Source organism: Leiobunum rupestre, chromosome 9 (genome assembly GCF_980474605.1).
Source record: "Leiobunum rupestre chromosome 9, qqLeiRupe1.1.hap1, whole genome shotgun sequence".
NCBI lineage: Eukaryota > Metazoa > Arthropoda > Arachnida > Opiliones > Sclerosomatidae > Leiobunum > Leiobunum rupestre.
This window is the reverse complement of record NC_143392.1, coordinates 26,226,197-26,298,285: the sequence shown is the minus strand read 5'-3', so window position 1 is coordinate 26,298,285 and position 72,089 is coordinate 26,226,197. Positions and strand designations below refer to the sequence as shown.

Here is a 72,089-nt window from a genome sequence, read left to right as displayed (position 1 = left end):
ACAACGGCAAAACGTTCGTCTAGCTGCAGAGCTATTGTCGGGTACTGTAGCTATGGTTGTTAAACGAATGCCTTCATTACCAGATGAAGAAGAATCCCGAACAGCAACATTAAATTTCATTGAAATCGCAAATAGGTGATTCGATGTTATGAATAGCTACAGTAAAAATGATGGTACCAGAATTGGCTACGTTGTGAATTTGAAGGAGCAGTCCGCAGCTTTAGAAAAAATGACCAACCACATGCAGTCTATGAAGTGTTCCAACAAAAAATATGAGCCATTAAACTGCTTTTTCCCCTTTGTATAAAAACTTGTTGAGGTTAACGGTAATAGTAAGTGTAGGAAGCTGTTGGCTCGCGTGACACGAAGAGCTTGCCACCACCCTTTTACGGATTTAACCCGGTCAATTGAATTAAAGTCCATAAAAGTCGCTAGATGACTTGGGCCTAGGGTGGTGCCTTGGGTATTAGCCTAGCTGATTATTATTATTATAGCCAAAAAATCACTTGAAGTAATTCTTCCGTGGTTCAACGACTTCAGGGACGCTCTTTCGTCTATTTCCCCCGAACGAAAACCAGCCTAATCTGGCCATGGTAATGGTCAATATATTGAGTCGTATTGAATAATCACAAAAATTAAATAAATAAGGGCCTATAAAGGACTGAAAATAAAGTGAAAAAGGATGAACTTTTTACTGTTTATGAAGTAAAATGGATAAAAGAGCGTAAAATAATTACTTAAACACTCCACAAAAGGATTGAATTTGGCGAGCAGAAGGTTTAAATATGTTCTATGATAAAACCCTGAATGGTCTTAAATGTTGGAAAAAGTTTTAAGCACTTTAAAGGTCTAAAATAAAACCTTTATTTTTAAGAGTGTACCGTCTTTGTTTGTCTTCGTACGAAAGATCCAATAATTTCCATTGATTTTGCAGCCCGGAGGAGGATTGACCAATTCGTAAACTTGGTGTTCCTTCATGGAAGAGAGCTCTTCGGACATTGCCGTTTGCCATTTCATGGATTCGGTGCTTGAACGAGCTGCTTAAGCTGTCTTTGGAAGATCGTCACTGACCAGGAAAACTTTGTCTACAGGCATGCAGGTACAGCAAGTGTGCCCCCTTGCCCTCAGTTTTGAACATCGACGGATCCGGATGTCACGTCTTCGGGAACATCGACGGATCCGGATGTCATGTCTTCGGGAACATCGACGGAGACGGATGTCACGTCTTCGGGAACATCGACGGAGCCGGATGTCACGTCTTCGGGAACATCTACGTAGCCGGATGTCGCGTCTTCGGGAACATCGACGGAGCCGGATGTCGCGTCTTCGGGAACATCGACGGATCCGGATGTCATGTCTTCGGGAACATCGACGGATCCGGATGTCATGTCTTCGGGAACATCGACGGAGACGGATGTCACGTATTCGGGAACATCGACGGAGCCGGATGTCGCGTCTTCGGGAACATCGACGGAGCCGGATGTCGCGTCTTCGGGAACATCGACGGAGCCGGATGTCGTGTCTTCGGGAACATCGACGGAGCCGGATGTCACGTCTTCGGGAACATCGTCGGATACGGATGTCAAGTCTTCGGGAACATCGACGGATCCGGATGTCACGCCTTCGGGAACATCGACGGATCCGGATGCCAGGTCTTCGGGAACATCGACGGATACGGATGTCACGTCTTCGGGAACATCGACGGATACGGATGTCGCGTCTTCGGGAACATCGACGGAGCCGGATGTCACGTCTTCGGAATCCGAATCGTCGGAACTCTGCCCTCCCTGACTAGAGACATCCATACATTCTCCAGGTTTAGTTTCGAATATACACTTCTCAGGATCGAACTTTACATCTCGAGATCGGATGACGTCATTTAGCTTTAAAACGTAGACTCGATACCCATCCATGTTATCTTCATAACCAACGATAATGTCTTTCAAAGCTTTCTTAGACAGCTTCCTTCGATTCTCATATAGGCCGCAGGAGGACGCAGTGGCTTCAAATTCCAAGTTGGAGTTTCATTTCATAACGCTTTTTAGAGAAAATACGTTGCATGCAAAACCGCTGATGTGCCAAACGTTGTGTATAATCTCGTGACAAATGGACTTTCCCGACATAAAAACGTACGCGAATGTCACCCTCGCCGTCCTCGGTCATCTGAGATTTGTTCCCAACTTGTAGAGTGGCTATACTGTCAAACCTCCTGAACTGAATGAACTTCGTAGCGTCAGTGGTGATGTGCTGCGTAGCTCCAGAGTTGAAATACCAGACGGTGTCTGCCGTAGTATGAGCAACAAGGCCATTTGCCGCATAAAGACCACCGCCGTTGTCGGCGCCAGTATTGCTTCTGTTTTCTCCAGTTCTTAGGTTGACGGAAGGTTTTTTCTCTCCTGTGCAGTCCCTCGAGAGATGTCCAAACTTCTTATATTGAAACATCTCGGCCGATTTCCTCTTAAGCTATTGCGAGTGCTCTTGACATTTCTTCTACCATCTCGACGAGCTAGAAGACCAGATGCCTCTTCAAAGACGTTTCCTTCACGTGTTGAACGGCCAATCAGTAGGCGCTCCAACTCAGCATGGTGTTAAAAAGATCGCGACCGCATTACACATATCCGAAGATTTATGTGATCCAAGCAAATCTACTGAAGACGATTTTGATAAGCTTCTAGATAAAATTACACTGAAAATTTATGCTTCACCACAGCTAGGAAAATGCAAACTTTTAAAACTGATTCCACTTTCTTTGTCAGTATCTTGAATCCGCGAAGAATTTAACTTGAGCGAACCTTTGGGGAGAAAGTCAAGAGAGCTGAAATTAAACTACGGCATTCTGACAAATATTTCAAAAACGGGACACAATATTCACAAAGGAACAGTAAACGAAATAATATCATTTAATGAGGACGACGAAATCTCGAGAATGTGTGCTTGAAAAAGAGATTTTGTGCCCTTAAGAGTAGATGGAGAAAAAGTGCAAAAACAGAAACGACTTCTGCTAGCTAACATTTGAACTACGGCCAAAATGGTGCATTACTGTATCGTCACAGCCTTTGCGTTTGTGAAATTCATCAGAATTTGAAACTAAGGACAAGGGCTCTACCAAGGCGAGAGACTTACAAGGATGTTATGCTACAATACGTTGGTTCAACCGAAAATCGAAAATGCAGGCTTCATCGATTTTCCAGGGAACGATCATTTCATCAATTATTTAGAGTCTTTTTACTGAGGATGGCATCGACCTTGACGATAGAATTACTTTTAAGCAATGGCTCCCGCAAAATGGTCAAACAACACTCCAAGGACTTTTGCAATCTGTAAGCGATTTTGTTGAAGATATTTCAGTCTCTTTGCTCAAAGCTTTCAAACATCAATTTGTCGACAAATCTCAAGCCCTCTACTTATAGAAAATCTACCAAGAAATAACGCCGTTATCCTTATGCATTTTGCTGAAAATTATTCATTTGTCGTGCAAGAGTCAGCAAGACGCCGTACAAGGGTTCCATTGGGAAACTACGCAAGCAACAAACCACCATTTTGTTACTTACTATCTAGACGATGAGAGCAATTCTTTGAAATTACGAGTTCTTGCATTGTTAGCGACGAAACGGATCATGGCGAAATAAAATTACATTATTCCTTAAATGGTTTGTGTGAAATCCATCAAAACAGTCCAAATTTGGAACACATTCACTATTTTTTTGCGATGGAGCATCTTCGCAATACAAAAATTGTAAAAACTTATTAAATCTATGGATTTAGATTTAACACCAGAATGGAACTTTTCTGCTACTACCCATGTAGCACAAAGAGTCGATTTAGGGTCGGGCTTTTGGGTCTTGGTCCAAATACCGATTCTTAAAGTCTTAAACGTTTTTGGGATAATTTCGCGTAAATATGTTTTTGGTTGCTTTTAAAGTCGGTATGGCAACCTAACATTTTAGGGCCCGGTGCAGAGACGTTTTTAAGAATCGCCAAATAGCGATTCCTCGCTAAATTAACAGAAAGGGGGCGTGGTTTCAGAAAATCGCGAGCTTCGCGCCAAATCGGTGTGCAGAGACATCGCGATCGCAAATTAAACAGGAATACGTTCTGTTTATTTTGCGAGTGGTCTACGGCAATCGCTAACCGCCGAAAACGACGCAAAAAAATGGCGGAATTTGTCGCGTTGGTTGCTTTGCGAAGAGCTCAGGAAATAAATCGAGGAATAGACGTTGATGAACCTAATTTAAATAGAGAAAGAATATATCACGATCGACCAGATCCTTTGGAATTATCGGAACGTGAGTTCCTTGCTCATTATCGTCTTCCGAATTTTTTTTGTCAAACTCTTGTATGAGCTCAGGACCGATCTTGAACATGAAACACTAAGAGGCCGGCCTGTATCTGCAGCATCTCAGGTAAGAACAAATATACTTTACCGCTTTTGGTATATTATATTTATATATATATATATATATATATATATATATATATATATATATATATATATATATATATATATATATATATATATATATATATATATATATATATATATATATATATATATTGTTTTTTGTGTAGATACTCATTTGCTAGCATTTTTTTGGCTACTGGAAGTATACAGTGGGTAAGGCCTAATGATTATCGCCACAGTGTGGATAGGTCCACAGTGTCCAGGATCATTAGCCGTGTTATATATTCCATCAACCAGCGGATGCACCAATACGTACGCTTTCCATCTAGCCAGGAAGAACTACAAGAAACATCTCTTGGTTTCAATAAGAAATCAAATCTTCCTGGCGTTATCGGTGCTTTGGACTGTACCCACATACCCATCCAGAAGCCATCTGGCCCCCGAGCCGATGTATATTTAAATCTAAGAAATAGATATGCGATTAACGTCCAACTGGTAGGTTTTTAAATACTCAATATTTAATTATAACATTTTTAAATGTCTTATTTTTCAGGTATGCGATTTTAATACCCGTGTCTTGGACGTGGTTGCAGACTGGCCGGGGAGCACTCATGATGCAAGCATTTGGGCAAACTGCGGTCTCAGGTCCCACCTCTCCATTGCAAATATGGATGGGTCATGGATTATAGGGGATAGTGGATATCCCCTTTAGCCTTGGCTGATGCGACCAATCCCTCATCCAGATAGTCCAGCTCAAGAGAGGTTCAATCGCTGCTTCAGAAAGAGTAAAAGTTGCATCGAAAGATGTAACAGACTACTCAAGTCTCTGTGGCGAGCATTGAGTGATTATGGAGGAAATTTGTTGTATTCCCCTAAAAGGTTTGCTGATTTGTTCACGCTGGTGCCATCTTGTATAATTTCTATCTCGATGAGGGTGTAGAAATGCCCGAGACTGAGGTAGAAAAAGATGACACTAGCGTAGCTGAACCCCCTTTTGAACCCCTAAACCCTCAGTTGCAAGCTCGGGCAAATCAGGTATTAAATCAATTGGTTGAAAACTTAAATAGGCAATAAATCAGACTTTTATAAGATTTCAACCAATTGATTTAACATGATTTTAAAATTTATCCTTCCTTTAAAATTAATTTATACCCCCTTAAATTACTCCTTAAAATTTATGCTTTTTTAGAATGGGAATACTTAAATCAAATTGCTGATGATGTAATCATGGGACCAGTGTTTTGTGTTCAAGATCAGATAATAAGCTAGAAAATTACTTTTAAATAATTCCAAAGTTTTTGTTCGCTTGTGATAACTGTTTCTCAATTTATATATTGGTTTATTAATGTTCTATTCCTCGATTTATGTCAATTGCTCTTCGCAAAGTTTTGAAATAAACATTTTTCATAAAAAACCAAAGGATGTGGTTAATTTTTTTAAAGTAAATAATGGGTAAAAAAAAGACTGCCATATCCACTTTTTAAAAAGCCATTCATAGACGAAGGCCTATTATCAACAGTGTATACGCATAACAAATTGCAAAACCTAGGGTTGATGAAAATTAACTGAAACATTTAATGAAACCATAAGTTTGTAATAAGTACAGTCAGGAGACATGACTAGGAGTTCACAGCCGGGCACTTTTCCGAACGCGCACTGTGAACGAAAAACGTGTCTTTCCCTTCTCTAACTTTTACCCCCCCCCCCCCCAAAACCGTGGTATCTCCAGTCTCGGAGACGGACCCGAGATGAAATATTTTAGTGACGCTCTCTAGCGAGGATTGTGGGAACTACCGCTAAAGAAAAAAACAGTTCTGACTGGGTTGCAGAGCCGCCTCAGCGTGAGCCCGCGATAAGGGTTTTTTTCTACCAGAGGGCGCAATGTTGAGAGTAAAGTATCTCACGCGACGGCCGAGAAAAAAGGGAACGGCTGATAGAAAATTCGAGGGGTGGGTAGAAAGCGGGGGTTATTTGGAAAAACGGGTTTTTGTGTTCACGACGCCGTGGTCCACTCACCGCTGTCAACTCCTAGTCATGTCTCCTGGTACAGTATGATAAATCTTAACTACGATATGTGAACTATTATGAAAATGATAAAGGTACATTTTTTATACCGCATAAAGGTGTTAAATTGTTAATAAACCTACTAATTATTTCCCATTTTACGGAGAATTGCCTAGTGTTTTGGGGATGGTTAGCCTTTCATCTGGGTGTTTGGTCATCAAATTGTGCATAGATAACAAAATGCCATTAATATTTGAGAATTGATCTGAGAATACCTGAGCCAGACTTGCCCTTTGTTAAAGATCCGCTTGCATTTGCTTTAACATTGATTGCAATATGTTGTTTAATTTTCCTTGGGTTTTCTACAACTGATTGGGCTGCCTGGTCAAAGTTGTCGCTTTGCTCAGCCACCATCGGAGGTACTTCATCAGGAAATTTCTTATTTTTTATGTTAAGTTTATGCTTTCTTTTATATTTTTTTTGTAGGCCTATGATTGCCACTGGCTGAAAAAGTTGGATGACCAACCTCCTCAAGCCATACCTGCGGGCTAAGCTTCCGAGGTAAATGATTATCACTTAATAATTGTAATACATTATAAGCTTGTAAAAGTGATAACACTATATTATTTCTTTAGAAACTATTTGATTAATTACTTTCTGAAAAATATTGTGATTCCTGAAAGCAGGCTTTTTTTAGAGGTTTCTTGTCAAAATGTGAAGCTAAATAATGTTTTGAATTATAACTGCAGGTATAGGTATGACATTAGCTCTGACTTATTTACCCTTTCTCTTCAGAGATAAGTCCATAACGGCTTCAGTGGGTGAAACAACTCGGTGACTCACTCTAAACTGGCCAGTATTTGGGGTACCCACTAACTTTACATCACTTGGACCTGGTTGTGGACTTTTAAATTTCGAAGAATTATTTTTTGCCTATGGGAAATGTTGATATAGTAATTGGCCTATTTTTACACTAAAATATAGCTTTAAAACAATATTTTCGTTGACTTCTCGTCTTCAAACACTAACCTGCTGCGCTATCTGGAATGAGTCAACCCCGCCTGATCCACCAGAAATTCCATATAACGCAGTCTCTCCTATTAAAAGGGCAACCCTTAATTCCAAATCTGTTAATTCAGGAATTTCAGATTTTCCCCCACCCGTTTTTTTCTTTTCTCTTTCCAGGGTTTTGTGTTATTTTTGACAATCAACTTTTTGCTCACCTGCTGACCAATTCTTATCGTTCCCTTAACAACCGTACGGATGTCACAATTTCAGCTACTTCAGCCCAGGCAGCATCAACATCTGCGCTGGTCTGATACATTTTACCAATGCTCATTTCTCTAGTGATCAATTCCTCTCTGGCCTCCAAACCACTGACCAGGGCCTTTATCTCTCTTTGGGAATATTTTGCTTGGCGCTTTTCACCACTTTTAGGTTTACCCATTGCGGTGTTGTAACAATAAATAAAGCTAATTAATACTATGCACTTTAAAAATTTACTATAAAAATAAACCTATAAAGTTGTAAAAAATTAATGAAAAGAACTCAAAATAATAAAATATAACAATATATGAGACAGTTAATAATCTTAAAAGCGAGGTCAAAAATGCGTTCTTTCACAAATTGCGCCAAATAGGTAAGAAACATGATAGCTTTTCGCGTAAAAATTCGAGCTCTCCCAATGGTCCGTGACCTGCGAGAAGGAACGGTTACCGTCTGGTGATTGAGATTATCAGTCTGATATCTTATCTCAATCACCAGACGGTAACAGCAAGATTCTCTCTGCTCTCCCTCCCCTCCCCAATCGCTTTTTCTTACCGTTTCCATTCACCATAATTTCCAATCACCATATTTTTTATCCCTCCCTAAACTCTATAAATTTATTGCTTTATTTTCTACTATCTCATTCACCATATCACAATCAGTAGACTATCTCCTTCCCCGAAGGGTGTATCCATAATTTTATTTCAGAGGGGGTTTTGAGGGAAGATTTCAAGGGGGTGGGTCCTGACGGAGGTTTCACTGACTTTTATTAGGCATTTCGGGGGGGGGGTTGAACCCCTAAACCCCCCTTAAATACGCCCTTGCCTTCCCCCATCCCCCACTTCATCCGTCCCCCGCGTTAACCATAATCTCCAGAATGTTTTCCCCAGCGCTGATATCTTCGTTAACCATTTTGCAATCAGTAGATTCCTACTTTATCCCTCTCCCTCGTAACCCATAATATAATCTCCTTTGGTTTTGCTTCCAATCGCCATAATTTCCGCTATCACTTCCCTTTACCATAATTTTCATTCTCTAGAATTTCCACTATCACTCCCAATCGCTAGAAATCGGTTTCCCCCCATTCGCTATAAATCGCAGCAGATGGCCAGAATTAGTTTTACCTCTCCGAAATACTTCCAGTAGCGGCGCTAAGATTTTTTCACAGGTGGGCTAATTATTAAAAATTTGGTGGGCCTTACAACTTTAGTGACCCCTTATAAATTTTCCAGGAAGCGAGTAGAGGAAGGTCGTTTTCTTGGTGCGGCTCTCGTCACGTTTAAAGAATTAGTTTTACCTCTCCGAAATACTTCATGTACCCAAAATTGGACCGCAAGTTTTTTCTTTTTAGGGGAATCTCTATGAGAGTTTAACATTACAATAAAGCTAATAGGTCCAGTTTGGGGTACTTTTGGTCCGAAATGGGGTACACAGGGCCGAAAATGGTGACTTTGGTCGCTTTTAGGGTACTTTTGGTCCATTTTGTCGTAATTTTTCCACCCATCCCCAAACTCCATACATTTATTGCTATAATTTATTTATCGCTTCCGAGCCCTTTAATTTCTTGAATATAATTCATAAGGACAAGTTATTTAAATTTAATTTTTTTTATTTTAGAACTTTGTTTACATAATTACGTAAAATTGGTTCTACGACTAGTCGGACATTTTACTCGTTTAAATAGTAATTTATCTATAGTAATTAATTCGATCAACGAAAGGGATATAAACAATTTCAATTAAAGGGACGAAACTACCTTCTGCAAGCGCAACTTCTATAAATAATTTAAATTAAAAGTTCTACCTTACGTATTTGTAGCGTCTAACAGCAGTACCATATGACATTTGAGGGACGTGTGGGATTTTCCAGTGACGAAACGTTTCAAGTCGATATGCTTCGATATCCATAGTCTCCTTAGACCAAATATTTTATATAGTTTCAAATGATACATTATCTAATCCAACATGCTAAGCCTAATTTTCTCAATATGGTTTTAACTAGTTAAATTTCTACGCTAAAATTTCTCAAATTAACCGCTTTTTCAATGCCGTAACGGCTAAAATCGGGGCCAAAAGCTGCGTGACCTTCAACGATAATTCCCTTGATATGAAAGAACGCTATATGACGTGTAGATAAGGCTCTTGAGATTTAAATTTATTGAGACATCGAAACTGCAACTAAGAATTGATTCCCATTGGTTAATGACTACACTGACGTCATATGTGGAAAAAACCCTATTGACGCTATAACAGGATGATCCCTAACGAGATTTTTCTTAACTAATAATTATCACGTGTCGAATATATTTAACTAGTCGTAAACAGCAACTGAAGGTTGTTTCCTATTGGTCGACGTCATTTCACAAGTTTAAAAAATATTGACATTATATCGTGGTAGCCCTAACTAATAATAATTATCACGTGATCAAAACTGCAACTAAGGAATGATTCCAATTGTTTGACGTCATATAATTAATCCACTTGAATATTTGGAACAAAAAACATTGTTTGGTGTCATATAATTAATCCACTTGAATATTTGGAACAAAAAACATTGTTTGGAGTCATATAATGAACCCACTTGAATATCTAAAATGGAAAAAACCCACCGTTTGGCGTCATTTCTCTAGAAAACCAAGCAATCTCAGTAGGGCTATGACTAACTAAAGTTACTAAACTAAAATATGGTAGTGGTCTGCAATAATTATTATTCTCATATGTTTCTCCCCAGACCTAATTTTACCTTATGTGTAATCCGCTATGCCTAGTTTATCTTACACACTTCTTCTATATGATAATTATTTTATTGATTTGCCTAAATTAAGCATACTAAAATTCATTTTTAACCCTAATTCAGATTCCTGCCTGATAAGCCAAAATTTAACATACTTAAAATAATATGTCTTAAAGTTCCAATACTGTCTAATACAATAAAAACATTCATGGGAAAAAACTGACTTTGTATAAACGAACGCTAATATGTCGACTCAGTTGTGATTTAAACGATTTATTGCTCGTTGTACACGATGTACGTTTACATTTATGGATTTTTAATCTATAGCTACGTATTCGTTTCTCGCATCTTGGACACTGAATATATTTGTTTGGCCCCGCTTTTAGCCGTTCGTCTACTCTATTTTACGGCATTGAAAAAGCGGTTAAATTGAGAAATTTTAGCGTAGAAATTTAACTAGTTAAAACCATATTGAGAAAATTAAGCTTAGCATTTTGGATTAGAGAATGTATCATTTGAAACTATATAAAATATTTTTTCTAGAGCGACTATGGATATCGAAGCATTTCGACTTGAAACGTTTCGTCACTGGAAAATCCCACACGTCACCAAAAAAAAACTAGCGTCGGCTGGATTCTACTATATTCAACGTGCGACGGAATCTTAGGAGACTGGGAATCAGGAGACGTACCAGAACTTGAACATGGCATATTCTTCCCACGTTGTCCGTCGAGGGATAATTCACCTTCGGAAAAAAATTACCTCTCACGAGAATGGCACATTCCACCAACGCCAAGAGCAACTACTGTCGTTGACGAATGCATATCGCTTGTATCTGAAGAAGAGGACTACGTTTGTGACCGTCCCTCATATGTCATATGGTACTGCTGTTAGACGCTACAAATACGTAAGGTAGAACTTTTAATTTAAATTATTTATAGAAGTTGCGCTTGCAGAAGGTAGTTTCGTCCCTTTAATTGAAATTGTTTATATCCCTTTCGTTGATCGAATTAATTACTATAGATAAATTACTATTTAAACGAGTAAAATGTCCGACTAGTCGTAGAACCAATTTTACGTAATTATGTAAACAAAGTTCTAAAATAAAAAACATTAAATTTAAATAACTTTTCCTAATGAATTATATTCTAGAAATTAAAGGGTTCGGAAGCGATAAATAAATTATAGCAATAAATTTATGCAGTTTGGGGACTGGTGGAAAATATTACGGCTCTTCGTTTTTTCCAACTGCTTTTCTGATGTACCCAAAAATGGACAAAATGGACCAAAAGTACCCTAAAAGCGTCCCCAAGTCACCATTTTCGGCCCTATGTACCCCATTTCGGACCAAAAGCACCCCAAACTGGACCTATTAGCTTTATTGTAATGTTAAACTCCCATAGAGATTCCCCTAAAAAGAAAAAAACTTGCGTTCCAATTTTGGGTACATGAAGTATTTCGGTGAGGTAAAACTAATTCTGGCAAACTGCTGCGATTTATAGCGAATGGGGGAAAACCGATTTCTAGCGATTGGAATGATAGTGGAAATTCTAGAGAATGAAAATTATGGCGAAGGGAAGTGGTAGTGGAAATTATGGTGATTGGAAGCAAAACCAAAGGAGATTATATTATGGGTAACGAGGCGGAGGGATAAAGTCAGAATCTACTGATTGCAGTATGGTGAATGAGAGATAACAATTATGGTTAACGGGGGTGAACAAAGAGGGCAGGGGGAGAAATTATAGAAATTAAAGGGTTTGGAAGCGATAGGGGAAATTATGGCGATTGGAAGCAAAACCAAAGGAGATTATATTATGGGTAACGAGTGGAGGGATAATGTCAGGATCTACTGATTGTGGTATGGTTAACGAAGATATCAGCGCTGGGGAAAACATTCTGGAGATTATGGTTAACGAGGGGGACGGGTGAAGTGGGGGATGGGGGAAGGAGAGAGTCTAGTGATTCTGATATGGTGAATGATATAGTAGAAAATATAGCAATAAATTTATAGAGTTTAGGGAGGGATAAAAAATATGGTGATTGTAAATTATAGTGAATGGAAACGGTAAGAAAAGCGATTGGGGAGGGGAGGGAGAACAGAGATAATATAGTGATTGTAAATTCTGGTGATTGAGAATTGGGGAAGGGGGAAGCAGAGATAAAATTGCAGTTACCGTCTGGTGATTGAGATAAGATATCAGACTGATTATCTCAATCACCATACGGTAACACTTCTCTCTCCTGCGGATAAAATTTCGATAAAATAACAACGTCGCCGATTAGCAGGCATTGATAAAACGTCTGTGCACTGCGATTGCGAGGATCGCAAAATAAACAGCTCACTAAATCCGAATCGCTGAATTGCGATCCTGTTAAATTTATTAGCAATCGCAAAACGTCTCTGCACCAGGCCCTTAGACCACTTGTTGACTCAAGAAGTCTTATCATTGGAACTATTTTGAGTCCGAACGCCGACGTTAAATGGTAATAGATGTCGTGGATTGAAAATGACATGACACATTTATAGCCCAACCAACGGCCGACTTATATCCGACATTTTATTTTCCAATTAATCGCGCCAAAATGTTAAACTTTGCGATTTAATCAAAAAAAAAGAATTATTTTTTAAATAACTTGTTTTCTTTACTCTATTTCTTCGAAAAAGATCATATATTCAATCTGAAAATGTTTGCTTTCTTAAATATATTTCAACTCTAGTAGGTTACATTCGTATAATTAAATATGTTAGGTGATTTATTATTAATGAATATTTCCCTGTTACTTTCTCTAAACCCCAAGAAAATATAGACCTCCATACATTATATTCAAGAGCTTTCCGATTGACGAAAAGAAATTTATTGTTTCACTCCCGTTGATAGGACTACACCAACTATATATGTAGCTAATATATAAAGCTATATTTACGACTTTACGTGGTCATCTTTCAGTCAGATAAAATATCAAAAAGGTCGTCCCGACGCTGTTAGTCAATCGGTCTAGGGCCTTTTGTCAGTCTGTCAAGGTCGATCGACCAGTTTACACCTAGGACATTTGGACTCTAAAAAGTCTTATTGGCAAAAATTCGTGGGACGATGTCAGAGACTCAGTAAAACGTCTATAGTGACCAGAGCGTCATTGCAAAACCGGCAAATAATCAAATATTAAAGCTACTGAAAATTTTTCAGAGGGCTGATGAAAATGTAAAAGTAGTTAAATTTATCTACGTTTCCAAAGTCGATGTGCAAAACACAAAAGCGAAATTTCAGAATGACTTTCTTCCGCGTTGCGACACTTTCTAAATTATAATATACTTAAATATAGATTGGAATTAAATTTTAAAGGGGAACGGCGAAGCTTTTCCAAATATGGCCTTATTTCCGTATCAAAAAATCAACAAGACGTTCAATATACTAACACGTACCTTTTTTTTTTCAAGAAAAAATAGCTTTTGGCCCAAAAAGTTGAAACGCAAAATAACGCGGAGTTTTTGGGTTTTAATTTTCGCCGCCATCTTAGGGGCAGCCGCCAGCGCCCCTAACCCCGTATGAGCGATTTGCGAACTAGTGTAACTTTTTCAATCGCTCAATTTAGGCTAATAATAATTTTATTAATCAGGAAAAGAAAGTGAAATACACTTATTGAGCCCTGAAACATGAAATATACAAACAAAACAAAACAATATGAACGAAAGTGACATACAATATGGGTATACAGCAGATAGAAAATTATACAGATATATATATACATTTTAGTTTTTTACCAGCCACAAAACTTATCAAGGCGGGTCTTGAACGCTGAGGCTGAGGATTTAACCTTCACATTTGTCGGGAGCTGATTCCAATCATTTACAACCCGTTGAGTGAAAAACACACGGCGTTGCGCGCTATTACAGCGCTTTTTGACAATTGTGGGGGCTTTGCGCCCAGACCATTTGACCTAAAAAACTCGTTATATTGGACATTGTAGAGACCATGAATAATTTTGAACGTCTCAATGAGGTCATTTCTCGCGCGCCTGTCCTTAAGGGACATTAAATTTAAGCGTTTAAGGCGCTCTTCGTAAGAAAGAGTACGCATACCATTAATCAATTTCGTGCCTTTTTTTGTAATCTCTCGATATGCTCTATATCTTTGACTAGATGGGGTGACCAAATACTCGAGCGGCATTCGAGATGAGGGCGAATATATACATTGTACAATATTGTAAACGACTTAACACTGAAATGCGAAAAGGAACGGCGTAGTAAATAAAGAGCGCGCATACCACGAGCAGCGGCAGCACGACTATGAGTAGCTCCGAACCGAGCTCCAAACATACGGCCACTGAGCGTAACCCGAAGATCACGGACTACAGTTCGAACCTCAATAAGCCTACCACCCAAACGGTACCCAAAACAGGGGTTTTTATCCCCACAATGCAGTACCATTGACTTAGAGGCGTTGACACCCATTGCTCAAGAGCTTGGATGTCCTTCTGTAGTGACGTCGAGTCACCCAGTGACGAAATTTTGCGGCCTAGTTTGTTGTCGTCTGAAAATAGTTTCAGAAAAGACTCCTTAACAACCTGGGGCATGTCATTGATGAAGATGACAAAGAGAGTTGAACCGAAACCGAACCCTGGGGGACACCGTTGGTCACCTCACACCAAGAAGAACGCGCACCCCACAAAACAACCCGCTGAGAGTGACCATCAAGAATTCAGAAATCCAATTTACAATCGTAGAAGGGACCGCTTAAAGCTCCAGTTTACGAATAAGTAGAGAATGTGGCACCGTGTCGAAAGCTTTCCGCGGTCCAAATAAATGAAATCAAACGAGTCACCCCATCAAGACATCGAGTGACCTCCTCGAGAGTGGACAACATATTAGTGAAACAAGATCGCCGTAACAGGAAACCATGTTGATCTTTAGAGAAGAACGATCGACTCTCGAGGAAAGACACCAAAGTATCTCGAACATTTGTCTCCAAATGCTTACAAGGGATACAGGTAATTATCATAGGCACAGGAGCCAGGGGTTTTACGGATAGCAGTGATGTTCGCCTGTTTCCACAACCCAGGAAGTATACCCAGTGAGATAGAGCGCGTATAAAGCGAAAGTAAAGGCGAGGCTAAAATCGAAGCGCCCTCGCGTAACAGCCGAGGGTGAACATTATCTGGACCCGGAGATTTAGCAACCGATAGCCGTTGTAGGTAGCGTCTAGCAGTAGTGTACGTCAAACCGAAGTCAAGAGGAGTGAAATCGCTAGGAGGCGAAGTAAATTGAGAAAAGAAATCTCCTAAATACACAGCCTCCAAATGAGACTCCACAGTGAAAATAGATTTAAAAAAACATTTAAAGTGTCAACAATTAAGGCTGGGTCCCTCAGTGTTTCCCCCCGCTTAATCCTCAACCACTATGAGTGGGGTTGAGGGAACGAGCAACGTGAGAGTAAAGGGCCTTTGGGTTACTGGGAATTTCATCAACTTAGCGGGTCTCATATTTAAATTTAGAAGATCGAATGTGTTTGGTGAGAAAGTTGCGCTGAATTGCGAAAGAACGTCGGGAATCACTAGATGGAGAGATTCTAAAAGCGCGAAAGGCGTCTCTCTTGGTCCAAATAAGCCTAGCCGTCTCACTGGACCACCACGGTTCCCTGCGTAATGCCGAACGCTAGTGGGAAGGTTTATTTACCGATGGGACACACTCATCCCTAGCTTCCGCCACGATTGATAGAAAAATATCAAACATCGTATCAATGGTAGGCGTGTTATGAACTAGAGACCAGTCCTTGGTTTGCGGCGCTAACCGAAATAAATCACAATCCCCGAGATTGTAAGCAAACGAGCTGGGAAAGGGGGTTGGTCGGGAACAGAGCGCCCTACAACAAGTTTAAATGCGAGTACATCATGATCATCCTTCCCAAAGGGTGGAAGATGACAGAGATCAGTAATAGGGTCCCCGTCAAAAGTAATAACTAGGTCAAGAATAGATGAGATATTATCCCCCCGACGACGGGTGGGAGACATAACATGCTGTCTGAATTTACAGGAGGAGATTGAGTCAAGGAGTCTCTTCTCGACAGAGCGAACTCCTTTACGAGTAGTAAAGGAAGACCAATGAATTTCAGGGGCATTAAAAAAATCTTTCGCATCTACAGCAGCGCGCTGTTTTTTTATCAATTTTAATGGAGCCGGGAGTGTCTCATTGGTTTCTCACCAGGTGTCGTGGCGGACGCGTGCTTTTCGATTTCCCGAAATTTTTTATTTTATTAAAAATTAACCACTTGATATTTTTTGGTGCGGTTTTCGCTATAAATTTTAGTTTTTAATGGGCTATAGGGATATTTAACTGGTTAAAGCTTGACCGTTCCCCTTTAAGAATTTGAGTTTAAAAATCAGGGGAGGTAGTTTATAGTCAATTAGTTGTCTAGGGGATGAATTTGGAATACAATTAAATAACAAGTGCCAGCATTAAACAGATAACAAAGAGACAGAACTGGCAATGGTCAAACAATATTTTATTGGCAACAATACCTTAAAACTAAAACCTAACATCATTGTTTTTAACACTAACTTAAAAACTAGCACAAATAGATTTATCGCACTTTGGCTGGTTCCCAATTTAGACTTAATAATTGTTAATACGGTACCGTACACATTCACAATTTGTTGCTTCGACGATGTGTCCTTGAAAATGTGCAGCTCCTAGGCTCGGTGTGACTCCAGATGGAATCGCGCTGGATGGAACATCATAATGGAGAGCAAGGGCGTATCCAGGATTTTATTTCAGGGGGGGTTTTGAGGGAAAGTTTCAAGGGGGGGGGAGAGTCCACTACTAGAACCGACGGCTGGGCGACGTAGCTCCACCTCTCGCCAGGAAGACAACGAAATCACGGCCACTGTTTAGCTCGCGAAAAAAAAACCATTCTTGACCACGGGGGCGTAGTTTTCTGGACCACGAAAGACTAACTGCCTTAAGTCGGAGAACGAGCGTCTATCTCTCTGTACGTTGTTAAGTTCGAACGCGGGTAGCGAGCGATTGCACCCGGTTGAAAAAGCGATGGAAAATTTCCAGGACACTCTGAGCTACGTATAGCATTGTTCGGGTTGTTTCCACAGAATGGCTTAGGAATCATTTTTGATCGGGAACCAGCGTTTGGGGAAAAACCAGGCAATATCCGTTTCATACAATAACATATACAAACAAAAAATTTACTACTTAAACCAGACCTAAATTTAAAGATTGATTGACAATAAATGAAATTTAAAGTAATATTATGAATAATATAAAATTCGAATTTAAGGAGAATTAATTATATTTATTCAATATGTTACAGCGTCTACAATTGTACAAATAAAGAATTAAATATCTATAGACGAGTTGAGTTCAACAGTAAAAGTTACCAAAACATTGGCCGCAGTATCTTTCATTGGTATTGCAGTGAGACAATATGTTGCCGCAGTTTCTTTCAATGATATTTCAGTGGGACAATTAGTCGCCGCAGTTTATGATCTAGTGTGATTTGTAGCTATAGTCGAATAGAAGAATCACGATGAAAAAGACTTTCTAATAAATTTTATGATAACTGAAGGAAATTCTTTCATATTTAAATGGCCCCAAAAAAGGACAAATGTTTTTTAGGAAATCCAACTTTAATGAGAGAAGGCGGAAAATATTAATTAAATAAGAAAGACAAACTGGCAATAAAGAAAGAATTTTCATTATATTTCAAAATCCACCTATTAAGATTTCAATCAAAATTAATTTTATTAATCTTAAAGGAATTGCCGATTCTTCTTATCAAGTATACTAAATAAAAAGACAGTTTTGTAGTAAAAATACGATGTCATTTCTACTCATATAAAAACAAATACACTAGAAAATATTTTTTGGCTGAAAAAAAGCAATTTCATTTCTTAGGCCAATTAAATACAAATCCTCAACGAAACGTATATCGTTTCAAAGATAGGTTTGTGGGGATTCCACACCACTCAAAAAATAATTTTTAAATTTTAGACTACATTATGTTATGGACCATAGTATCGCACCCCCGCAAAATACTCATAAAAAAACGTAAAAAATAAGCCTATTTAAATCCAACCATCGTATTCCCCGCGTAATGTTTCATAAAAGTGAATGGTTTCAATATAATCAACTGGAAATAACGTGACTTATAGGTCTTTGAGTGAAGAGGCGCAAACGTTTTGCGAAAATAATAAAATTGGGGTGGTTTACTTCAAAATCCACTTAAAAATATTTTTTTTAATATTATTGCCTCCAAATTTAGCAAACGTTGTTTTTTGAACATACAAACAAGCGCTTTATATAGGGCACTCTGATTGTTTATTAGCGCTTTAAATTTCAAAATGATCGGCCATGAAAGGTGGCTTGACTCGAAGAATCCATATAGAATAGCCGCGCTAATAATTTGAAAAATTCCGTCTGCTGAATAATGGCTCGGAAACGCATCTCCAGATGGCGGTATTGTCATTACACAATTTCGTCTGTTATGACAGGAATTGTGCTATAAGAGGATAAATATTAAAATTCCTTTTAATTAGTTAAAAATGAAATTAATATTTTTGGCATTAAAAAAAGAAGTTAGAAGCAGCAAAATATCCAGTAACTCTTTTCCAAGGCATTTGCTAAAGACACAAACTATGTGCTATGCTTATAACAATACACTGAAAAGCCGTGCTCTAAGACATATTAGATGAGTCTCTGGGAAAAATTAAGACATGAAATTGTCTTTAGTAAATTGCGTCCTGAAATTCATGTGTTTTCTTTGGTACCGAACTTGAATTCGATGAGTATGTCTTGGTTCTTCCCGACTTATTAGGAAGCTCCCGAATGGGTTAGCGAAAATAGTCATCGCTTTTTAAATAAAAATTTATTACACATTTAGTGGTTCATTAGTTTTTATTTCATTCTTTCAGACTGTCTCGTTATTGTCGATATTCCAGCTCTTCTCGTTTGACGACTGCCGGAATCGGTACTGCGTCCATGTATTCCCAAATGGGCTCTTTTTTGATGGAGCTGACATCGACTTCCTCGTATTCGAAGCTGTAATCCATTTCTCTCTTAATGCATAGATACTCAGGGGAATCCGTGTCAGTTTCAAAAGGTTCGGGTTTTACGGTCATAGATATAATTTGTGCGCTCGTCATGCGTTGTAGTTGCACCGAACAAGATTTAATTACCGTCTGACGACGAAGGTTGTCAAATAAGTGTGGTTGTGAGGGTGTTTGGTGTACTTGTTCTCCGTTATAAGTTGTCGAAGAGCCAATTCCGTTTCGCGGAATACTGTGAATTGGAAGGTGAGCTTTGGGGGTTTGTTTCGAAAGGAAGATCTTGTTGAAACTTTGGAATTTGTGGGCCTTTGCCCCATGAGCGTGATGTGCTTTTTCATGCTTCACTAAATTGGTCTTATATTTGGATTGGTAACAGCACTGATTACATTTAAAAGGTTTTTCCTCCGAATGCGATCTCTCATGCTTCAATGAATTACCATGAAAGGCGCATGCGTAACTAAACTGATTACATTTAAATAATTTTTCCCCCGAATGCGTTCTCTGGTGCATCAACAAATTACCCTTCCGTGCGGATGAGTAACCACACTGATTACATTTAAAAGGTTTTTCCCCCGAATGGGTTCTCTGGTGCTTTAACATATCACCCTTATGTGCGCATGCGTAATTACTATTATTACATTTCAAAGGTTTTTCCCCCGAACGGGTTCTCTGGTGCATCAACAAATTACCCTTCTGTGCGCATGCGTAACTATAATTAATACATTTAAAAGGTTTTTCCCCCGAATGGGTTCTCTGGTGCATGAACAAATTACCCTTCTGTGCGCATGCGTAACTACAATGATTACATTTAAAAGGTTTTTCCCCCGAATGGGTTCTCTGGTGCATGAACAAATTACCCTTCTGTGCGCATGCGTAACTACAATGATTACATTTAAAAGGTTTTTCCCCCGAATGGGTTCTCTGTTGCATCAGCAAATTACCCTTCTGGGTGCATGCGTAACTACAATGATCACATCGAAAAGGTTTCTCGCCGGTGTGTCTTCTTCTGTGATCAATGAAATGACCCTTATGGTTGGTGGCGTAATGGCACTCTGTGCACCTGATCTTCTTCTCTCCTCGGCTACTCATTTTGGCAATTTCCCCGTTCAAAGTCTCTTTTGCACATACGGATCTGTCTCGCTAACAGAAACCACTTCTAGAAAGGTCTAAACGAAGTAAAATTTCCATATTAGCAAATAAATAAACATTTGTTAAAAAAGGTTTCGTCGGTCACCGACGGCCAAGCCTTGGCAAATTATTTATTGAGAATTGTTTCCATTTGACTACTCGACATTCAGTCGCACTCCGTCTCTAAAGAAACTGGAAGATAAATTAAATACGTTTCAAAAATTCGAGCGCTTTATTCGCGAGCTTGAGAAATACGAGCGAGCACTCTAGGGCATAAAATGGAACACGCGAAAAATAAATTGTTCGCAGCTGATCCCAGCAGCCAAATGGAGCATCAAATAGTTATAGAGCTGATCTCGAGCGCTCTAGAACCGTCTAAATGAAAATGTTATGGAAAACATTTATACATGTAGCCTATTCACGCGAGTCAACATTTTTACTAAACATTGAGGTCCAAAACGACTTTCTCAGCGCATAGTCTTCCGTATCTTGAGGTCATGATAAAATACAACAATAATTTTTTTAAATTAATTAAAATACCGTAATAATTTTTAAAATTAATTAAAATACCACAATAATTTTTAAAATTAATTTAAATACAACAATATTTTTTTAAATTAATTTAAATACAACAATATTTTTTTTAAATAATTTACAGAGCATGGTCTAGAGTGACCGCGAGAGGGTGCGAATATTGGGAAAATCCTCAAGCAGCTGATGTCATTTTGGTGGGGAAAAAACCAAAGAGTTGTCAGTATGATACAAAATTCGCCAGTAAAAGCAGACCAATTGCGAAGCAGATGCATTTTCATACGATTCTTGGATATTCTTGCCAAATTAGGTGGATATTTTTCTCTTGTATTGGAATTTCGGAGTGGGGTAAGAAGAGTAGCCCTATTACCTTATAATTTCCCAAAATATCTGGATAAGCAGACGATTTTATCAGTTTACTCCCTCTACAGCTCTTTTCAGGAGTAGGGTGTCCAAAGTACTCTGATCTTGACGAATAGTCCACCAGAGCAAGCGAATAGTTGAATTTAGCGTTAAAGGTGTACTCCTTTTGCTCCAAGAGTATCCACCTAATGACATCACCAAGGATTTTCCAATGTATATCCGCCGTTTGGAGATTTAGGACCCGTTTCAGAGACATTTTCAAAAGTCTAGTAAGTGATAAATTTACGAGAGTTCCACTAAACGCGTTCCAGAGACAATTTTTCAAGACTTCGAAAATTCGCGCTATCGTATTTTTGGGCTAATTTTTTAATAAGCTCAGCCCCGGTCGGAGCCAATATATATTAGGGTGGTTCAAAAAAATGCAAATATCGAAATGTTTTGATGCACATGGATTTTCTTGTTCATTTTGATGAGAACATGACCCACGAAAATTTTTAAGTAAATTCATTAATATTTAGGACTGCCTCAACGAGGTAAAGTTTTACCACTATGAACTAACCCATTTATAAACAAAAATCAGTTTTGTCACTCATTTACTTTACTTGAACGAAAAATTTAATATTTATTACTTATTTAAGTTTTTACAAGGTTTATTATAGAAATAAGTACCGGTACACCATAAAATATTTGGCAGAAAGCCCCACTAAACCATGTCATAACTGCTGAAAATTACAAGTTAGGACTTGGTTTTGTGGGGATTTCTGCCAATTATTTTATGGTGTACCGGTACTTATTACTATAATAAACACTGTGTAAACTTAAGTAAGTAATAAATAGTAAATATTTCGTTCAGTTAAAGTATTTGAGTGACATAATTATTTTTTGCTTATAAATGGGTTTGTTTATAATGGTAAGACTTTAGCTCGTTGAGGCAGTCCTAAATATTAATGAATTTACGTAAAATTTTTCCTGGGTCATTTTCCGACCAAAATGAACAAGAAAATCAATGTGCACCAAAACATTTCGATATTTGAATTTTTTTGAAACACCCTAATATATATATATATATATATATATATATTAATTATACTTATATTTACATACTTAAATTTTTTGTTGTTATTTACATTTGTTTGATTGTTTCTATATATTATTAACATTTATTATACTTAAAAGCGAAATTGTTTTAATCATAGAAAAAGAGACTGTGAAGAAGTTTTCTTGGTTATTTTCATCACTTTCTTCCTGTAATTATTTAACCTTAAAAGTATTTTAAACATTTCAGTCTTTAGTATATTTGGGTGAAAAGTGAAAAAGAAAACAAAAAAAAAATGTTGTCAGTAATTTTTCGTTGATTTTCCCATTTTTACAATAATTTCGCTTTAATGCATAATAATTAAAAATAATATAAAAACAAAAGTAAATAACAAAAAAATTAAAACCTAAATTGTATATTATTAATAAAATAATCAGGGTGTGAACTAAAAATAGATTCAAGGCCAATAATAGACCCATAACAAAAGAGGGGCCGCAGACGAGGTTTAAGTGAGACCTCTGGACGGAACATCCTGTTTGTGACGTTTTGAACCACGTGACCGCCATTGAAATATACAGGCGGAAGTGAGGAAACGGATGTTCCGTCCAAATGCTGAGTTGCCAGGTAAAAATTTTAATTTTCGGCCCCCCAACTTTCATCATGGGTCTATTCCAAATGTATTTTAGCTAGGAATTTAGACGAAAACAGGAAGGTCGTGATGAAAATTATGTACCAGAGATCAGGTACTGTTGAAGGGCTAATACTACTGCTAGAGTATCATAATTTGTTAGACATACTCATCTGGTAGTGCGTCTTTAGAATTAGCAAATTCGGATGACTTTTAAACTCATGGTTCAAGGTCATTCAAAGTTTATCTCTAGAACAAAGAGATTTAAAAAAATAGTTATAATTTTCATCATGATGTTTTGCATCGGATAAAAGACATTTAGACTTAAAATTTCAATTTACACTTTTTAAAATGTATCTGAAAAGCATCCAAAGTTGGCAATGGGTACAAGTGAATGGAGAGAAAAAATTTACAACTTGTTGGGCACGTTTTAAACCAAGAACTTCCTTTTTCATGAACGACGCTTAGGAAAGTTTTTAAATCTAATAATCCATTGTAATAAACTAATATAATTGAAAAGGTGAATCTTACCTATCTTTACTGATGTAAATCATCATAATTTGTAGTAGTGGAGGCATATATTAAATAACTACTAGTAACCTTTTTGACAGTTAATGCGCGAGTCTAAATCGTAGGTATTTTTCGTTGTGTGCAGGGTTGTCAATATACGAACTTCATTTCCCCCGATCAAAAGGTGAAAAACCCTCGAAATCTAAAGCACGACCGCGCCCATAGAAATCAGAGAAATAACTAGAACGATTTTTATGATATTTTGGTGCGCCGATTAGAAGCGTACCTTTAGCCCATATAAATCCCATAGAGTAAAATGCTATCGCATAACTGTGAAATAGCCGTGGCAGACGATCGGCCTATATTTATCAATCCGAACTCGAAGAGTGACTACGGCCGGTATCGTGTGACATCTAGCATTAGTTCTTAATAATAATGAATTACTTGATACATTACGTACGTCACTATATGGAACAAGCAATTGATTAGCCGATATCTCTTTCATTTTTACAATCGAGGCTTTTCAATATGGCGGGTGATCATGTTCCGACGAGGCGATAAGATATATAAACAATTTTAGTAATTCTAACTGATACTTTAATTTTTTATTGTTTTGGCGCCTTGGGATCTAATTACGACGTATCAAATGAAATATTCGTCGGAGGCGGATGTAGCCTTGTACTGGTAATATATTTGTATAAGCCTCGGATTGGAAACGGCGGGTGGTTTGAAATGTTTGTTTATAACTTTATTTCGAGGGTTATCAAACGGCTATGTAAACGGAGCTCCATTTAAGTGACGCAGAACGATTTTAAAATTCAAATTTCAAAATATATGCCCAATGCAGGTATTGATGAAAGGAAGATTATCCTTTGTGAGAAGACTCAGTAAACCCAACTGGAATGGATTCAATAAATGTCTTGGGAATTTGATTGTAATGAAATTAATATGGTTTTGTCTCTGGCAAGCAGATGGGAATTGTTAAACCATAAATACATAAAAAATCGTAATAAAATAAAAATTGTATCATAAACGGTCTTTAAGAATCAAACGAAAACAAATATGATATATTTATTTGACCTGAACCCCAAAGTTGTTTGCTATGACAGTTTCACAACACTGACTTAATTTGACCATTTTGTGAACTTCCCTTGATCAAAGTATGAACATATTTTGAGTCTATGGTGCTATTTCTCTACTTATGGAAAATAGGGTACAATAGGTACCAAATACCAATTTTAGGGGAGATTAGGACAGAGGTGGGCAAAAGATGTGTGTTCATAAAGAAATAATCTCGCTTAAAGATTAAGATAAAAAATCTTAGACTGATCACGTTTACTGAAAAAGTAAGCAAACAAAAATATATTTTACTTTGCTTGCTAACAGCGAAAACTACAATACTCCTAAAAGTTCGCGTGAACACGAGTAGTCAATTTTTAAGAGAGCGTTTTCAATGCGAGCGAGAGATATGTCGCTCTGTGGCGGTTCGCTCTCGCTACGCAGATCGTGTTCTCTCATACCTCAGCTTCGCTTACGGCGCGGCGAGCGAGATTAATGCGAGCGGAGGACTTCCATTTTTAGTTTCACATGGACTATATATTCGAAGTGACACAATTGCTATGGACGGAATGTCGTTAAGTGTTTGTTTGTTGTTGTTGTTGTTTGTCGTTTAAAGCGACGACACGGTAGATGGAGCTGCGAAAAATAATTTATAATATTGACGACACCGGGATTCGAACCGAGATTTATGACCACGTAGTCTCTAAAACCCACACCTTATTCAAGTGAGCAACGCCGTCCTCTTAAAATGTCTTGCTTGAACTTTTAGCCTTGAACACTTTCATAGTTTTTATATTTGGTCCAGAGATGTCGCTCTTGTCCGAAAGTTGGAATATTTCATAGAATAGTTATTTTGGCGCGAAATTTGAATTAAACTTTGGTCTCTCTTTTTTTCCACCCCCTCCGACCAGTCCCCTTAAAGGGAGAGTGACTGAAAAAAACAAGTTGGTTTCATTCGATAGAACTCTTTGATGTGCACGCAGTGCCATAATTTCCGCCCCCTCCGACCAACCCCTTAAAGGGAGTGTGGCTGAAAAAACATAAAACATTTCAAAACGAGTTGCATAGCAATGGAAAACCGAATAGGGGGAGAGTGGTGGAGAATAGTATATACGAAATGTTTAGTTCAAAGGAACCACCTTTGGACTGCAATTCAAAGATGAAAAAATTAGCGAATAAGTAGATTAGTCCATTAGAAAAGGGATAAAAAAGCTACACCCTAAACAAATTTGAAGAAATTTAAAAACTTACAAATAGCTCGTACCGATAGGTCTTCGATTAAACAAAAAGACGCGAAAGTGATGGTTGGCCGTGTTTCTGCGCGAACGAAAAGACTTAAAGAATACGTCAGTAGTAAGATTTTACCATTTCAAAAAACCTTGGAGCCGTGTGTGGCCGAATATTTTTTTAGCTTACCTAAGCGTGGTTGATATAAGATAAGGCTTATCGGTACTTAGAGGACAGAGAACTTAAGCAATGGCGGACACTGAAACTAAACGTGAACACGTGCGGTGTGATGGATCAATAGTTTACGTCATTCCATATGAGGATTGGGTAAATCATACATTTCGTCAGTCTAGTTTGTTTACACAGCGAATAAAATGTGTGTACGAACCTATACTGGAAACCATTGTGAAACTAAAACTAGGACACCTGGGGAAAACCAGTTATTGTATACCCTTATAGCGCGGGACTGGTATTTCCAACGCTATTTTGAACTTTCATGATATCGGAATCGACGTTCTTTATTTTGACCGACGATTGCAGAAAACGTTCCATCGCGTCTTTCTGATTACGAACTAAGTTATCTTCTCTCTTCCGTTTTTGAGCCCCGATATAAACTTTCTGGTGTTCATTTGAATCACTTCAAATACCAGTGTTCGATAAAAACCCTAATTAATTAATAAAATTAGCCAATAGTTTTGAGTTTGAAAAACGCTGTTGAAAAAAGTATGATCTACTAATAGCCTTGAAAATATTTTTTGAAAAGATTAAATACTAATAGTCTTTAAAAAGCTGTTTAAATTAGTATCTACTAATAGCCCTGAAAAAGTCTGTTTGAAAAGCGTAAATACTAATTACTAATAACCTTTAAAACGCTGTTAAATAAGTATCTACAGATAGCCTGGAAAAAGGTTGTTAAATATGTATCTACTGATACTAGTCTGATAGCCTTGAAAAAGGCTGTTAAATAAGTATCTACTGATAGCCTTGAAAAAGGCCCTTTGAAAAGAGTATATACTAATAACCTTAAAAAAGGCTGTTTGAAAAAGTAGTAGCCTTTAAAAAGGCTTTTTGAAAAATTACACTAACTACTGACTGAGAGACTTGAAATAGAGAACTGTTCCTTTCTCGTGAAAAAATCGAAATGAAGACTTGAGAATTCTACGATAGAGGTCCGACGAGTCAAGGAAGCCACTTTCGTTCCATGTTGCAATCCAAAACCAGTATGTACAACCCGTTCTCCCTCTCCGCCCGTTGCAAGTTTATCCCCCCCCCCCCCCCCCCCCCCCCCCCCCACTATCCCAGCCTCTGTCGAAAGATCTTTTGGCGGATTTTCTTTCAACAACAGTACTCAGGCTCCCCGCCAGCAATAGGCACAAGTTAATTTTATCGAAATGTACTATAATTAGAGTGCGGTTGGCAACGCTGTCCGTGATTATAGATTTTCCCCTTGAAAAAACTTTTTCTTTTGAATTGACTGATAAGAGATGGTGACACCGGTAGGGGGAATTACGTCATGATAGTCCGCAAAGTGCATTGACACCTGTCTTTTTGCCTCGGTGTCAGTGAGAAGCTACAATACACACAACAAAACATTTAGTTTCGTGGAATTTGACGACGTCAGGGAAGAGGACCGGAGGGGGGATTGCCAAAACTGGATTTCTCTCTTTCTCGTCCCAGCAGAGGTAAAGCCCAAGCCTATTGCTTTGATAGGAAGGGGTTATTCTTTCAAATATTGAGGCATTTGGGTTTCTCCTTTTTCCCTCTTTTGCGAAGTCACGTGATTTCAGTGACCATCGAACGGGGTCCGTCAGTGATTAGGGCCTCGCGTTTCGTCAATCGTCATTTCGTTTTCGTCTCCTGAGCAAGATAGTTCTCAATTTCGAGTCTCTTTTGGCCAGAATTTAACTAGATTTAATAGTTGATTTTTCAACAGCCTTTTTCAAGGCTAATAAGCTATTGTAGCTTAATTTTCCAAACAGCCTTTTTCAAGGCTAATAAGCTATTGTAGCTTAATTTTCCAAACAGCCTTTTTCAAGGCTAATAAGCTATTATAGCTTAATTTTCCAAACAGCCTTTTTCAAGGGCAAGGCTAATAAGCTATTTGTAGCTTAATTTTCCAAACAGCCTTTTTCAAGGCTAATTTGCTATTTATAGCTGATTTTCCCACTGCCTTTTTGAAACCTAATTAGCTATTATATTTACATATACTATAGCTCTGCTTTATCCAAACAGTCTTTTTGAGACTACTAAGCTATTACAAGCTTCGTTTAGAATAGGTTTTAAATTACGTTTTAAAATATGAGCACCCGAAAGCTTTTATCTGGGGCCCAAAAACGCTAGAAGCGCAAGAGAGAAGATGGTGTTGTTAGTAGTCAGAAAGGCGCAATGGAACGTTTTTTGAAATCGTCAGGCAAGAGTCATAATGATAGTCCCGGGGAAAGCTTGGGAAATAAAGAGGGTTTAGAATTCGAAGGTGGTAATATTTCTGAGTTTCTTCCAAACGTCAGTTCTGCTTTAGACATTGCACTAAGTAATGAAGCCGAAATTATTAGAAACCCTACTATATCTGCCGATGTGCAAGATTTATCTAATTTAACAGAAGTGCACTTACACGAATTGGATATTAGTTTAGATAAAGATTGCCTTCAAGTTCAGCCTAAACTCAATCCTTTTCCTAAAACTTTAATGGGTGGTAAAAATCGTGGTTTCATTTCTTCTTGGTACGACAAATATCGAATGCTTGAGTATTCAGTTGCAAAAAATGCAGTTTACTGCTTTTGTTGCCGTCATTTTCTAGGCAGTAGAAATACTGGATTTGTGAACGGATTTTCGGATTGGAAAAATATGCGAAAAAATTCGAAGAACATTTCACTTCGAATAAATCTTCCCACCAACTAGCCTATAGAATGTATTTAGACTACACTTAATTAAAATCTCGTGGATCATTAGCGTGTCAGGTTAATGGCCACCATAGACTTGACGTAATTAGAAAAAGAGAGGTATTATCTGCACACGTGGAAGTCATAATTTTATGTTCTCAACAAGATTTAGCACTTCACTGGAATACATCTGCCGATAAAATTGGAAACAGAGGAAATTTTATTGAAATTTTAGAACTTCTGAAAAGAAAATGTCCCGATTTGAAAGCCAAATGCGAGAGTATGCCCAATAATGCAAAATATATTCACAGCAGTGTACAAAATGAAATAATTGACATTTGTGCAAATTTAGTAAGGAAAATGATTGTCGAAGAGGTCATCGAATCCGGTGGGTTTTACTCTGTAATTGCCGATGAAACCCGAGACAATGCAGGGGTGGAGCAGCTAAGCGTTTGTATTCGATATACTAGAATAGAAATATGTGTCGTAGAAAGATTTCTAGGTTTCACTGATTTACATAAGTTCGATTCTGAGAATATCAGCTTGGCAATTATAAATCTTTTGACAGAGGGTGGTTTAAAACTGGAGAATTGCGTTGGATAGACATATGACGGGGCAAGTGTAATGAGCGGACACGTAAAAGGAGTGAGGGTGAAAGTAGAAGAGGCAGTAGGCGGACATTGTCCGTACGTGCATTGCTACGCGCACCGCTTAAATTTAGTTTTAGTTGACTGTTGCTCCAAAATATTGGCAGTTAGGGAACTACTTGGTTTGGTTCCGGCCATATACAATTTTCAAAGCAATTCGGTTATTAAAAGCGAATATTTTGAAAACTCCCAAAAAGATCTGGGCTATGAGATACTTAAAATGCCACAAAGCTGCGACACTCGGTGGTGGAGTAAAAAAAAAAGGTGTTAGTTATTTTAGAAATAGACTCGATTCCGTAGTTTTAACGTTAGAGAATCTAATTGAAAACGGAAAACCAGAGGAAGCTGCTGAGTGTCGTGGGTATATATCCCAATTACATAACTTTAACAACTTAATATTAATTGTCGCACTAGACGAAGTATTAGGCGTAACGAATTCCCTGTCGGAATACTTGCAAAGTTCGAAAGTTATTTTAACGGAAGCCGTTGCCATTTGCCAAGCTACCGTTAAGACCTTAGAAGAATGTAGGAACTCGGAACGTTTTGATTTAATTTGGGTAGAAGCTACTAAAATCGCAGAATCTGCTTTTATTGCAATACCTGATCGTAACAGCGAACCGATAGCTTTACGGAAACGTAAAATAATCCCTAACAAGAGATTAAAACATAGTGTGGTAACGAGTACAACGGGTAGCAGGGAAACGGAAGCAAAAACCCTGATTGACCAGATGAGGGCCACCTATTTCGAATTAGTTGATAAATTTATTTCAGAAATGAAAATTTGACTCTGGCTTATTCAATGGTATAATGGCGTCTGACCCTAACTCGGAAAACTTTCTTAACGAAAACGATATCGTAACCCATTGTAACACTTATAATCGGTTTCAATTCGACCTGAATTCGTTAAAAAGCCAAATTAAAATAGCCAGAAATTTAATTATCCCCAAGAAATTTACCAGCGTAATCGACTGCTTCCACTATTTAATTAAAATGGCAGAATGGTTCCCCGACAAAATTGTTTCTTGCATTCCTGTGGCAAATACAATCTCAGAAAGAAGTTTCAGTTCACTCAAAAGAATTGAAACACGTCTACGGACAACTATGGGAGAATTTAGGCTTTCAAATCTGGCTACACTGTCGATAAATCGTGATTTGTCGAATTGTTTAAATGAAAACCCAAAGTTAGTAGTCGACGAATTTGGAAAAAAAAAAACTAATCGAAGAGTGTCATTCCTTGATTAAAATGCCTTTAAAAAATTCAATGGGAAAATAGAAATCATGTCAAAATTTAAAACATTTAAATAAAAAAAAACTTGAAACTCGGGAATTTTTTAAATAAACATTATAGATAATAATAATAATAATCAGCTAGGCTAATACCCAAGGCACCACCTTAGGCCTAAGTCATCAAGCGACTTTTGAAGCCATTAATTCAGGTGGCCGGGTTACAATGCGTAGGAGGGTGGTGGCAAGCCCTGCATGCCACGAGATCGAGCCAACAGCTCCCTACACTAACTATTACCGTTAACCTCTACAAGTTTTTAGGGAAGGGGAAACCGAAGAACTCGGGGGAAAACCCCTTAAACCAGTGGGGAGAGAACTTGCAAACTCAACGCAGAAGGAGTTGTTCCGAGTTTTCACCCAGTACCACAAGCTGGGATCGAACCCGGCTCCTCTTGCTGCGAGGCGAAAGTGCTAACCACTCCGCCACCCCACGTTCACTCCGCCACCCCACGTTCACTCCGCCACCCCACGATGGGGCCTCTAATTCAGGCTGGGCCTACGTGCATAAAATCCCTGGCGGGGCTACTGACAGTACTCAATAGGGGGCAACGGCAAACGGTTTGCGAAATAATTCTACACCTTAAGTGCAGCCTTCCCCCCAACATCTCTCTGCTACAATCTTAAATTTTAACCGGTGTCTTCTGAAAGGCCATATGATTCCGAAAAGCCTGCGATAAGTTTGTAATTTTGAGCTCACAAATTCTGGAATACAAACTTTTTAGAGAAGCGAAGAAAAATATCAGAATTTCAGAAAACAAATATTATAAAATTATATTTTCTTAAACAAATTTCCGCCAAATGCCACTCCGACCTTGTCGAATAGTTTCTGTTTCGTAGATCCACGGTGAAAAAGTATTTGTAAAATCGTCTATTGCTGACAATCTAAGTTTCCAGTCAGCACTGCGAACTGCTCGTATTAATGCTAGCAAGGAATGTACCATATTCATATACTGTCTCACCATTTTGAATGCCCGATTTTTAAATGCAAGCTTCTCGCAAAATATTTAAATTTTTTCGGCAATTTTCATTGATTCTAACTTTTTCAAAGGTGACATTTTCCAGAATATTAGTTTTCGAAAGCTGCTTGTACAATCTTCTCCTTCCGCTGGATATTGTTTGAAAAATACTTCGGTGTTGTTAAATGAGCGTCAATTGATCTACTTAAAGGTTTTTCTTCCAGAATATGATGAACGGTGTGCGGACCATACAGTCCTGCTTCCACCCACAGCTCTGGAATACCAGAATGTTCGATGTATTTTCCAATAGCCCGTAATTCCGCCATTTCGATGTGAAGTTCACCAGGCAAAAATTCCCAGTCTTTCGCATTTACCGCCATTTCTAGTTGTTTTATTGGACGATGAAGTCCCAAATCGAGCGAAACTATACGCTTTGTTTCGGGGCCACCTAGAAGACACTTTGTTTTCTCTAGAATGTCTAATACAGTCATTGAAGAGTTCTTTCAGTAGGAGAATATCCAAGTAGTGGTAGATCAGCGATGCGTGTAATTTCTTAGGTATTATACACAAGCGAATTGTGAGCTGACCACGTCAGCCCATAGTCTATGAAATAATCTGGTTTTCCCATTTCTATACTTCTTGTTCGTGATAGAACCCACATGAAATCGTGATTATTTGATGCTAAATAAAACTGTGTTATATTTGCATATTTATTTTTATTATAAGATGAAATATTTATAGTGACCTGACCGGTTTCAATAGGCTTGGCCTATCATCATCAATTAGCATATTGGACTTAACCACTTCACCGTAAGCCTTATGAAATCGTGATTGAAAGCATTTTGCATTTGACTAGAAACCCTAACACCTTGTGCAGGGCCGGACTGGCTAGTAGTTGGCCTCACCGGCCTAGCAATCGTGTTGGCCGCATTTCCCATTAATGCCAAATTCTTCCTCTTTGGCCCCCAATTTGAGTTGGCCTCAATTAGACACCTGGGCCAGTACGGGCCTTAACTTGTGTGTAGGTTGGAAGTGGAAACATATTTTTCAAGCACAAGTCCAGAGGGGCGGTGAAAGGTTTTTTTTTGGGAGAGGGGGGGGGGGTTAAAAGAAAAAATAAGTAACCAATTTTAGTCGAATTATACAGCTGGTTTATTAATTAGGTTGATTTCAAACGAGCTAGGTAAACAGCTGATTTATTTAAAAAAAGAATTTAACTACTACTAATCTCTTTATTAATGAAATCTTTAACTACATCATTCATATCAATTTTATCTACTTCATCTTGATACGCGTATAGTTTAAGCTGTATTGTGTCATCGTATTTTTTAGGAACATGGCATACGACAATGACAAAACTAACTTGGACAATACTAATAATAACTAACTATTTATAAATTCATTTAGATATTTTCAAGTTATTTTCATTAATGTTTTTTGGGGGTAAAAATATATACTTTGCACCTCGCTACTTTCTTAAATTTGAGCAAACTATTTCAAAATCGTTGGCTTGATTGGGTGAAGCCGATTTTGAACTGTAGATAATCTAATAAGATAGGTATGTATATTGTACAATTCGAAAAAAGTTGAAACATTGGAATTGTTTCGATGGTGCCTTTATTCCTCTCGTGGTTCCCATGGCGGGAATCTACCTCCAACAAGAGGTGCAATGTTACAACACATTCCGCGATCTCACTAACTTTGATTTGTTTACAGAGGCTCCATCGAATCCAGGACCTGAAGATTTTGGTTGTAGAAAGAGGAACTTCACTGAGGAGATTCCAGCATTAGAAGCGATATTAGAACTGGTAAAATGATCCTGTAAAACTGGGTGCAAAGGGAACTGCTCTTGTCGTCGACGCTTGCTTCTGCTCAGGACACTGCAGTAACCCTCCTATGCTAGAAATTCTCTCTGTTCGTAGTCAGATATTTTTTCGTTTCAAGTTACTTTAATCTTAAGTTTTTCAGATGATGAAATATAAACGGTAAACACGGGATTAACGAAGTTAGGAAATCTTATTTCATATCAAAAACAAATCAATACCAACATTAAAAAATAAATTGTAGCTTTTATTATAAAGATAATACTTTTCTCGGAGCCTGTGGGAGTACCTTTAAAAACCTCTTAATAAATTAATAATTGCTTAAGAAAAATAAATGAGACAGTTTGATAAGGACGATATAGATACTGGTGGATCAAGTCTGGCAAACTTTTAACGAAGTCAGATTCACCTAAAAGCGAGACCACGATTTATTACTAGTCCACAGATTTATTCCATATTGAGGGCAAATGATTTATTCCTTGTGTTACCTATCACTGCCATTCACTCCCTCACCTATAACCACTCTCCGGTTTCTATAAATTCAAATACTGGTTTACACCAAAAACACCATCAAGTTTTAACAAAATTTCAATTATTAAATACAACATATTTTTTCAAAGACCCAAAGTTTTTTGCTTACTCCGAGCTTCTTAAAAATAATCAAAAAATAAATACAATTCGATAAATTTTCAAACTCAAAGTACAAAAAATCTTTGCTTGAAAAGTTATTAGCCCAGCTGATTATTATAATTACTATCATTATTAAAGTAAGCGCAAAACAGCAAGTGCTTGGGTTTCTTGCGTTTAAAAAACACCAATTCGTTATAAAAGACTGCCATTTTATTTTATTTAAACAATTAATTTGATCATCTCCAACATAAAGTTAAGTTTAAATGAAAATATTTCAAATAAATACATTAAAAGTAATTAAAGTTTTTCCGCCTTGAGCCACACTCCTTTTTTTGGCTGGATCAGTCCAATTTTCGAGACCACTGATAAGTTTTCCTAAAATTTAAAGTAAAGAAGACATATATAGTTAACACATTGCAATAAATTGAAAATCTCATCTTGAGATTTTATTATCTGCTCTCTAAAAACTAAATCGCACTCTCAAACTATTAACCCTCCTATGAAGTGCGAATGGTCACTTTTATTTCAAGGGCGTGTATTACGGAATTGGAATAAATAATTGCAGTGAGAGTAGATGGTGTCTAAGACCCTTTGCGATATAAGGTGATGTCAAACTTCCGTAACGACGATAGATACAATTGATGACCCTAAGATACAATTCTAGGACGCATAGTGAAAGACGATTGTACTTAGAAAAGAATGTCTTATCGTTTTCCATTAGACGTAACCTTTTTCTCTGAAATGATATATTTATATATTTATGAGAACCAAAAAACCTTTTATTTGTGGGTCTATATGTTTCTGACTCATTTTTGGGTTACCTTATGTGTTTTCTCTTTCAACATAATCTTCACTTTTTCATGTTTACCACAAAGAATTTGCAGTTGCTACCTTAGAAAATTATGAATTCTAGAAGAGTTAAGGTAAACATGTTAAGTTCATTATATAATTCTTTACAATGCAGTCCATAGGTGGTTCCTTTTAACTTTAAATTGCGTATATACTAATCTCCACCACTCTCCCCCTATTCGGCTTTCCGTTCCTATGCAACTCGTTTTGAAATTTTTAATATTTAGGCTTAGTTTCTCTATTCGGTGTTATAGTCGCGAGCCAGATTTCCCGCACGGTACTGACGAGTCCCAAATAGGACGAAACCGGTCTACAGTTGGAATTTCTGGCTATTTAATTTAATTTAATTTAGTTTTTCACTCGAAGATCTATTTGGTCCGAGTTTCACGTCTTTTTGTTCGCTCGAAGACCTATCGGTAAGAGCTACTAGTAAGATTTTAAATTTCTTCAAATTTGTTAAGGGTTTAGCTTTATTATCCCTTTTCATAATGGACTAATCTACTTATTCGCTAATTATATAATCCTTTAAGGTAAACATATGACAATAGGGTGGTCCTTATTTTATTTATTTCTTAAATATTGAAGTCAGACCCGCTAAATTAATTGCAATGTATATAAACAAATTTCTTGAGAAATTTGGGTTAAATTGAGCAAAATTTTGAGGTAGCTCAATGAGCTTGAAAACGCCATATATTTTAGCATTAGAAGAAATAATGATTTAGCCACAACCCCTAACTTTCTCGCAAAATATTTATAAGAATGAAAAATCATTATTTCTTCTAATGCTAAAATATAGGGCGTTTTCAAGCTCATTAGGATACCTCTAAATTTTGCTCAATTTAATCCAAATTTCTCAAGAAGTTTGTTTATATACATTGCAATTAATTTAGAGGGTCAGACTTCAATATTTAAGAAATAAATAAAATAAGGACCACCCTAATGTGACAGGTGCCACAATCGTTTAAATTTCATCCGTCTCTTGCGCTACATTTCTTAAATAAGGCCGGAAACATTGCCAAATATGACCGTTCATACGTGGTTCCACAGGTACGGAAGTCGATGAGCTACTAGAATACCGGACCGAAATATTAAAATGACTTTGTGACCCTAAAATACGCTTTTAAGACAAACCTGAAATTACATTCTTTTACGATTGTTATTTTTGATTTTGCGCCTGTTTACGCTCCGGATTACTTAGCGCAGGCTACCGTTCTTCGTGTAAAAGGTGTACCTACGCGTGTACTCCTAAACATACTGAACAAAACAATAATAGGTGGATACTTTTGGCTTGTTCTAAGATTTCGGTGAAAGATAAAAAAAAATAATAATTATACTCCGATGGCTGCCTGTGTCAATTTTAGCAGAACAATTACGGGCAGCAGAACATTTTAAAAATTTTCCGTCTTAACTCCCACTTTTAATGAGGAGTAAAAAGATTTATCCCATTATTCTAAAATTGGTGATTAGTTCAGAGTCTAGTGTAATTCTGTCGACCAGAACAATCGAATAATTTTAATTTAATGTTAAATTGGTACATAACAAGCGAACATTATTCATCGCGTAAGATTCAATAATAATAGCTAAAACTACAAGTATTCTTCGTTCTTATATCGTCATTTGAGAATCAGAAAAAAAATTATACAGACCAACCATGATTCTTGGAAAATTAAGCTTTTTCTTATTATTTAAAAAAATAAAATTGTGAAAACAGTGCAGTTGATGTTTTTATACATTCAAAACATTATAAGTCAGGTGGCATGGAACCCAGAGCCAATCCATACGAGTAAACAGGTCGGATTAACTCAGAAAAAAATTAAACAACATTTTAGAGTTCCTGATTTTTTCACAATCTCCCTCACCCTCAATTCAAGTTGGTGAAAGGGGGGGGGGGGCGATAAACTTAGGCGCAATTGAATAAAATTTCGCCAGTCCGTGTCTGACCTTTGATATTGTTTCCAACTTTATCCCCAAGTAAAAAAAACGAAATCGATAAAGGTTTTCTATACTAACAAGTTCCGAGTGTTCGCTTGGCACGAGACGGTATCGACTGAGAAGGCTGGCCATAGTGAGCTTCGCTGCCAATTGGGCAAACTTCATTCCAATGCAAATTCTGGGGCCGGCGCCAAATGGCTGATGAGACATTGGGACTATGTTCTTTTTGTTTTCAGGTGAGAACCTTAAAAACAAAACAATTGATTGCAATTAAATTTCAACCTTGATAAATATAAATTTCCTGTTTAATACCGGTTTTAAGTTGAGTTTACCTTTCAGGGTCGAATATTTCTGGTCTGTTCCACAGCTCCTCGTCAGAGTGCAAAAGGGCAATCGGTATGTGAACTGTCAGGTCTTTTGTAATTCTCAAATTTCCGTACCGTTCTTCTTTTGAGACAGCTCTTTCAAATCTTTATTTAAAAAAAGAACGTAAAACAATTTTACTGGGATTTTGTTAATAAGGTCGTAGGTTCTCATTTTGAAAACATTAAAGCGAAAACAGGATTAGATTTGGTAACCACAAGTTCCTTTAAATTAAAGTAGATTTCCGCTTGTGTGGGAAAATAGGACAGAAAAATTCCAAAGCACGGAAAAAAGTATACTTTTTTCTAAACTTCGGACTGAATATTACAGATGACTTTGAGGCCCTTTGATCCTCAAAACCTGATTCGGTTATCACAGTGATCTTGATCGATAAATGTTTGAATATTCATTCCAACAATATGACGAATTGTTAGACATTTTTAAGGTTAACAAAGATTTTCCTTACGAGATTGAAGTCAGTAAAATTCGTCTCACGCTGCGTGACTTGTCATCGGCTGATTTTTATCAAATTATATACTGTTTTTAAAAGAACTACCACTTTGAAGGAAATGCAAGAAGGTGGTTTCTCAAAATTCTTTAATTTCCAAAACTACTACCAAACATCAAATAATATACCGCTTTATATTCAAGAATGTTTCACAAACCTACTTAAACAGAAGCGTAAAAACTTAATTTAAGTCCGTAAACCAATCACGCTTCGCAATAAATAATTGCAACAGTATTATTAGATGAGTTTTTGTAATATTGGTCAGATGTTTATATATACTTCTAATGTTTTAGAAGTAGTTCCTGTTACTGTAGAAAAGGAAATAGAATACCATATTTCTTTTATTCACTCAAAAAGGAAAGCATTATTAAGCAGAAACCTAGGTTTGACGTAAGAAAGCAAGTAAGGAAGTAAAATTAAAAATGGAAAATTGCCTCGAAATTTGATTAATCAAAATAGCCAGCGTAAGAGTTCGATAATTCTGGGGCGTAAGATGCCCATCCCGTATACGAGACATCGCAGCTGTCAGAGAGGCTTGACTTACACTTATTATTTTAAGAAAAGCTAGCTTGAAATACGAAATGCCCGGTTTTATTGACTTTTCAAGTTCAAGCTTATAGTCGCACCTGTTTCTATACAAAAATGTTCATATTAGAACAGATATTTGAATAACGCTTGTTATCCGAACATTGTTGGAGAAAATTTTAACGAAGTGTTACTACTTCGTCTCAATTAAAATAGTTTTTCTTCGTCAAATGACAGTAATAGATACTTACACTGGAACAAGGTCATAAAACCTCAAGGTTTCCGACATCACTTGGTCAAGGTATGTCAACTTTGCAATACTGGAATAGTTAAGTTCACCCTAAAAAATAAAATAGAATTTTCCATGAAACATTTGCGGTTTCAATCATGCTAAATCGTTTGGGAGCTTTTGGAAATAAGCATACCATAAATGACTATCTGTGTTTCTGTGAGAGAGTGTATGTGTGTGTGTGTGTGTGTGTGTGTGTGTGTGTGTGTGTGGGTGTGTGTGTGTGTGTGTGTGTGTGTGTTATGACTTACTTCTTCAGCTTCAACCTGTCGAACCTCCTTTCTGATTTTCTCTTGAACCTCCGGATTTGATATTATAGCATGGGACATGTATCCAAGAGCCGTACTGGTCGTTTCGTAACTAAACCCAAAATAAAATATTTGCTTAAAGGAATTGCCTTTTTCGTAGTTAAATTTTTTTTATGCAGTGCTTAAATTGATCATCTTAAAGAAAATACCCTGAACCAAACCATGAATTTTCAACCTGTATCGGTTTTGTAAAATGTTTTGCCGAATAATGTACATCCTTACCATTACTCTTAAAATATTTAAAAATTGAGCCAGCGATTCTTAGTGAGGATCCCGATAACCTTAACTAAATTGGTTTATAGATCAAAAGTTTAAGGGGCGATAAAAATATCAGCCTTATTAATAAAAATTAGGGGAGCTATCGCGGCAAAGCGTTTAGATTATAAATTCGCTAAATCACTTATATGCGAACTGTTATTTCAGGAAAAATGAAAAGCTGAATCGATACTTACCCAGTGAAAAAAAACAGAATTGTATTAGAAACCACTTCCTGGTCACTCATATAATACTTTGATTTCTTATTTGCGTTTGTTACACTGTTTTCCTCTAAACATACAATAAAAAATACATATACATTTATGAATATATAGATATATATATATATACCACACTCGGTCTTTATAAAGGTGTTATAGAAGCACATAAATTATTTTATGGTATGTACTCACCTTCTTTGTTTCCTGCTGGTGGTTCCGATTCGTATCCAGCAGTCAAATTATCTCCAGAGGCGTTTTTAATATCAGACCGAGATATTTCTGCATCCAACATAAGTTGCAATAGATCATTTCTTTTATTCTAAAATGTCATTCCATGCCAAATGATAATGTACAATTATGAACAAATTTTAAATTAATAATTTATAATATCAAAAATATACATTAGGATCAGCTCTTCGCCCTTTGACAATACCAAGGCAGCTCAAAACCGCTTGCTTGGTCTTGCTTGGAGAAAATATGTTTTTCAGATTTAATATTAGTTTTCGCACAATTTGAATTAAAGGACAATCCGGAAAGCATACTTAAATAAAAATAAATATTTTAAATTTGGACGCGTTTTACGTACAGCAACTAATTTGGTCTTAAGTGATAACGAGATAACTACTGTCTAGGCAGTTTACCAAGACACTTCTTTAAATTTATTAATTAGTGTAATCTAGGAGCAACAAACACAAGGAGAACGCAGCTAGCCTTTAAACACGCTAACGAAGGGTTGTGTATGAATTTCATTGGACGAGCGTCACGAGCCTTTACGATGAACGTTTTACGGGCGGGGGGAAGACAATTTCCGAATTTTCCCCTTCCGACGGCAGCAAGCGCTAAAGCGTCTAGCCAATGAAAAATATACACAAGAAAATTCACGACTTTTGACGGGTTGCGTTCTCCTTGTGTGGGGTGTTGTGTTTGTTGCTCCTAGGTGTAATAAACCATCACGGCACACTACAGCTAAGCTTGAAAACTAAAGGTCACTTTGTGTCTTTATTACCGGCCAGAAAGCAGAGCCCAGAGAAGGGATCTTCTTTGAGAATGTCTTGAAGGCCATTCAGGAAAGTATCCTTTAGGTTTATCTGCACGTTGGTTTCTGTTCGAAAAGCAGTTCTCGAGATGACATCTAATGTCAGCCTTTTAAACATATCGTACAAATCGAATTCAATTCCGTTAAAACTTTCTTCGTTTACTTTGTCGAGAAAAATCTCCAGAGCGGATTTAAAATGAGGAAACATCTTGAAAAAAATGTCTTAAAGATTTATTAAACAAGATGTAAGAAGCCTAACATTTAAACTATGTTACTTTAAATTGTTCAAATTGGTTAAAAGTTTTAAGGTGCGTATAAAATAAATTTATTTGCCAAAATCCGTTTATTAAATATTAAGTTTAAAAACAAGCTCTCATTTTAAGCTCCAGGTTACAAAAGCAGTTTGTACGAGATGTAGTTACCACAAATTAACATACTCTTTAAATATTTCGTTCATTTATTTTATTACTTTGTAAACATTTCAAACCTGTTTCATTTTTCCAATGGTGAATGCCGGTGTAAGAATGGCTCTTTGCTCTTTCCATCTGTCGTCTTCTACATCGAGAATGTGTTTGGTATATCGCCAGTTGAACCACCTGGTATCACTTTCTTAATTACAGAAAGCATTTGTATTAACGCATTTTTGGATTTACGAGATTTGCTCGCGTAACTTACTGAGCGATTAATAAATGAGTGGAAATCTTTAATTTCTATTTGCTTTAATATGTCAGTGTCTATAATAGCCACAATCGGACTTCCTCCCAAGTAATACCTATTTTAAAAAGAAGGTTATTAAGTGTGTTACTAGTTTATTTTAATTTAAGTTTTAAAAGTACAGGAAAATAAACAATTAAAACTATCAAGTGGTTATCAAGCTGATGTAAAAAAGCTATATATACATTCTTGTAACACGTTTTCTGTTCCGATACTTTCTGATCCTAAAACCAAATGAAATAAAAAATAAAGTCATAAATCAAATATTCAAATTACCCAAAGCATTTTCCATACTGTTTGCTCCAATCGGAAGTTGCATTACGTATACCCTGAAAATACATTTTTTATAATTGATTTTAGTTTTTTGATTTTATGTAAGCTTAAACAATTGCACGATAAATTTTAAAGTTTAAAATATCTAACTGCACATCTTGAAAGGTAAAGGTCAATCATAAATGAGTTTTTTAAAATAGTTAGCCTCTTTGGTCTGAAGGTCAATTGCAATATTGATCAATGCCACTTGTTATCGCCATCGTATGAGTTCTAAAATGTTTGCAATTGTTAATATTAGTACCACCTTTTTAAATATTAATATGGTTTTTTTTCTATTGCATATTTAGACAGGTTTCATTCTAATTCAGTTTGTTTAAATTTAAAAGTGATAATTAAGAATTTAATATGTACGAATGTTTTGAAGTAATTAGGAGTGAGAAGTAGCTCACAAAATTCAGTTTCACGAATCCAAGTTAAGTATATAACAAGCAGCGTGGAGATTCTTTTAGTTGAAATGCGTGAAAGTAGGTTGTTGAAGTGGTTAGCATTTTCACTTCGCAGCAAAATAAGCCGGGATCGATCCCAGCTCAAGGCTTTCGGTGACAATTAGGAACGATTTTCTCGGCGTTGATTTTGCAAGTTATCTCCAAACTGGTTAAGGGCGATTTATTAGATTTCACTCTTCCATAATAACGTGTTGAGTTTAACAGTAATAATAAGTGTTGAGAGCGTTTGGTTCGCGTGGCACGAAAGGCTTACAGTATTACCCGGAAACCTCAATTAATGGCATTAAAAATCTCTAGATGACTTGGGTGGTGCGATATATTATGTTGTGACAGTTGGTTCTATTTTAATAAACAAGGCAAAGGTGGAAAATAGATTCGGTTATCACATTTAAAGAAATACTCAGAAGATTGTTGCCATTAATTCAATTCCAATAATTTTGTTATGAAGTATCAGGAATTACTTCGCAAGGGTCAAATTCTTGAATACCTTTCTTTTGATTTCCAGAAGATTACCAATGAAGAGATTAGGATTTGGACCTGGTATTCCGAGATCTTTCAAAACTGACATTTTCCTCCATCTTTTACTGTTAGAAAGAACGAATTAGAATTGTAAAAATAACCTTTCAAACTCATTTTACTTCTAAAAGGACATTAATGAACTTTTGCCACTTGTTATTAAAGTTTCTCGCCTCACGGATAAAAAACAATTGATAGTTTAATGAAAACAATTTGGTTCAAGGAAGAATATTGTTTGCCAGATTTAAGGACCCATGTTTATTCGTCATTTTTCACTCATAGAGACCCATAGAATGCATATAGAAAGTTTCGGTACTCTTATCCGTAACACCCTGCATATAAAAAGGATAAAATAGTTTTTCAGAAAGGGGTTTTTCAATAATTTTCAATTATTTTACACATTTCTTATTTTAGAGGTGGTCGGAGCGATTGAATTCAAAAATAGGATAGGGCAAACCAGTTTATAATCTAAATGTTAGGTTGTCTAAATGAGCAAAGTAGATGAATGTCTCATTCGACTCAGCGTTAAAACATACTACAGACACGATACCCAATTCGACCCGAAATAAAGGACGCGAACTTTTCCGACATAAAAACCGGTAAACCTTTTTCCTCTTATTTCGAAACAGAACTGGCCGTTAATTTATTTTTACACGCCCAACAAAAAAACAATGCTTTTTAACAGCAACCAAAAATTCACTTTCACACGCGCGCGCGCTATACAAACATTTGAATACGAATATAGGTACTTTGAAAAATTACAATGTGTACAACCAAACATTCCACCCGCCTTGAAATAACGAATTTCAAATAAGATAGTATAAGTCCGAAAGTTTGAATACAATTAAAATCAGTCTAGTCGTAACTGGCATAATTTAACAACGGGTCTTTTCAGTGATTTGTCAGAGGTTCTGACAGTTACGACGCGAACTTGATTGTCTTGTCCTGGATGAAGTTCAGTGATTCTTGCCATTCTCCACTTGGTTGGAGGTAAATCTTCATCCTTGAGCAAGACCAGGTCACCGACTCGTAGATTCGGTTTTGGTGTAGTCCACTTTAGACGTTGTTGAAGGCGTGAGAGGAATTCGTTTCGCCAACGGTTCCAAAAGTGCTGCAGTACTTGTTGGCCCAATTGCCAACGTGACAGGCGGTTGACGTTTTCAGAAGTCAAATTGGGTTCGGGTATTGCGGTGAGCGCATCTCCGATTAGGAAATTTCCAGGTGTTAACGCATTGAAGACCCCCTGTAGCACAATGACTCCGAAAACGAGTCGGTTAGGGGTCGAACAGTCGTTTTGGAGTCGCAGTCGGCATTTCGACTCTTAGCCGACGATATGATTTTTTTTGAAAAATGTAGTCGAGATTGCGACTATTAAAAGTACTACGAAACAGAATACTGATTAGAGTCGGAAAATTTACGATTATTTAATTTTTAGAAAGATTCCGAAATTAAGTCGGCAAAACCGACTGTTTCAAATTGTTCAAGAAATGCAGTCGGCCTTTAGTCGGTTACGTAGTTTACGACGTCCGTTTTTTTTACATAGTACAACTTCCAATATACTAGTGATTCGACTATCCATTTTTTAGCCGGCAAAAATACCAATTTAAAATTTCGCGGGAGGCCCGGAAATCATGCAGAGTCATCTAAATAAAATATTTTGAACGATAGTCTTAAATGCATTTAACTTCATATGAAACTTAAAAAATGTGTAAAGTATTTAAGATAATAATTTATTTTTATTTAAACCGTTTAAATTTAAAAAAAAAATGCGACAACCATGCCACCTACAGTGACGCTAAGTTATGATTTTAATCGTAACCAAAAACAGAAGTGCATGACTGTTCGGATCGGCGGATGGGATTCATTTTGGTTAGTGTTTGATAATTTATTGTGGTTTGTCGTATATAAAGTAGAATTCTTAAAGTTTTCGTGATTTTATTTGTCATAAACCACTACCTAGCCGGAAGGAAACTTGAAAGGAAGAAAAAGAAGGGTAATTTTTATTAAAATTATAAAATTTAAGTAGTTCTACGTTAGCTAAGGCTTAGTTATGGCGGGAAAGCGGAAGGCTTACAAGGCTATAGATGACCTTTCCTCTAGACAAAAAAGAAGAAAAACAAATGAGTTTATCAATAATGCTTTGCAGGATAATATTGCGGTTGGAACGAATGCTAATGAGTGTCAAGCTGGCCCTACCCAGTTCCATGACAGTGATAGACAAAATGGACCAAGACGGATGAAGAGCGGAGAGACTTTAAAAAAAACTGTTTAATATATATGTTTGATACTCACTAGTCATACTGTTAAAAAAACCTCAAGAGTTTTTCAATGTTTATCTGATAAATTAATCAGAAATAATCTTTCAACATATTTTTATAATAAGTTGTAAACACAATCATACATTGTGTAATTGCGATAATGTTTTGGTTAATTGTTAAAATGGGTATAAAAATGGGAAACAAGTTATAATTTATATTCGATTTGTCACCCAAAAATATTGACTTATATCAATAATTTACCAAAGGTATATATTTCTACAATTTAAAATAAATCAAAGTGAGCTATTTCTACTCAGCTTACCCTATTTTAGGGCTTAAACCAGGTAGTCTGGAAAAAAACTGTCAACTTTGGAAAATTGCAGAAATGTTTCGTAACTATTTCCAGACTTCACTACCTGAAGTTTCAGATAAATAAATACTTCAAATATTGTATAATTAAATTTTTGTCAAAACATTTTATTACAAAAATTAACAACTTTTTAGTATAAAAATTCTGTATCGTTCTTGATTTGGTATTGGAGAAGAGGGGGGAAAGTTATAATGACCGACTCTGAATAGGCCAACAAAAAGGTGTCGGTTAATAGGACTATTTCTAGGAAATTAGCTAGACATAAGGATGTCGGTAGGCCACACGTTCGGCGGTCGGCAAAAAGCACACTATAAACAGTCGGCCGACTGCAATTCAGGTAGGACATTTCGACTGTTTTTCCAGGAGACTCCCGACCTTGAATCGGAGTTGACAGCTCGACACTTAACCGACTATGCGACGCTGCCTAGTCGACGTCGGCCCGACTGTTTTGTGCTACAGGGGACGTTTGTGTCCGAGCTTAACGCCGTTAAAGGACGTGAATTTAAGCAAGCTTCGATTTGGCAAAGAAGAGTTTGATTTTCTTCAAAGCTTAGGATCATGGTGCCAAGAACTCGCTTAAGATGATACTTGACGGACTTCACCACTGCTTCCCAGAGGCGCTGCAGGTGAATTGAAGTGCCAATTCCCATGTAGCACATGAAGTCGTTTTAGGGTCGGGGTAAAGTCGAAAAGTCGCTTTATAGTCGACGACCAAATGCCGACCTAAAAACGTCCGAACGTTTTTCGACACTAAAACCGTTTGGGACTATTTATGGTCGGTATGCCGACCCTTATCCGACTTAAAATAGACCTTACATTTAATTATTACCCCTTTAGCACAAAGAGTCGATTTAAACGCACTCTCGCCAGCTGAATTTTCTCACATAGGTAGCTTTTAGTTCTTTTATTAAAAAGAGATGGCGATGGAGTCTATTGCGACTCGTGCTAAGAGTTATTCCAATCTCACTTCAATCTTTATTGTAAAAGTCGAACCTTAGAGTTAGAAATCAGTCACTCCAGGGGGCTGAAAATCCTACCTTTGACTGTACAGCATAGTTAGAGAAACCTCCGCTACTCTCATTGCCGCTACTATCTAATGGAAAAAATTTAAAGAAAATAAGTAGTCCCGAACTCGACGCTAACACAAATTTTGAGCTTGCGGGAATGCGTTTAAGGTCGGGCTTTGGTCGAAAAGTCGCCTTTCGGTCCTGGTCCAAATACGAACTTTAAAAGTCCTAAACGTTTTTGAGATAATTCCTCGTGAGTACGTTTTCGGTCGCTTTTGAAGTCGGTATAGCGACCCAGCATTTTGAACCACTAGCCGACTCTAAAAGTTTTATCATTGGAACTAATTAGAGTCCAAACGCCGACCTTGAATTGTAATAGCTGTCGTGACTTACAAAAGACATGACACATTTATAGCCGAAGCAACGGCCGACTTACATCCAACATTTATTTGCCAATTAATCGCTCAAAACTGTGAAACTTTGCCGATTTAATAAAACAAATTGAAATATTTTTAAAATAACTTCCTTTCTGTATTATATTTTTTCGAAAAAGATTATATATTCAATCTGAGAATATTTCCTTATTAAAAATCTCTCAGCTCAAGTAGGTTGCATTCGTATAGCTAAATATGTTAGGCTAAGATATTATTAATCGTTATTTTACCAAGCCCCAAGAGACTATAGAACTCTGTACGCTAGTTACAAAAGCTTTCCGATTGACGGAAATAAATTCATTGTTTCACTCCCGTTCATGGGTCTTCATCAACTACATACATGTATATAGCTATAATTACGGTTTTATGTGGTCATTTTCAGTCATATAAAATATCAAAAAGTAAGTAATTATACAGTACATTCTAAGTTGGGATGACGTCGGTAATTTTGCTTCGGCCGACCCGACTTTGGGTAGGACATTTCGACCGTTTCAACAGAGGTGTCGGGACGTACGGCTGACCCTGCCATTTATCTTGATCGTCGACGTCGGCCCGACCATATTTTGCTACAAGGGCCCCTGTAGCAAATTAGAGTCGGGCCGACGTCGGAAAAAGGTACTAAACACTAAAGTCGGCCGACCTTTGGATATAGGGTTGAAATGTATTAGGGGTAAAAGGTCGGCCGCCTACAAAACGTCGACTCTTTACCGCCTTTTAATAGACCTAAGAACCGACTCCGAAACGACGTCGGGCTGACTTTATATTAAGCTTATTCCCGACACAAAACTTATCTAATTATTAGATGCCGCGTTTTTCGAATACAAATAAGTTTGAAGAAAAAATGAAATTGAATAAAAATTATCTCAGAAAATCATCAAAAAGTCAGAAAATAATTAAAATATCCAATTTCCTAAATACATATGGTCTGTTTCATAAAGTTAATGTCGAATCTAATTAATTCCTTCGTCCGCGAGCCATCGTGATACTCGATCGTTGTTGTTTGTAGAGACGATGAATTCGATGAATGATTTCATTTCTCGATCGGCTCCTGTAAAAATGGTTCCACAGTCGCCAGTGGCGTAGCGTGTATTTCTTTCACCCGGGGCAAACCCTAAATTGGCCGCCTTCCCCCCTTTATTTTCGCAACTAAGCAAAAAATCGGTGAAAAATCTGTGATACTTTATTGCTCTGTTGATTGCAAAAGGATTCAAGTCATTTAAAAATTAAAATTTTATTTTGCGTGTTTTTAGCAACTCGAACTCTTTAATGAAATGGTCAATATTAATTGGTACCTCTTGTTCGATTGCCAAGAAACCCAGATTTGTTAATCTCAACATGCACATTGTAGACCTTTAATAATTTTTTATAGTTTTTCTAATACACGATCTCGGCGGGCCGCGTTCGTTTCAATTTTCCAGGCCACTGGCCACCCCCTACATCTAAGCCGCCCGGGGCCATGGCCCCCTTTGCCCCTCCCACGCTACGCCACTGACAGTCGCTGTAATTGTAAGCGCATTTTCCACGTCGAGAAACAAAGCGTTTCAATGCTGCCAGAAATGCTTTGGTGGTCATGTCACTGACAAGTTCAAGATAAATTGATCTTGTGGTAAAGCAAGCGAAGACGGCAATGTATCCCTTAAACCTGAGGTGGCTTCGTCTCTTCATTAGTTTAAGGGTAAATGGTCCTGCGTAGTCGATTCCACACTTCAAAAATGGCCGAGCAGGATTTACTCTCGCTGGTGGTAAATCGCCCATAAGTTGCTTTACAGTGACTGCCTGCTGTCGTACACATGAAACACATCTTCTGATATGGAAACGTATGGCATCACGAAGACCGACGATCCAATAACGTTTCTGTAACACAGAAGTTAATAGTTGAGCACCTCCGTGAAAATGTTTCTCGTGCTCGTGTTGTATTAGAAGTTCTGTTAATTTGCTTTGTCTCGGTAACAGTGCCGGATGCATTTGTTCGTATGGTAAGTTGGAGTAGCAAAGTCTGCCACCAACTCTTAGAATCCCATCTTGATCGATGTACGGACGCATCTAAAGGATTTTACTTTTCAGTGGTAATTCCTTGTTTCGTTAAAACTGTTGCTTTGGACGACCCGAATCCAATGGGATAGCGCCTTTTCGTTCTCTTCCTTCGATAAAGGTCCAGTTATCCTCAATTCTGTCGCATTTCGCGAATTGAAGACAAAACGTAGAATATAGGCGGTGACATGAATGAGTTTTTTAAGCGTTGGAAATTTGGAAAGGAGAGTAAAATCCATTTGATGATGTGTTACTAAAGAAACAATTAATCTTTCCTCGGATAAACATTCATTTGGCTCTAAGAGTTCATGTAGTTCTTGCGTTGTTGCGGCGAAGATAAGGAACTGAGGTCCATGCCACCAAAGACCATGATTTCCCAGTTCGCTAGCGGATATTCCTCGAGAAGCGCAATCTGCAGGGTTGTTGTCTCCTGCAATGTGATGCCATTGCGCTCTCGGTAGTTTTTCGTGGATCTCTGACACTCGATTGGCTACGAACGTTTTGCAACGTTGCGGTGGAGCTTCCAACCAAGCTAGGACGATTGTTGAGTCCGACCAGCAATGATCATCGGCTATATCCAATCTCAATGACTCCCTGATAAGTTGAATCAGAGAAGCAAAGAGTAATGTTTTCAATTTCTGGTAAATGGGTTAGAAACGACCTCCATTTAGCTTCAAGAGGTTGGGGAAGTTGCTTTGCCCAATTCAGTTTTATCTGCCACATTTCCTGTAACATACGTTTCGCTTGAACGGTCACTGGTGCCAACAGTCCCAGAGGATCGAATATCCTTCCTGTATCCGAAAGGATCGCACGTTTAGTTATTGAACTTCTTGACGCTGGAGAAGTAACCATAAACGAGAAATTATCAGCCGAAGGAGTCCAATATAGGCCGAGAGTCTTGACTGATTCGTCGTTCTCGATGCATAGTGGGTTTTGTAAATCCTTCATGTTGGCTGGTAGTGTATCCAATAATGCAGCTTCATTTGACGCCCATTTCCTTATTTCAAACCCTGCTTGAGATGTAGCTGGAATGATTTCTGACTGAAGTTTTAAAACGTTCTCAATCGTTTCGTCTCCTGACATTAGATCGTCCATGTAGAAGTCCTTTTGTAAAGCCGAAGATGCCAACGGAAGTGGCTCTTTTACGTCTTGGCCGAGTTGCTTCAAGACTTTAATTGCTAGGTATGGCGCTGATGTGGTTCCAAGTGTAACCGTTAGCAGCCGGTATTCAAGCAAGGGTTCGGTTGAATTGATTCGTCAAACAATTCTTTGAAGATCTTAGTCGTCTGGATGTACTCTAATTTGACGAAACATCAAATACAACGCGATGTTGACGAAAGCGAATAAGGAGGTTGTTCAAATGCTCTTGAAGTTTGGGCCCCACTAGCAGATGATCGTTTAGGGAAACTTCAGTTGTAGATTTGGCAGAGGCGTCGAACACCACACGAACTTTTATGGTGGTACTGTCTTCTTTGAATACCGCATAATGAGGCACGTAGTAAGTTGGATTGGTTTCGATTTTTATTTCATTCGAGGGAATGAGTTCCCCCAAGAACTTGCGGTACTCCTCGTAGAGATTCGGGTTCGCACGTAGACGCCGTTCTAAGTGAGAGAATCGACGGATTGCCATTTGTTTAGAATCTCCAAGGTTTGGTGCATCGTTTATCTTTGGTACAGTGAATCTTCCTGTAGAGTCACGCGTATGTGATTCTTCAAAGTTCTGTTCACATTGAATTTCTGTTGGAGATAGTAATCTGCTTCCAATGTACAATGGTGGACCTTTATTTTCGAATTTCTTCCGGCCATCAGCAATGGACCGGAAACTGCCCATTCAAAAAGAGTATTAAAGGCACCTGGAAGACCTTCTTTCCCCTTGCAAATGGCATCTTGCAAGAGCTCTAGGTAAACGTCAGCACCTAGTAAAATATCCACTTGTTCAGGGCTATGAAAAGTTGGATCAACAAGTGTTAAGCCTTTCAAGTGTAGATAATTTCCAGGATCGAACGGACTGTTAGGGTAAATAATCCGTGACCTTTTTCAGGACGATTGCCTCTACGATGACCTCCGATGTTTTGATGATATTTGACTGAATATTCACCATGATACTGCCTTGAGAGGTGTTCATTCCGGTTGCTCCAATTCCGTCAACTGAGACGTTGAAACGTGTACGCTTCAATCTTAGCTTCCACGTGAATTGTTCCGTGATGAAATTGGCTTGAGAACCTGAGTCCAGAGGTGCTCGGGCTGGATAAAGTTGCTCGTCAAGTCCCTTGACTTGGACCATTGCGGTTGCCAAGATAACTTGGGATGATCCTATTATTTCACGAGACGGGCATGAAACTACACCGGAGGTTGCCTTCGTCTTCGTTAATTCCTTCTCTTGATGTAGATGTGTGTTATGTCGTGCGTTGCATTTCCTACCATGACCAGATTTGCAATCATTGCATTCAGAAAATTCGTACATTTGTAGACAGAGTGTGTTTCGTTGCAAAAGTGACATGATGAGCCTTTGTACTCGATCTCTGAAGTAATGGAGGCTTCGACTTGATTGCAGTAATTGTAGGCGGAGCTGCTGCCTCATGAAATGTAACGAGATCCTCGAAAGTTGGTCTTTCGGTCCAACTCAGAGAAAGTTCCCATTGTCGGCAAGATTCAGAATCCAGTTTTTCCTTTACAAGATAAAGTAGAATGGAATCCCAATGTTGTACTGGTTTTTTGAGAACCTTAAGTGCCCTTATGCATTCGGCGGTGGTATCGATGAGCGTTCGTAAAGCGGATGATTCTTGGATGACGTTAGTTTGACTGAAGAGATGTTTGACGTGTGCGTCGATGATTTCCCGGGTATTGATGAACCGATTGTTTAAGATATCCCAAGCCTCCAGACAGGAGCGGATCCAGGCCATGAAGTAAGGAGGGGCGATCATGGGCATTCAAAAGGCGTCTGCTATTTCTTCACAAATTTAGTTGGCAGGTATTAAAGTAGATGGCGCTATCGTTTCTAAGCTCGAAGCCTATATGGAGCGTGAAAATGTAACGTGGAGCTCTCATTTTCGTTTGCTTAAACGAAGTACTTTCTACAATTAGAAAGTCTAGTATACTCTAGTATCTATAAATATATTTCAATAACTTCCAAAATTGTTATGTTTTTTCAAGTATTCTAAGGGGGGGGGGCGATCGCCCCCATCGCCCCCCCCCCTATGGATCCGCCCCTGCCTCCAGATAGTTAGCGTCAGTTACCGGAATAGATTGAACGAGGAGCGCTGCTTCGTTTCGTAATGATGACTTCAAATACTGAAACTTCTGAGCTCCGGTGAGCGATTCGTTGCTGTGTACGGTTGCCGTGAAGAGATCGTGAAACGGAAGTCAATTGACGTAACCACCGCTGAATGATGGAAGTTCCAGCTTCGATAAACGTACATCACTAGCTGGTCTTTCATTCGATTCGGTGACGAGTAGGATTGTCAGAACTTCGAGTCGAGCGATTAGGGGGTTGTATTTCATCCCTTTATTTAAAAATCTAACTGAGCTATATCTTCTAGCAAGTAATATATCTAAACTGAGTGTTTCTAAATATAACCATTTCATTGACAATATGTTGCATTGTGTTGTTCCTCAATATGGGAAGCTTAATTAAATTTCAATTAAATAATGATACACTCTAGTTTCTAGAAATATTTTATCACGTCTCTTTGAAGCCAAATTAAGGGGAGCACTACCACCCATGCTCGTTGGAGTACACATAGTAGTAATGTGAAAACACCCCGCACTTGACGTACTTAAAAACACCACTTGTTCTGGCTGATGGACCACCCCCAGTCGCTTTTCTGCTCCTTATGATATCTTGGGCCTTTTTCTATGCTTTTTACTCAGACCACTGTGTTAAAATTTGTGGGCCAGTTCTTTAAGTCCCCATACTAACATCTGACACGTCGTTTGCAATCTCTTTCCACGCTTTTTCTACGTGTTCCTTACTTTTGTAGGCTTTCACTCATAACTCTGTGGACTAAACTGATTCTAGCTTCAAGCCCAGCAACAATTGCTTCCTTTTCCCTTTCGCTTCACTTCCTTGCCCTTTGCTCTCCTTCTTTGCTTTCTCCATTTTTAAAACAATTTCGCGTTTATAAATAATAAATGTAAATAATAAATAAAAACCAATGTAAATATATCAATAAAATTTCGAAAAAGGTCAAAAATACGAGAAAGCGAATTTACGAATTCTTGAAAAGTTGTCTCTGGGACGCAATTAAAATACGAGACTTCCGGTCTCAAAACTTTTTTAATTACGAAACTTTTGGAAATGTCTCTGGAACGGGCCCTAACTCTGTAGTCTATACCTATATCGATTATCAACAAACGTGTGGATAATATTCAAATATATTTTACCTGGACTTTTTGTTAGACATTGGTGTTTTTTTATTTTGAAATTTCTTCACATCCATCCACCAATTAAAATTAGAGGGGTTAAGTTTGTTTTGAATTATGTTAAATCTTACATTCGAATATCTTCTAAATATATTGAAAGTAAATTGCAGGAAAAGGTTGTACGAAGATCATTTTAGAGCAGAATAAAACATTACAATCAGAAAAAAGGGAAAAGGGTTAATCTGTTTCTTCAGCTATACATAAAAGAGAAAAAAAAAAACATTTTAAATGTTAGATTGTCTAAATGACCGAGCAGAGAAGTGTTGCTCTCGAATAGGAGGACAAATCTTTGGCTAACAGAGCCGAGCTTAAAAACCGGATTTTATAGGCAATAAAATCTTCGCTTTTAATCTGTCGCTAACAAAAGACGCACACTAAACCACTTTCTTAGAAATTATCTATTGTTGAGCCTTTAAGCTACTTTCCGAGCACCCAAAAGAGGTTAACGATAATTGCGGGCGATAACTGTTGCGGTTTGGGAGAGCTAATTGTCTTTGAGAAAATGTATATATATCTCCACCGGACTGAAACAGTGGATATATACAGGTAGTTGATGCGGTCTTGAAGTGAAGGAAACGGTCTTGAAGTTAGGTGATGGTAATTGGTGATTGGTAACGTGGTAGTAGGTTAAATAATGCGTTGGAATTAGAAAATATAAAAACTGCATTTATTTACACGAAAAAATCAACGTTTAAATTTTGGAAGGAGACCTTCTCTGGTTAGCGGGCTCAAGAGATCTGCCCAGTGTAGGACCCTGGGAACCGTCGAAAGCTTTGTTCCGTCCCCCTTTCTTACACCCCAGGTAGATCCCCCTTATAGCCATCCTTTGGCACGCGGCATCCCAAAGAAGTCAAATTGCTTGAGAAGTGATTTTTTACGACTCTCGGGGATAGCGGTGATGGGACGGCGGACAATCAGAGAGACTTACCCTCTCTCGCAAATTGGCGAGTTTCTGGGAAACTCGACCGTTCCCCCTGCCCTACACTTTATTGGCAATGGATCATCGGTAAAGGCTCCCAAAGGTTGACAGTTTATTTAAGGAGGAACGTTGGGAGAAAATACCTTTAAAAGCTTGGAATACAATAATATAATACAATGAAATAGAAAGTACACTGGTTATTTTTGGCGCGAAAACAGGTGGTTATATTTTTTAGAATTAAGCTATACATTATTTAAGGTACAAAATGAAAATTACAAGAAGTTTAAATTTATATTTAAGTTTAAATAGATTTTAAAGGAAAGCGCTTCATTTGTAATACGCTTTCGCAACAATAATAACATTTCCCGTTGACTACTTTATTATAGACGCCTATGCAAGCAAACTTTATTCAAAAATATAAAACCATTTTTACCAATGTCGAACCATTTCGACCACGTTTGCCCCTAATGCTTGTTTTCCACTGGCGCGCGCAACGACGCGTTTCTCAGCTTTGAAACGTTCAAACGTTTTTACGCGCGTAAAGAAAATAACATTATGACGCGTGCTAGTGGAAAACAAGATTAAGACCATTGATGCTTTACTCTGGTTACATTGTTTTTCCTAGGGCTGCATCTCTGCTAAAAATTCCGAAATATTATCCGGTTCTTAAGCCTCAATTAAGATAACGTCTGGGAAATGACTACAGCTTTAGCAAAACTACCGCTTAATTTGGTAATATGTAATAAAGCTTCGAATGAGGTACATTCCCTCTTTTTAACGAAAATTACCCGATTGTAAGAAATTAAATAACTGCGTAGCTCAATAGTATGGCAAAAGGCAATTTAATTTGACAGCTTTATAATTATGAGGAAAAATGCTTAAGGAAAAATAAAATGAGAAACTTACTAAAACCACAGTGACACAAGTGCTATGACTAAAATGAGCGTAATCGACGACAACATTTGAACCTAGCAAACATTTGAATGAAAAGAAATTATCAATACGGTAGAAGTGGTCGATTAAGTTGAGAGAAAGGCGAACGACTGCCCGCTACTTTTATATTACTTTAAAAATATATATAAATAAGCCATACTTTTGGGTCTAAATTTGGGCACAAACATTGTAGGAAAGGCGGAAGAAGGGTGATTGGGCGTGCTCATTAGCTCTTGTATATGGTGGTGTCAGAAATATGTATTTCAAAGGCATTGTTAGTTGGTAAACATATAACACTTCAACTGAATTTAAAATTTCATGGCTTTAATTTAAGGGAGTTTTATATTTTTCTCGGATCGTAGATCTGTTTTTGGTGAAAATATAGCCCATGAACTTAAGAAACGGCTTGAGGGAATTGATTAATATTATCATATTATAATGATATAATGATTATAAAAAATAAATTATGGAATACTTTAAACTGTAACTCTTCGCATCTTTCTCAGAAGAAAAGAAATAACCTCATAATTAAAAACGTCATTTTGACGGGTGTTACCAAATTAATTACTTGATTAAAACACTAAATGATCTAAAGATTTATAGTTTTTTTATATCCATTTACATAATTAACATGCGACAATTGATTTGGCTTAAAACTTATGATCAAAATGTCCGAAATTTCAAAACAAAGACGCCCGAAGTTCAGATCCCATTTTATGATTTATAAATTAAGAAATTATTGGACTAAAATGTTTTCATGGTAATATCAATATAAAAAAAACTAAGAACATAAAGACATATATTTTTATAAACTTTATTCAAATATATATATATATATTCTACTTATTCACTAATTATATAATCTATTCAAATATAATGTTCAGCCTACAAAATTGTTACGTTTTCTTTAAAGAAGTTGCCAATGAAAACTTCGTAACAAATTTAATTAAACATTAAATAAATAAATAAAAAATATTTACCTTTAACAGGAAACGAAATCGGTTGTTTTATATCCTTATAATGAACAGCTTCAAAATAGGTGTTGCTTTTTCATCCTGACGTGTTGTAATGCGAAATATCAAATTAATAAGAAATATACCATCCCCTTTCCCCCAAAATAATTGCTGGTCGAATATTTTGGTGATTGGGTGATTCGGTTGTTTGTGTTTTACCCCAGGTAAGGGAAGGGCCCGTCCTTTTACCGGGAGATCTTTGTTTTTGTGGGATAGCGAGGAGATCACAGCGCCCCTTTGACCCCTTATTGATATGCCGACGTGTCTAAGACCAGTTGTTTGATAGTCATTTATATTTCTTATACATTATATATATTATAAATTATTTATTGTGTTAAAATATGCTTTCCTTGTATTATACATATTTTTACGTTTATATTTATTCTCAAAATTGAAGAGTTGGAAAATAATACGCGAGATAAATAACGCGAGTTTTTTTAATAACGCGCGCTCGGACGCGAGCTAAAAAAAAAGAAATAGTAACGGTTCGGATTTTGATTTGAAAAGAACTCCATTTTATGATCGGAGCAAAATAATTGATATTTCAACTAATTTTGGACGTTAAAGTCGTGTTTTGTTTAACCTTCGAGCCGTAAACGTGTTGACTTCAAGATAAGGACAGGAACAATCTATATTGGCCAATTCGTTATGCCCAACCATCCAGCGGCTACATTCAACATATTGTACGAGATACCATCGCCACCAACATAAATTCTGTGTTCCGCTGTTCCGAAACGTCAACAACGTCGCTCAGATTCTTCCACGGCTCCAACCGGACTCTGCCACTTCGATAAAGTTTCCGCAGTTCAACTGAACATTTCGGGATGAACTTTGTTAAGTAATGGTTGCAACCTAGATTTTACATTTCGTTAATGCCGCGAGCACTGGCCAGTTGCTTAGTTTGATAATATTTCATTTAGTTTAATTAGTGTTTAGGTAGTTTTAAGTTAGCTTAAATGTTTGGTTAGGATATTGAGTTTAAATTAAATCAATTAGTGTTTGGCAATCTAACAACTGGCTTGATACGTTTAATAACAAATTTCTCCTAGACACCAATTTAATACTGAGGACCCTCGCTAACCCCACCATATCACGTTACGCGAGTAGTCCCGGGCGTATTCAGTCATTATTATTAATTGTAGACGGGTACCTTAGGGGTTCGCTTAAGTCGATTGTCCCTAGGTTGAGATCTCCAACATTCGACACCCGCGCTACAATTTGGGGGCCCAGCCGGGATCTTTTATGTTTAATGGAAGAGTAATTTTGTTTCCTCTTATAATTTGGTAGTCAATTGTTAGTTGGTAGCTTTTATCAAAATCTATCATTTCTCTCTGGTTGACAACGCAATGATATTTGTTGCTATTCCCTATACGTAATAGGTGTGTGTGTGTGGTTTTTTTTTATTATTTTAAATTCGTCGGCTATTCCAGAAAGTTAGCTAGATTTGATTTAGAGTCCCTAACCAATTATCTGCATTTCCATATTTTATTGGTAAGATTTATATAGCTTTATGAGTGGTGATTACAGTCCCACTTACCTTGAATATTGCAAACGACAAAGAGAAGCTCGTTACCAAAAGCGAAGTGCAAATAGAGACGCGTCGAATACTCCCGTATCCGCGAACCCCGCTAGCTTAATACCTTGTACGATGAATACAAGTAGTGGTTCCGCCAATCAGGTCATCGCACCTATCCCAACGCTATCTCCGGCCGCTTTGATGTTCGGTCGTGAGCTCCGAACTGCACTCAGTATACAAAGCGAACACGATCCCGACCACTTTTTGAGCGCAGACGTAGAAAAAGTTCATTCTCTTAGGGTTGTTAAAGATGTAGCCAAAGCACTAGAAAACGCCCGTAAAAATATTGTGAAAGCGCAAGCTACTCAGAAGGCTTCTTACGATAAGCGTCATCGGGATGTCGAATTAAACGTTCGTGATTTAGTATTAAAAAAAACGCATTTTCCATCGAGCAACGCGGATAATTATGCCGTGAAACTTGCGCCGAAATTTGATGGACCGTACAGGGTGGCCGCGAAGTTGTCCAAATGGACATATAGGTTAGCGGACGGTAAGGGAAAACTTTTGAAAGGGACCCATAATATCCGCCAGTTAAAACCATATGTACAGCGAACGGATTGTATTTTAAGGGATTCAGATATAGATGGAAATGTCGATGCCCCTGTAGTTACTAGCTCCCCGGCAAGTTATGGTGTTCACAACCTTCGTCAACGAGACCCACAAACTGGAAGAGTCCGACGATAGTGTGCCTGGTATTTTTTTTTTGGTTTGTTGTAGTTTCTAAAGGCCTGTTACAATGGTGCACCAGAAGATTTGTAGTTATTTCATTTGAGCTCATATTTTTTTAACTTAATTTTTTTTTGTTTATCTATCACTGTTAAAAAAGTGGTCTCACGGGGACGTTCGACTTAAGTAGGGGGGGATTGTAATGCGAAATATCAAATTAATAAGAAATATACCATCCCCTTTCCCCCAAAATAATTGCTGGTCGAATATTTTGGTGATTGGGTGATTCGGTTGTTTGTGTTTTACCCCAGGTAAGGGAAGGGCCCGTCCTTTTACCGGGAGATCTTTGTTTTTGTGGGATAGCGAGGAGATCACAGCGCCCCTTTGACCCCTTATTGATATGCCGACGTGTCTAAGACCAGTTGTTTGATAGTCATTTATATTTCTTATACATTATATATATTATAAATTATTTATTGTGTTAAAATATGCTTTCCTTGTATTATACATATTTTTACGTTTATATTTATTCTCAAAATTGAAGAGTTGGAAAATAATACGCGAGATAAATAACGCGAGTTTTTTTAATAACGCGCGCTCGGACGCGAGCTAAAAAAAAAGAAATAGTAACGGTTCGGAATTTGATTTGAAAAGGACTCCATTTTATGATCGGAGCAAAATAATTGATATTTCAACTAATTTTGGACGTTAAAGTCGTGTTTTGTTTAACCTTCGAGCTGTAAACGTGTTGACTTCAAGGTAAGGACAGGAACAATCTATATTGGCCAATTCGTTATGCCCAACCATCCAGCGGCTACATTCAACATATTGTACGAGATACCATCGCCACCAACATAAATTCTGTGTTCCGCTGTTCCGAAACGTCAACAACGTCGCTCAGATTCTTCCACGGCTCCAACCGGACTCTGCCACTTCGATAAAGTTTCCGCAGTTCAACTGAACATTTCGGGATGAACTTTGTTAAGTAATGGTTGCAACCTAGATTTTACATTTCGTTAATGCCGCGAGCACTGGCCAGTTGCTTAGTTTGATAATATTTCATTTAGTTTAATTAGTGTTTAGGTAGTTTTAAGTTAGCTTAAATGTTTGGTTAGGATATTGAGTTTAAATTAAATCAATTAGTGTTTGGCAATCTAACAACTGGCTTGATACGTTTAATAACAAATTTCTCCTAGACACCAATTTAATACTGAGGACCCTCGCTAACCCCACCATATCACGTTACGCGAGTAGTCCCGGGCGTATTCAGTCATTATTATTAATTGTAGACGGGTACCTTAGGGGTTCGCTTAAGTCGATTGTCCCTAGGTTGAGATCTCCAACATTCGACACCCGCGCTACAATGTTCCGAAAGGATAATGAACCACGGATGCAGCTAGATGGATTTTCCTCACTCTCAAAAACAGTTCATGTAATACGCAAGCGTGGCTATTTGGTAGACCTTTACCAGGTCAATTTCATTTTAATCGTACGGGTTGTTTTTATTTTACGTTGTACAAACAAGTAAGGCACTATTTTCCGCCAATGATAATTTAAATAATTTGATGGCTTATAACGGACTAGCTCCTTTCAAGTCTTCAAAACTTGGGGAAAAATGTCCATATTTGACCAACCACCTACCAGTGAAAAAATAAATTTTCTAAAACGCACAACAATACTTTTTCTGACACTTACAAATTCAATTGAATAGTATTTGTTGTATATACCCTGAAAATTTACTAATATTCCGTCCCGTCATTTTTGAGAAAAACCCGTGGACGATCAATTTAAAAGACCCTGTTTAAGGAAACATACAGACTATTATTGTCCCAACATGACGGTGCGCCACCCTATCAACCTCGCAACGTTGTAGAGCATCTGAACAACGGGTTCCCATAGCGTTAGATTGGTCGAAACGGTCCGGTTCAATGGCCCGCGATGTCTCCAGACGTAAAGCCGATGGACGTTTTCTTGTGGTATTTCATCAAAAAACAAGTTTTCAAGTATTTTTTGGGAGACTCGAAGAGTAACGAGCACATATCATTGCAGTCTTCGGACTTCTCACACCTGATATGATTACTTGCTCGTGCCGAAAATTGTATCGTGACAAACGGAGAAATCATAAAACCTCAACTTGTAAATTTTGTGCATTTGGATTAATAAAAATATCCTTTTGTTTAAAAAATTAACTATTTAAGCCATTCCTGGAATTTATGTACAAAACTCTTAAAACAATTGCCTCCTATGACGAGATGGTTTTTTCCATCGCATTTCTAACTCTTGTAGTGTTTAAGAAAAATGCCCAGTCAGAGCAATTCCGGACACACTGCATATCAAAATCTTTAACCGGGGCCAAAGTCTTAACTTTTTCTGGGAATCGGAGATAATAAACAAAAGAAGGCTCAACGAAAGTTCTCACTGTACTGTCTTTCCCAAGGACTACTTAATTCCTTTGAGTGCCAATTATCTTTAATCGCATTCGTCGCTTAGCTCAGTTGGATTTCATTATTTTAAGAATTCCTCCACTCGAATTTCTGAAAATGAAAATGAAGTTTACCATCGAAACAGTATGTTTAAGTACTATAAATGAACAAACAAATGTGCTTTAATCGATTTTCTATTATTGCAACAAATTCATCTCGATTAACTTTTCTTGCAGGAAGTATTAAAAAGAGTCATTGAGGAGATTTGTGAGTTTTAGGAAACAAGAGGTGGAAATGAAATCATTTGGCGGCATAATAGAAAGTATTTGGGAACTGTAAAATTTCTGCGCTAAATTTCAACCATTCCTAGAACCATTTTTAACATAATTACTCATAAGTATGCCACTGTACCTTTATTCCATTCAAAAATCTTCAATAATGGTTTGTTTCACCAGGAATCAGTAAAAAGGTGGAGTACGTTAGATTTTAACCTTTTTATTCATCCTAGTAATTTTAGGAGTCACACTATTGGCTACTAACATATGTATTTAAGCCAATGGTAAACCTCTAAATTGAGAAGGAATTTTTTGCGTCGGAATTTTAGTCAGCCCAATGTAGCTATATTGAAATTTATAAACTCGCTCGGTTTGTCTTGATGAAGTTAAATAATGAGTAGTTTAGAAAAAGAAAAGGTTGGGGAAAATGACCCATACGGTTCGGTTCAGTGATCGCATTCCGAAAATGGAACAAGTCGTCGAAGTGGGATATTCCACCAGCGTTTTTAAAACCCATACCAAGCCTAGAAGATTTAGGCCTAGGCTCAAAAGAATCTGCAAAGACTATAATCTTGTAGATGCGCCAGAAAAGCTCAACCTGAATTTCAACTATTTTTTAATAAACCTGCTTCTCTTATTTGACATAGCAAATTTATATTAGAACCTGAGTCTCCGAAAACTTTATTAATTGCATTAACAGCACTTGACAGTGTATTGTAGTTCATTTTAACTCCTAAGCCTTGGTTGTTCAAACCGGTTTGTTTACTAAAATAATGGCCGTCGGTTTAACAGAAGTAGAGCTAATTGAGCGACGGCATAATAAGCATTTGAGATTCGATGACGTCCAATATTACATCAAATATTACGTAGGGTACGGATGACGCAATATCTAGAGCTAGTGGCATACTTATGAGTAATTATGTTACATGTGCTAGAACCAATAACCAAGGGGGAGACGACCCGAGGTGAACTTGAAAAATCCTAAAGGGATTTTATTCAATGGGCAACGGTTTTGCCATGGCAACGAAAAATGTTTTTGACAACATAAAATGGAAATTTTCCCATTGAAAATAACATGGGATTTTGACCGATTCCTGAGGTCCCCCTGTGAAGAATTTTTAAAAATTTACGAAAAAAATCCAAATTGATCACATTTTGATCAATTCGAACCAAATGGGTGAAAATGAACCGATATGGCTAAATTTGGAAAAAATATGAAAAAAAATACAAACATTGAAAAAAATATTTCAAAATTGATTAAAATTTTTTTTTTTCAAAATTGAAAAAATATATAAAATTGAAAAAATATTGATCAAAAACAGTAGTTTCGATCAAAATTCATAGGAATTGACGAAAATTTATAAGTTGTGTAAAAATGGATCAATGAACAGATAAATTGCGATTTTTTTTAAAACAAAGTATTTATTTTGGTCAATTTGATCAAATGACCAAAATTGGAAAATAATAGATCTAAATTAGCCCAGTAGTTTCGATCAAAAACCGCGTTAATTTCCAATCTATATCCGTAGTTGTTTTGGTTCTAAAAGCTCTAAAATATTATTTACTTGATAAATCATAAATAAAAAATAAATGAAATTAATTCAAAATTATTTATATCAAATAAAATTGAGTAAAAACCTTTTAAAAATTAAATATTTTGATTAAATTGGGTAAACCATTGAAAATAAGTTATTTGTAATAAAATTGGGTGAAATTCATTAAGAATTATTTATATCAAATCAAATTGGGTTAAATTCATTAAAAATTATTTATATCAAATCAAATTGGGTTAAATTCAAAACATTTGGTGAAATAAATAATAGTCGACAAATGACAGCGATTTTGACGATTTTGGGCTTTTAAAGGTAATTTTGCATGCCTACAATTAAATACGGATGAAAGCGAACAAATGTAGGTAAAACCAATAAATATTAGTTACTTCAAGTGAAATTGGGAAAAATTATTAATTTTTTCAAATAAAATTGGGTAAACGCGTAAATATTTCAATTATACTTGAGTAAACCATCGAATAAGTTACTTTTAATTAAATTCACAATTGTTAGTAAAAAATCATGTTGGTTGGTAGAAAACGGAAATGACGAACTAATTTCATTCCTATATTTACTGTATATAAATATGTTTGTGTAAATATAACGTACTTAAAAATGTAAAATATGAGAAAACAAATGATTAGAAAAACTGAGAAACGTTTAATAACAACGAATAAAACAATTTTGTATTACACTGTTTCTTAAAATAATCAATAATAATAATAATTATTATAATTTAAAATATTTGTTAATTTTGATCTATTATTTTCCAAATTTGGCAAAATAATTTAAAAAAAAGCAATTTATCTATATAAATAAATTTCCATCAATTGCTATCAATTTTGATCGTTTAGGATCGAAACTATTGATTTTGACATGATTTTGATAATTTTTTCAGTATTATTAACATTTTTCAATTTTGAAAAAAATATTTCAAACAATTTTGAGATAGTTGGTCAAATTTAGTTTATTTTTATATAATTTTTACAAAACTTGAAAATTTGGGTAATTTAGATCTATTATTTTCCAATTTTGGTCAAGTTTGATCAAATACTTGGTTTTTAAAAAAAAATCACAATTTATCGATACATTAATCCAATTTTAGACAACTTATAAATTTTCGTCAATTCCTATGAATTTTGATCGAAACTACTGTTTTTGATCAATATTTTTTCAATTTTATATATATTTTTTCAATTTTGAAAAAAATTATTTTAATCAATTTTGAAAAAAATTATTTTAATCAATTTTGAAAAAAATTATTTTAATCAATTTTGAAATATTTTTTTCAATGTTTGTATTTTTTTCATAATTTTTCCAAATTTAGCCATATCGGTTCATTTTCACCCATTTGGTTCAAATTGATCAAAATGTGATCAATTTTTTAAAACTTTTCACAGGGGGAACCCCTGGAATCGGTCAAAATCCTATGTTATTTTCAATGGGAAAATTTCCTTTTTCTGTTGTTAAAAACATTTTTCATTGCCCATTGAATAAAATCCCTTTAGGATTTTTCAAGTTACAAGAAGGTCTATCAATCCCCCGAGTTTGAACAAAATCGGTGTGTAACACCTCGGATCGTCTCCTTGTAAGATCCACTAATTTTTACAGTTCGTTATGTTAAGGTTAGTTCAGCAATTGAGAAAATATTGGATTTAATACTTATTCATGGGCGTAGTTCAAAATATTTAGAAGACACATTTTAAATATTCTTGAAAAAGAAAGATTTTTCCTGAATTGTAATATTTCGATATCGCGTCAAATATTGCAGGACGATATTCTTGTTGTCATACAATGAATTTGACGCCTACATTCTTCGTGCGGGATATCCCTTTTACCTGTCGTTAATCTTAGATGCTGACACATTTTAACAGGTGGCTCTAGAATTTTAATTCGCCGTGTGTGAGTGTGATATTTGGCTTACAATATATAATTTGAGTTTCCCAACCAGTTTTTATAATTATAGGTGATCAACTATTCATCGAAATTATTTTTTTGAGGCATAACAACTTCGCGACTTTTTACCTCTCCGAGGGGACAAAGTCCCCTAGGAGGGGTTATACAACCACCGTGTCTGTCTGTGGGTCTGTGGGTCTGTCAGGCCTGCGAACGCGTTCGCATTTTCGGTGCAAAGTGTAATCACTGCGTACGCAGTTTCTCGAGATCTCTGCGTTCGCAGTTTCTCGAAGGGTTGGCAAAACCACCGTGTGACGGTGAGCGTTAGCGGATTCATTTGCGTTTTGGTTTGGATGGTGTTTTTTCGTCGTGACGGTTTGGTGTTTTACGTTTTTGTGGTGTTTATACGTAGGTTGTGAGTGTTGAATTTGTTGTATTTGTGTTCTGATGGTTGTGCATGTTGAGTCTGTTGTGTTTATATGGGCGTTTTCTCTCCAACTTCTTCTTAATGACTTTGGGACGGACCGAGTGCTGAGTGTAATGCTACCTCTCAACGTCCAATGGCAGGGTTTCCACCAGTTGTACACGGTATTCGTCTTAGTATCAATTTGCGATCGCATCGGGCGGGATTTGAACCCGAGACCTCCTTCTTAACAGGCGGACGTTCTACCACAGAACCACCGACACTTGTTACGCCTAATTGAAAATCAGACCTTCAGCTTTATCGGAAGCGTATTTAATAGAGTACGAAATTTTGGTTTAATTGAAATAGAATTGAAATTGAAATTATTGCATCGAAGAAATTCTAATTTAGCGTTTCTCTATTGATTAAAAACAAATGCGCCACCCAGGTTTCGAACCCAGACCATTCGGCTTGGCAGTCGAGCGCTCTACCACAGAACCACCGATAGCTCCTTAGGTTCACTGAAATTAAGACACGCATCGTAAGCATAATAGGTAATAAAGTCTTTTTTTATTAATGAATTTATGAAGGCCTAATCTGGTTTTTTTAAAGGTTAAATCTTGTTTTAGCGCAGTCAGCCGAGATAAGAGGGTTAAAGGGTAGACCCTGTGGGTGGTCCACTTTGTTAGTTTTTTTGTTATTTATTTACGGGTATTTTTAACGACCTATATATAGTTGTGTTAATTCAAAGGAGATAATTTAACGTTAATTGCTTTAAGAGCTGGCGGTTAGTCAAGTGGCTCTCTGTGCTTTGTTGATGGTAAGGTTTTTGCTTCTTGTAAATATATTTGGTGTGGATATTTGGATATCTACGATTTCTAACGCAGTCAATGATTTCCTGGGTGTGCGAGTCATTATATGATATTGGAAATTGGACGGCATTGGTCTTTTTCATGCGGTATGTGTCACAACGTCAACTGGAAGTCTACGAGCGTTGAAATAAAATGAGCGTTAAAGATGCGGCAAGTACTTCGTAAGCGAGAAAAATACAAATACCATCTGTAGATATTTCTTTCATTAAAATTTGCTTAGTATTATATTCAACTGATAAACATGTACTGTAAAAAGGGTTAAATTAAATTGTGCATTGTTTTAGTAAGTCTAACTCGCTGTTGTAACTACTTAATTTATAATATTCTGAAAAAATTAAACTCGATTGTTTCGTCTCAATTATTTAAATTAAAATTAAAATTTTATACCGGGCAGGGTTTGAACGTAAATAACTCTGAATTGCGGAGATATCTTTGGGGGTCGTGTCGAGAAATTAATTCCACTAGGGACCATTCTTCCGAGGAGAGGTATATTTTGGCTTGCCAACTTGTTTATTATTAAAAAGACTAAATACACATGCAAAAAACAAATTTCACTTTATTTTTACTTTGAAAGCTTTTTAATTTTCATTAAGCCTTGAAATGAAAGGTATCTGGATTTAATTTTATTTAAAGCTAGCTAGTCCGTTATAAGCCATCAAATTATTTAAATTATCATTGGCGAAAAATAGTGCCATACTTGTTTGTATAACGTAAAATAAAAACCACCCGTACGATTAAAATGAAACTGACCTGGTAAAGGTCTACCAAATAGCCACGCTTGCGTATCACATGGACTTGTTATGCTGCGACAACTGTTTTTGAGAGTGAGGAAAATCCATCTAGCTGCATCCGTGGTTCATTATCCAGGATGAAAAAGCAACACCTAATTTGTAGCTGCTTTTTGTAAGGATATAAAACAACCGATTTCATTTGCTTAAATATTTTTAATAATTTACTTAATGTTTAATTAATTTTGTTACGAAGTTTTCATTGGTATTTTCTTTAAAGAAAACGTAACTATTTTGTAGGCTAAACATATTTAAATATATTTTATAAAAATTAGTCTTTATGTTCTAAGTTTTCTTACATTTATATTCCCAAGAAAAAATATAATTCCAATAATTTCTTAATTTATAAATCTGGACTTCGGGCGTCTTTGTTTTGAATTTTCGCAAATTTTTCTCATAAGTGTTAAGCCAAATCAATTGTCACATTTTAATGGTGTAAATGGATTTCAAAAAAATATAATTCTTTGGATCATGTAGTGTTTAAAATCTAGTAATTCATTTGCGAACACCCGAAAATATGAGGCTATCTCCCTTCTTCTGAGAAAGCTGCGCAGAGTTACAGTTTAAAGTATTCCATATTTTATTTTTTATTGAGCTGTGTCTCCTTATTTCTATTAAGGAAATCTTTAGATCATTATAATATGATAATATTAATCAATTTCCTCAAGGCGTTTCTTAAGTTCATGGGCAAAACAAAACTACGATCCGAGAAAAATATGAAACTCCCTCAATTTAAAGCCATGAAATTTTAAATTAAGTTGAAGTGTTATATGTTCAACTACTAACGATGCCTTTGAAATACATATGTCTGACACCAACATATACAAGAGCTAATGAGCACGCCCAATCACCCTTCTTCAATCCTTTCCTACAATGTTTGTGCCCAAATTTAGACCCAAAAGTATGGCTTATTTATATTTATTTTTAAAGTAATATAAAAATAGTGGGCAGTCGTTCGCTTTTCTCTTAACTTTAAAAACGGTGGAAATGGTCAACTTAATCGACCACTTCTTTGATAATTTCATTTCGTTTAATTGTTTGCTAGGTTCAAATGTTGTCGTCGATCATGCTCATTTTAGTCATAGCACTTGTGGTTTTAGTAAGTTTTTAATTTTTTTTCCATAAGTATTTTTCCTTATAATTACAAAGCTTACAAATTAAATTGTTTTTTCCATACTATTGAGCTCCGTCAATGGTGGGGTGGCAGAGTGGTTAGCACTTTCGCCTCACAGTAAGTGGAGCAGGGTTCGATCCCCGAGTTCTTCGGTTTCCCCTTCCATAAAAACTTGTTGAGGTTAACGGTTATAGTTAGTGGCATCTAGGAGCAACAAACACAGCACCCCACACAAGGAGAACGCAAGCCCGTCAAAAGTCGTGGAGTTTATTGTGTACAATTTTCATTGGTTAGCCGCTTTAGCACCTGCTGCCGTTGGAAGGGGAAAATTCGGAAATTGTCTTACCCGCCCGTAAAACGTTCAGCGTAAAAGTGCATCCAATGAAATTTGTTCACAACACTGCGTTAGCGTGTTTAAAGGGTAGCTGCATTCTCCTTGTTTGTTGCTCCTAGGGGGCATGAAGGGCTTGCCACCCCACTCCTACGCATTGTAACCCTGCCAGCTGAATTAATAGCTTTAAAAGTTGCTTGATGACTTTAGCCAAGTTGATTATTATTATTTCATTTCTTACAATATGGGAAGGGTACGCTCAATGTTACACATTTCCTTCGTTAAATTTTGGAAGATAAAAGGGAATGTACCTCTTTTGAAGCTTTATTACATATTATCAAATTATTCAGTAGTTTTGCTAAAACTTTAGTCATTTCCCAGTCGTTATCTTAATTGAGGCTTAAGAACCAGATACTAATTAAGAATTGTTAGCAAAGATACAGCCCTGGGAAAGACAAAGTAACCAGAGTAAAGCATAAATAGCCGTAGGGGCAAACGTGGTCGAAATGGTTCGACATTCGTCAAAATGGTTTTTTATTTTTGAATAAAGTTTGATTGCTTGGGCCTCTTTAATAACGTTCGAAACGGGTAACATTATCATCGCCCGCAAATATCGCTTACCGCATTTTTGGGTGCTCGGAAAGTATCTTAAAGTCTTAGAAATAGATCGTTTCTAAGGAAGTGTTTAGCGCGCTTTTTTTGTTGGTGACAGATTAAGAGGGAAGATTTATTGACTAAAAAATCCGATTTCTAAGCTCGGCTCCGTCTCGGACCCGTCTGTCAAAAATTAAAGACTACTCAATCTTTTGGTTAGTAAAGTGCTAATCTCAAAGATTTGTCCTTCCTTACCAAGAGCAACACTTCTCTGCTTGGTTCATTTAGACAATCTAACTATTCGAATAAGAATTTTATCTTTTTTAAATATCTGATTATTGAAACAGCTTTACCTTCTCCCATTATCATGATTCCAATGTTTTATCCTGCTCTAAAAGGATCGTCGTACACCCTTTTTTCTGTTTCCAATTTTTAATCCTGCTCTAAAAGGATCGTCGTACACCCTTTTTTCTGTTTCCACTTTTTGATCCTGCTCTAAAAGGATCGTCGCGTCACCCTTTTTTCTGTTTCCAATTTTTAATACTGCTCTAAAAGGATCGTCGTACACCATTTTTTCTGTTTCCAAATTTCTCACAGCTATTCTTAACGCAGCGAGTCGCGCTATATTCATCGATTTCAAATTAAGTTAAGTAATTAAATCATGTATTTTCGCCCCTGGAAAGGTGCCGTGAATCCTGGAACCTACATACACCTATACAACCAATATTTTTCTTCCTCAGGCAATTTCGCGGTTGCGTCATCGTCACTTGGAGACTGTGGGGGGGGGGGGGGAATAGGGTTTTGTTTATGACTCAGTCTTCATGGGATTTTAGTTCTAGCTCGGCCGGGCGAAGCGAAAGGCAGTCTCGGTTTCCCTCTGTTCCGCGGGTCGCTTTTTCCTCGCTGGCCGCCTTCGCCCGAGCCTTCACCTTCCTTACTGACTAACCAAAAGCTCGAACGACGACGAAGTGGTTTTTATAATATAGATAATTTACGTTTTCGAATTTCGTTTTTTAGACCTTGTGGTCATCTTTTGTGCCTAATTCCAATTTTAAATTAGTGCATATTTTGTTGCTACTTTGCATTTGTATTTCTGTACTTTTTATTTTATTTTATTATATTTGTGTGTATCCATGTTCAATTTTTTTGGTGCTTTTACGTTACTTTTGTTTTCCCCTTAGCTTGTTTTTGTGGTCAACCGAGGACGTTTGACATTTCGTTGTGGGGAATTTGTAACAAAATGGTTACTTTACCTATTTATGAATGCCCCTTATTATATTTCTACGACTGGGTTTGGTTTTCCCAAGTTCGCTATTGCTCTCTGGTATCGTTCAAGAACCCCAACGCCCCGTAGCGAACCTTTTGTTCTAAGAGGGATCCCACTGTCCCTATCCGGATTGTCTTTAATGGGGTCACTGGTGTCGTTCGCGGCTGCCGGGCCTGATTTCTGGGTTTGCGCGTCAGGTCGCATCGGCCCCTTTAGTTGGTCCACTCTTGGGGTTACGGGTGTTGTCCGCGATTGCTGGGCCCGGATTTTGGGTTCGCGCGATGCTTCGCTCCATACCTGTCATTTGATAACCTTATCGGGGATGGTAGTTGCAGTGGAAGAAAAAGGTCACTCTAGCCCTCACCTGATATATTACTTGATCAAAGTGAAGCCGAGAATATCTTTAACCCATGTGGCTTTGGGAATCAGAGAATGCATAGGAGCTTATGAAACCATTCTCTTAGTCGGAGTAGTGGCGTACGGTTGTGAGGTTACGAAATCTTTTCAAAGAGTCTCCAACAATGTATTGGAGACATGACACTGGAAGGACAAGACACAATTCTTGTAAAGTTCCGAAAAATATTGACGAATTTGTTCAAGTGTTTTTCTCTAGTTCCTGGAAGTATTTAGGTCCTGATGGGAACTAACCAAATAAATTTATGCATTTATCTAAAGGCGTGACTAAATTCAAACGCTGTTGTTGTCCTTCAACTTCATGTGACACAATCATTTTTGGAATAGTCAACGTGAATGAACAAAAAAACTGTTGCTTTAAAAAAAGGTTACGAAATGTCTAGAGCTGGCTTACTACCCGAAGTACACTAACCATTTGAAAAAATCGCTTGACCTCTCATTTAGTTTTTACCTAAATTACGTTATTTCTTTCATGTGACCCGTATTTTAGTTTCCATTTAAATCAAGGGTGTTTTCTCGTTTAATTTATTTTCTACTAAGAAATCCAGGCTACCTAATACAGAATTTTAAGACAACTGAAAAGATTGGTGAAAACCAAGAAATTATTTTACCTAGAAAATTCGCATAGATGTAGACCATAGACTAAGCATCGACAAATAACATAGGGACTCATAAGGCAAGCATAGAAATGTTTGCCCTTTTCTGTCTAGCCTAACTAACGACGCGCCCTCTAGCGCGGCTCTCGAGAATAAGAAATTTAGGACAAAATGGCAACGTCCAAACGAGTCAACTAATAAAAGGTAAAAAATCTTTTTTGAGTAATTTTGATACAGGATTAATTAATTTTGTGTTAGTAATAATAAATTTGGAATAGTTAGAAAATGAAATGAATCTTTCTTGAATATTTTTTTTTGATAATTGCTTATGACTTCTAGGCCTTGGCTAATAGATTTGTTTTTTACAGATATTCTTAACAACGATTTTGAAAACCTAATATGTGAAATATTATAAACAGACTGACTAATTACCTTTCCAATTAGTGGAACTAGATGTGGATTTAAAATAGTTGGTCCAGATTGTCCTATGAAATGTAGTGAGCAAACATATTTGGCACTCTTCTCGTAGTCGAATTTATCAATATAGGCCAAGTCCAAACCGCTGTTCAATAACCACGTTTCAAATTTTGTAAATTGTTTTTTAGGGTTTGGAAACCTATAGTATTTAATTCCCTCAACTTCGCGCCTTGAATCATTCTTGCAGTCGCCATAAAAACACTTTTTTTACAGTCATTATACGTATGAGAATAAATAATAAAAGGCAACGAAATCTAAAAGTGCACAAGATAATTTATTTAAAAAGAAAAATAACCCGACTAGTTTCGGACAGCGTTATTGGTCCATCAACAGGGGGAATAACCGATTTACAACGTTTACACTCTTTTATAAGTTTACAAACAAGAAAATAATAATGGGGGGGGGGGGCATAAATTAGAACAATATATTTTCCCAAAGGTTAACAAATTCTACTCCAGGTCCTACATCGCGATTTAATGTTTTTACACCCATTTTTTTAATGCGTAAAAAAATTAAATTTTTCGTAAATAAACAAAGAGCTAGGAGGCAGCCATATTGTCCTATATTTTTGTTTCCTTAAAAATTCGCGAGGTGGCGATCCAGTCGTTTAGCGTGACGTTCTTGGGAAATTTATCTGTCGGGAGTTTGGCTTACCTTATGAGTCCCTATGTTATTTGTCGATGGACTAAGGAAGGTTTCAACCTTCCTTAGTCTATGTGTAGACTGTGCACATATGAAATATAAATTTTCATTTTACCATTCCAAAAATGATCCTGAAGATAAAGTAGTTTAGAAATCACAGAGATCACGAGGAGGGATCAAAAATTTAAATTTAAACTAGGGATTTTGGATAATGCTCAATTTTATTCCATAACTAAAAACTGTAGAACAACATTACTAGCTGTATTGTACTCACGCGAAAATGTTTTTGAAAAATATTATTTTGTACTACTTAAAAAAATTGTTGTAAAGAAGTATAATTGGAGAAATATGTCTACGAATTTACTA

At 36.9% G+C, this 72,089-nt stretch overlaps 1 protein-coding gene across 1 annotated transcript; it reads right to left on the bottom strand.

Annotated features, from left to right (window-relative positions):
- Window positions 1-34,366: 34,366 nt before the first annotated feature.
- LOC149927020 (cytochrome P450 3A29-like) lies at window positions 34,367-55,889 on the bottom strand. The gene is made up of 14 exons (XM_090157790.1): window positions 55,807-55,889; window positions 54,800-54,861; window positions 42,398-42,520; window positions 41,097-41,215; window positions 40,931-41,052; window positions 40,414-40,651; window positions 39,809-39,948; window positions 39,600-39,726; window positions 39,384-39,477; window positions 38,875-38,983; window positions 38,586-38,674; window positions 37,271-37,408; window positions 37,017-37,182; window positions 34,367-34,532 (listed from the first exon to the last, which is right to left on the bottom strand). The coding sequence occupies exons 2-14, from the start codon at window positions 54,853-54,855 to the stop codon at window positions 34,455-34,457; spliced, it is 1,599 nt and encodes a 532-aa protein (XP_090013916.1). The 5' UTR covers window positions 54,856-54,861; window positions 55,807-55,889; the 3' UTR covers window positions 34,367-34,454.
- Window positions 55,890-72,089: the final 16,200 nt, after the last annotated feature.

Coding starts and splice junctions, on each gene's coding strand:
- LOC149927020 (XM_090157790.1), bottom strand. CDS start 54,855: ATGTTGTCGTCGATTACGCTCATTTTAGTCATAGCACTTGTGTCACTG. Junction 42,521..54,799: donor CTTGTGTCACTGTGGTTTTA/GTAAGTTTCTCA, acceptor TCTTTCTAACAG/TAAAAGATGGAGGAAAATGT. Junction 39,478..39,599: donor ACCAGCAGGAAACAAAGAAG/GTGAGTACATAC, acceptor TTGTATGTTTAG/AGGAAAACAGTGTAACAAAC.